Source organism: Hordeum vulgare, chromosome 2H (genome assembly GCF_904849725.1).
Source record: "Hordeum vulgare subsp. vulgare chromosome 2H, MorexV3_pseudomolecules_assembly, whole genome shotgun sequence".
In the NCBI taxonomy this organism is placed as follows: domain Eukaryota; kingdom Viridiplantae; phylum Streptophyta; class Magnoliopsida; order Poales; family Poaceae; genus Hordeum; species Hordeum vulgare.
Window position 1 is genome coordinate 229,596,311 of NC_058519.1, and position 72,089 is coordinate 229,668,399.

A 72,089-nucleotide genomic window follows, 5' to 3' on the forward strand; every position below is an offset into this window, starting at 1 on the left:
AAGCTCAATATGCAACGGGTTGCATATCGATGAAACTCCACATACAAATTATTTAGTTCACTCCCGTTTAGGTACACGGTAATATTAAATGTTGTTTAAACATGGCAAGAGGTGAAGCATGTGATTCTACACGTCATTCTAGTCGGTTAACACATAAGAACATTGAATGGAGCTACGGTTAAAAGATACGTGCAACACATGATATTATGCCATGAATGCAACATGCATGCAATTGTATGAAAACACTGGCAAGAAGGATATCAATCACATGTCGTCATGGTGAACGAATGGGAACCATGGTGGCAAAACAGAAACGATGTCACGACAATGTTCCGGTCCCGATAACTCGATGAGATACCGGTGCCAACGAATTGGGAGCGTGTGCGTGTCATGCAAGAATGATGGGGTGATCCTAGTTATCGGGTTCCCATGTGTTGGGGACACGACGAAAGAGGGACAACACGCAACGAGCATGGCATCTACGAAATGGACAAAATCTCATCTCATACAACAATGCATTCATCCACATGTATCGTCTCGGCCGTATACCTTTGAAGCGTGTCTCTCGGAGCGGTTCGAGTCGTAGCGGTGTAGTTGTACATGGGTCATCGTGGCCGTCATGGTTCCTGCGATGATAGTTTAAGTAGTGGTATCCGGGTCTTTGGCGACGTTAGCACTACACGCGGTCTTGGTGGTTCCGCAGCAACGGTAGTTGTACATGGTTCGGGAGGAACTTGGCAAATCCAGCATCTTCAGGGGTCGACGGTGAGCACAGGTGCGGGGCGAGCAAGGCAAGGCACGAGGCGGCGACGTGTGGACTGGCGCAGGCACAACGACCTCGGGATGATGCAGGAATCTTCTGCTGCTCTTGTGGCCGCGGACGGAGGCGGCTGCGAGCAGCGATGCGCGCGTGCACTAGCTCCTACGGGAGCTGTACATGTCCAACACGAGAGGAGTGATGCGCTCTAGCATGGGCAGAGGATGGAGACGTTGCGGCTGTGGGCCTTAGTAGAGGTGGGGAGGCGAGCAAGGCGACGGACAAGGGAGGACTGCATCTGGAGAGAGGAGGCCGTCGGGGCTCGATTTTCAACCATAGCGGGAGGAGGCCACCCGCGGGGGCGACGACGCTGCATGGGGTCGAGCATGACACTGCTGCTCCTGCTTCTGTGATGGCGTGAGGGAGCCGACGACGGCGGCTCGCGAGCAGGAGCCTCGGGGTCGGGCGGCGACGTCTCCATCGGGGCTGCTCGGGAGAATGCTGCGCTCGGGGCTCTGCACGCGGCAGCACGGCTGGGTCTGCGTGAAGGCAATGGGGTGCGCGACCTATGGCTACTACTGCTCGACGACGGGCTGGGGCACAAGGCGTGGCCAGCTCGGGTGCGCTCTCCGTGGGCTGGCTAGCAAGGCAAGGTGCACGACGGCAGGAGCTCGAGCGGGCTCGCGAGCAGATGAGGAAGGAGGAGGCGCTGCGGGTTGTCCCCATGGGGAAAACGAGGTGCGTCGTGGCGGCGCTGTCGGGAGAGTGGATTGGGTCTAGGGTTAGGGTAGGATTGGAATAGTTCGTATATAAATAGACAATATTTTCTAAATTGGGTCTAATTAGCCCTCCAATCTAAATTGAGCGGTCGCAGTAAAAACAGCTTAGGGGTCTTATTGAAAAACCGATGACGATTTAGGGTATTATCGGGTTAATCCGGACCCAATGATTACGACCACCGGGTTCGGGTTCAGGAAAGTTTTCGAACTAGGTTGCGGGCAGGTCGGTGCACTGTGCAGAGAGGCTAGGCAGAGATGAGAGGGCAAACAGGCAACCCAGTGACAGAGTTTTATAAACCGAAAACATTCGACGAAATGACGGGCTATAGTGCCGCTATATGTTTAACGGTTCGGGTATCAAACGAACTCCGATTGCGACGAAATTTGGGAGGCGGCCTACCTACATACAAATAAGACCGCATGCCAAGTTACAACCCAATCCGAGAAGGTTTTATACACACTTTTAAAAACAAGATTTAAACGATGCCACGGACGCGTGCGTGTGTGGTTGGTCTCGAAACGACAAATGACGAAAACGGAGAGAACCGACAACTACTAACGGATGCAAGTTTTGAAAACTGGCGGCAATGGAGTGCCGATGGAATTGAGATGATGTGAATGATGCGATGATGAATGCGACAAACAAATAATCACAGGGCGACAACGAAATAAAAGGGCAATCTTCTGGAGCGTTGCTCTCGGGTTGTTACAGAGCCATGGCTCATAAATGGAGATTTCAACATGATATACGAGGCCCGGGACAAGAACAACCTCGACCTCAACCGTCGTGTTATGGGAAGATTCAGGGCTGCCATTGAGGTTGCAGGGGTGAAGGAAACTAAGTGCAAGAATAAACGCTACACCTGGAGCAATGAAAGGAAGAGCCCAACTTTAGTGAGCATTGACAAGTTCTTATGCAATGTTAATTGGGAGTTGCTTTTCCCCTCCATGACGCCAATATCTGCATCCACGACATGCTCCGACCATTGCTTGTTTCTGGCCGATGTGTGTGCACCACCCTGGCGTGCTAGATTCAGGTTTGAAACCTTCTGGCCAAAATTTCCAAGATTTGCTGAAACTATTGAGCATGCGTGGTCAAGGACAGTAAATCATCATTGTGCTTTAACCCGGCTGAGAATAAAGATGGAGAGAACTACACCCGATCTAAAAATTTGGAGCAAGGTGCTTTTTAGTGATGCAATGATGCAGTTCCACCTGGCGACACAAGTAATCCTTAGGCTGGATGTGGCGCGGGAAGGCAGATTTCTTACTGATGCAGAGTTCAACCTTCAAAAACAGCTCAAGCAGAGAATTCTCGGGCTTGCCGCCATCAAGCGAGCATGCAAACGTCAAGCCTCCAGAATCACTTGGTTGAGGGCGGGTGATGCAAGCACTAAATTCTTCCATGCCAAAGTTAATGCAAGGTGACGACAGAACCATATCCACTTCCTACAATCGAATGGCTGAACTGAAACTGCGCATGCTGAAAAGGAGAAGATCATTTCTGATCACTTTAGAAGTGTTCTTGAGAACAGAATTCATCGAAGCACGACAATCAACCATTGTTTTAAATAACAGGCTATGGCAAATAGCGGCACATCTGCAAATCTCCGCTATAGCGTGCTATAACGTCTTATTTGTACTTGATATCATTTAGCGGCATCCTGCTAGAGAGGCTATAGCAGGGCTATAGGCTGTTGGGGAACGTTGCATGGAAAACAAAAAAATTCCTACGCACACAAAGACCTATCATGGTGATGTTTATCTACGAGAGGGAGATTTGATCCACATACCCTTGTAGATCGCTCAACGGTAAGCGTTAAGAAACGCGGTTGATGTAGTGGTACAGCTTCGGGATTCAAATCACCGTCGTCCTCTGGAAGATTAACTCTCACTTGATTCAAGTGATTGTTGTACTCAGACAATCTGAGCACACGCTCAACGATTGAGCTTTTCTCCTTTACTTTGTAGACAAAGAATCCCGTCGGAGGTCTCATACCTCTCAACAAGGGCACGAGCACGAAATCTCAATTTCATCTCTTAGAACATCTCTTATGTTCCATGACGTTTCAAAACGTCTTCGTCGCCTTGCTTCTAAGCCATTAAGTATTACACACTGAACTATCACGTAGTGATCAAAAATGTGTATGTCAGATGTTCGCAACATCCATAGACGACGCTCGAGGTGTAGCACACCGAGTGGTGCATTAAGGACATAAGCCTACTGCGCAGCAATGAGGACAATCCTCAGTTTTACGAACTCAGTCCGCAAAGTTGCTACTATCATCTTTCAACTAAATTTTCTCCGGGAACATATAAAAACAGTAGAGCTATAGCGCAAGCTACATCGTAATTCGTAAAGACCTTTTAACTATGTTCATGATAATTAGTTCAATTAATCTTATTACTTAAGAACTCCCACTCAAAAAATACATCTCTCTAGTCATTTGAGTGGTACATGATCCAAATTCACTAACTCAAAACCGATCATCACGTGAGTTGAGAATAGTTTCAGTGGTAAGCATCTCTATCCTAATCATATCAACTATATGATTCATGCTCGACATTTTGGTCTCATGTGTTCCAAGGCCATGTCTGCACATGCTAGTGTTGGAAATATGCCCTAGAGGCAATAATAAATTAGTTATTATTATATTTCTTAGTTCATGATAATCGTTTATTATCCATGCTATAATTGTATTGATTGGAAACACAATACTTGTGTGGATACATAGACAAAACACTGTCCCTAGTAAGCCTCTATTTGACTAGCTCGTTGATCAAAGATGGTCAAGGTTTCCTGGCCATAGGCAAGTGTTGTCACTTGATAACGGGATCACATCATTAGGAGAATCATGTGATGGACTAGACCCAAACTAATAGACGTAGCATGTTGATCGTGTCATTTTGTTGCTACTGTTTTCTGCGTGTCAAGTATTTGTTCCTATGACCATGAGATCATATAACTCACGGACACCGGAGGAATGCTTTGTGTGTATCAAACGTCGCAACGTAACTGGGTGACTATAAAGATGCTCTACAGGTATCTCCGAAGGTGTTCGTTGAGTTAGTATAGATCGAGACTGGGATTTGTCACTCCGTGTGATGGAGAGGTATCTCGGGGCCCACTCGGTAATACAACATCACACACAAGCCTTGCAAGCAATGTAACTTAATGTAAGTTGCGGGATCTTGTATTACGGAACGAGTAAAGAGACTTGCCGGTAAACGAGATTGAAATAGGTATGCGGATATTAACGATCGAATCTCGGGCAAGTAACATACCGAAGGACAAAGGGAATGACATACGGGATTATATGAATCCTTGGCACTGAGGTTCAAACGATAAGATCTTCGTAGAATATGTAGGATCCAATATGGGCATCCAGGTCCCGCTATTGGATATTGACCGAGGAGTCTCTCGGGTCATGTCTACATAGTTCTCGAACCCGCAGGGTCTGCACACTTAAGGTTCGACGTTGTTTTATGCGTATTTGAGTTATATGGTTGGTTACCGAATGTTGTTCGGAGTCCCGGATGAGATCACGGACGTCACGAGGGTTTCCGGAATGGTCCGGAAACGAAGATTGATATATAAGATGACCTCATTTTGGTTACCGGAAGGTTTTCGTGCATTACCGGAAAAGTTTCGGGCTCATCGGTAGTGTACCGGGAGTGCCGGGAGGGGTGCCGGGGACCATCGGGAGGGGTGTCACGCCCCAAGGGGTCTCATGGGCTATGGGAAGAGATAAACCAGCCCCTAGTGGGCTGGAATAAGTTCCCACTAAGGCCCATAAGGTTTGAGAAGGAAAAAACACAAGGTGGAAAGAGTTTCCAAGTGGGAAGGTGGAATCCTACTCCAAGTAGGATTGGAGTAGGAATCCTCCACCTCCAATTTCGGCCAAACCTTTAGGTTTTGAGGCTGCCTTCTCCCCTCCCTCCCACCTATATATACGGAGGTTTTATGGCTGATTTGAGACAACTTTTCCACGGCAGCCCGACCACATACCTCCACAGTTTTTCCTCTAGATCGCGTTTCTGCGGAGCTCGGGCGGAGCCCTGCTGAGACAAGGTCATCACCAACCTCCGGAGCGCCGTCACTCTGCCGGAGAACTCTTCTACCTCTCCATCTCTCTTGCTGGATCAAGAAGGCCGAGATCATCGTCGAGCTGTACGTGTGCTGAACGCGGAGGTGCCGTCCGTTCGGTACTAGATCGTGGGACTGATCGCGGGATTGTTCGCGGGGCGGATCGAGGGACGTGAGGACGTTCCACTACATCAACCGCGTTCACTAACGCTTCTGCTGTACGGTCTACAAGGGTACGTAGATCACTCATCCCCTCTCGTAGATGGACATCACCATGATAGGTCTTCGTGCGCGTAGGAAAAATTTTGTTTCCCATGCGACGTTCCCCAACAGTGGCATCATGAGCTAGGTTCATGCGTAGATGTCTTCTCGAGTAGAACACAAAAGTTTTTGTGCGCGGTGATGTGCGTTTTTCTGCCCTCCTTAGTCTTTTCTTGATTCTGCGGTATTGTTGGATTGAAGCGGCTTGGACCGACATTACTCGTACGCTTACGGGAGACTGGTTTCATCGCTACGAGTAACCCCGTTGCTCAAAGATGACTGGCAAGTGTCGGTTTCTCCAACTTTAGTTGAATTGGATTTGACCGAGGAGGTCCTTGGATGAGGTTAAATAGCAACTCATATATCTCCGTTGTGGTGTTTGCGTAAGTAAGATGCGATCCTACTAGATACCCATGGTCACCACGTAAAACATGCAACAACAAAATTAGAGGACGTCTAACTTGTTTTTGCAGGGTATGCTTGTGATGTGATATGGCCAACGATGTGATGTGATATATTGGATGTATGAGATGATCATGTTGTAATAGATAATATCGACTTGCACGTCGATGGTACGGCAACCGGCAGGAGCCATAGGGTTGTCTTTGTAACTAACGTTTGTGCTTGCAGATGCGTTTACTATTTTGTTGGGACGTAGTTTTAGTAGTAATAGCATGAGTAGCACGACAACCCCGATGGCGACATGTTGATGGAGATCATGATGATGGAGATCATGGTGTGACGCCGGTGACAAGAAGATCGTGCCGGTGCTTTGGTGATGGAGATCAAGAAGCACGTGATGATGGCCATATCATGTCACTTATAAATTGCATGTGATGTTAATCCTTTTATGAACCTTATTTTGCTTAGAACGACGGTAGCATTATGAGGTGATCTCTCACTAAAATTTCAAGACGAAATTGTGTTCTCCCCGACTGTGCACCGTTGCTACAGTTCGTCGTTTCGAGACACCACGTGATGATCGGGTGTGATAGACTCAACGTTCACATACAACGGGTGCAAAACAGTTGCGCACGCGGAACACTCGGGTTAAGCTTGACGAGCCTAGCATGTGCAGACATGGCCTCGGAACACATGAGACCGAAAGGTCGAGCATGAATCGTATAGTTGATATGATTAGCATAGAGATGCTTACCACTGAAACTATTCTCGACTCACGTGATGATCGGACTTGAGATAGTGGATTTGGATCATGTACCACTCAAATGACTAGAGAGATGTACTTTTCGAGTGGGAGTTCTTAAGTAATATGATTAATTGAACTAATTGTCATGAACATAGTCTAATGGTCTTTGCGAATTACGATGTAGCTTGCGCTATAGCTCTACTGTTTTATATGTTCCTAGAGAAAATTTAGTTGAAAGTTGATAGTAGCATACTTTGCAGACTGAGTCTGTAAAACCGAGGATTGTCCTCGTTGCTGCACAGAAGGCTTATGTTCTTAATGCACCACTCGGTGTGCTGCACCTCGAGCGTCGTCTGTGGATGCTGTGAACATCCGACATACACGTTTCTGATGACTACACGATAGTTCAGTACAAAAATACTTATGGCTTAGAAGCAAGGCGCCGAAAACGTTGTAAAACGTCACGGAACATAAGTGATGTTCTAAAGAGATGAAATTGTGATTTCATGCTTGTGCCCTTGCTAAGAGGTACGAGACCTCCGACAAGCTTCTTTGTCCACAAAGCACAGGAGAAAAGGCTCAATCGTTGAGCATGTGCTCAGATTGTCTGAGTACAACAATCGCTTGAATCAAGTGGGAGTTAATCTTCCAGATGAGATAGTGATAGTTCTCCAAAGTCACTGCCACCAAGCTGTGAGAGCTTCGTGATGAACTATAACATATCAAGGATACATACAATGATCCTTGAGCGATTCGCGATGTTTGACACTGCGAAAGTAGAAATCAAGAAGGAGCATCAATAGTTGATGGTTTGTAAAACCACTAAGTTTCAAGAAAGGCAAGGGCTAGAAGGGATACTTCGTGAAATGGCAAAACAGTTGCTGCACTAATGAAGAGACCCAAGATTAAACCCAAACCCGAGACTAAGTGCTTCTGTAATGAGGGGAACAATCACTGAGGCGGAGCAACTCAAGATACTTGGTAGATAAGAAGGCTGGCAAAAGTCGAAAGAAGTGTATTTGATATACATGATGTTGATGTGTACTTTACTAGTACTCCTAGTAGCACGAGGGTATTGGATACCGGTTCGGTTGCTAAGTGATTAGTGACGCGAAATGAAAGCTACGGCATAAACTGAGACTAGCTAAAGGCGAGGTGACGATATGTGTTGGAAGTGTTTCCAAGATTGATATGATCAAACGTCGCACGCTCCCTCTACCATCGGGATTGGTGTTAAACCTAAATAATTGTTATTTGGTGCTTGCGTTAAGCATGAACATGATTGGATCGTGTTTATTGCAATACGATTATTCATTTAAAGAGAATAATGGTTACTCTATTTTCTTGAATAATCACCTTCAATGGTTTATTGAATCTCGATCGTAGTGTTACACATGTTCATGATATTGGTGCCAAAAGATACGAGTTGATGATGATAGTACCACTTACTTGTGGCACTGCCGCTTGAGTCATGTTAGTATAAATTGCATGAAGAGGCTCCATGCCGATGGATCTTTGTACTCACCAGATTTCGAATCACTAGTGACATGCGAATCATACCACATGAGCAAGGCCTTGTTTTCATTGAGATGAAATAAGATAGTAACTTGTTGGAAGTGATACGTTTTGATGTATGCAGTCCAATGGGTGCTGAGGCACGCAGTGGATATCATTATGTTCTTACTTCACTGACGATTTGAGTAGATACAGGAGTATTTACTTAATGAATCACAAGTCTAAAATGTTGAAAAGTTCAATTCCGTTTCAGAGTGAAGTTCGTCGTAACAAGAGGATAAACTATCTACGATATGATCATGGAAATGAATATCTGAGTTACGAGTTTTGGTACACAGTTAAGACAATGTGGAAATTGTTTCGCAGTTCATGCCACCTGGAACATCATAGTGTGATGATGTGTCTGAACGTCATAGCCACGCACTATTTGGTATGGTGCACACTATGATGTCTCTTATCGAATTACCACTATCGTTTATGGGTTATGCATTAGAGACAACCGCACTCACTTTAAATAGGGCACCGCGTATTTCCGTTGAGATGACATGGTATAGACTGAGGTTTAGAGAAATCTAAACTGTCGTTTCTTGAAAGTTTGGGGTTTCGACACTTATGTGAAAAAGTTTCAGTCTGATAAGCTCGAACCCAAAGCGGATAAATGCATCTTCATAGGATATCCAAAACAGTTGGGTACATCTCCTATCTCAGATCCGAAAGCAAAGTGTTTGTTTCTAGAAACGGATCCTTTCTCGAGGAAAGGTTTCTCTCGAAAGAATTGAGTGGGAGGGTGGTAGAACTTGATGAGGTTATTGAAACATCACTTCGACCAGTGTGTAGCAGGGCGCGGGGAGTTGTTCCTGTGGCGCCTACACCAATTGGAGTGAAAGCTGATGATGGTGATCATCGAGCATCGGATCAAGTTATTACAAGCCTCGTAGGTTGACAAGGTCGCGTACTACTATAGAGTGGTACGGTAACCCTGTCTTGGAGGTCATGTTGTTGAGCAACAATGAACCTACGAGTTATGAAGAAAGCAACGGTGGGCCCGGATTCCGACAAATGGCTGGAAGCCATGAAATCCGAGAGAGGATCCATGTAAGAAAACAAAGTGTAGACTTTGGAAGAACTACTTGATGGTCAGATGACTATTGAGTAAAAATGGATCTTTAAAAGAAGACAGACGATGATGGTGATAAGTCACTGTTAAGAAAAGCTCGACTTGTCGCAAAGATGTTTTCGATAAGATCAAACAGTTGACTATGATGAGACTTTCTCACTCGTAGCGATCCTAAAAGTCCGTTAGAATTATGTTAGTTGTTGATGCATTATTTATGAAATATTGCACGTAGGATGTCAAAACATTGTTTTCTCGACGGTTTCCTTGAGCAAACATTGTATGTGATACAACCAGAAGGTTTTGTCGATCCTAAAGATACTAGCAAGTATGCAAGCTCCAGTGATCCTTCAATGGACTGGTGCAAGCATCTCGGAGTTGGAATATACACTTTGATGAGATGATCAAAGATTTTGGGTTTGTACAAGGTTTATGAGAAACTTGTATTTCCAAAGAAGTGAGTGGGAGCACTATAGAATTTCTGATAGGTATATGTGGTTGACATATTGTGGATCAGAAGTAATGTAGAATTTCTGTAAAGCATACAAGGTTGTTTGAAAGAAGTTTTCAAAGGAGTACATGGATTACGCTACTTGAACGTTGAGCATCAAAGATCTATGGAGATAGATCGAAAGCGCTTAATAGAAGTTTCAACAAGATGCATGCCTTGACAAGTTTTTGAAAGAGTTCAAAATAGACCAGCAAAGAAGGAGTTCTTGGTTGCGTTGTGGTGTGTGAATTTGAGTAAGACTCAAAACCCGACCACGGCAGAATAAAGAGAATAGACGAAGGTCGTCTTCTATGCCTTAGCCGTAGAATCTAAAGTATGCCATGCTGTGTACCGCAACTGAAGTGTGCCTTGACTCAAAGTATGTTGAGAGGTACAGAGAGTGATCCATGATTGAATCACTAGCAGCGGTCGAAATTTATCCTTAGTAACTGATGGACTAAGGAATTTTTCTCGATTATGGAGGTGGTTAAAGAGTTTGTCGTAAAGGGTTACGTCAATGCAAGCTTTGACACTAATCCGGATAACTATGAGTAGTGAAACGGATTCGTATAGTAGAGTAGATATTTGGAGCATTTCCGAATAGCACGTAGTAGCAGCATCTATAAGATGACATAAAGATTTGTAAAGAACGCACGAATCTGAAAATTTCAGAACCGTTGACTAAAACCTCTCTCACGAGCAAGACGTGATCAGACCCCATAACTATATGGGTGTTGGATTCGTTGGAATCACATGGTGATGTGAACTATATTATTGACTCTAGTGCAAGTGGGAGACTGTTGGAAATATGCCCTAGAGGCAATAATAAATTAGTTATTATTATATTTCTTAGTTCATGATAATCGTTTATTATCCATGCTATAATTGTATTGATTGGAAACACAATACTTGTGTGGATACATAGACAAAACACTGTCCCTAGTAAGCCTCTATTTGACTAGCTCGTTGATCAAAGATGGTCAAGGTTTCGTGGCCATAGGCAAGTGTTGTCACTTGATAACGGGATCACATCATTAGGAGAATCATGTGATGGACTAGACCCAAACTAATAGACGTAGCATGTTGATCGTGTCATTTTGTTGCTACTGTTTTCTGCGTGTCAAGTATTTGTTCCTATGACCATGAGATCATATAACTCACGGACACCGGAGGAATGCTTTGTGTGTATCAAACGTCGCAACGTAACTGGGTGACTATAAAGATGCTCTACAGGTATCTCCGAAGGTGTTCGTTGAGTTAGTATAGATCGAGACTGGGATTTGTCACTCCGTGTGACGGAGAGGTATCTCGGGGCCCACTCGGTAATACAACATCACACACAAGCCTTGCAAGCAATGTAACTTAATGTAAGTTGCGGGATCTTGTATTACGGAACGAGTAAAGAGACTTGCCGGTAAACGAGATTGAAATAGGTATGCGGATACTAACGATCGAATCTCGGGCAAGTAACATACCGAAGGACAAAGGGAATGACATACGGGATTATATGAATCCTTGGCACTGAGGTTCAAACGATAAGATCTTCGTAGAATATGTAGGATCCAATATGGGCATCCAGGTCCCGCTATTGGATATTGACCGAGGAGTCTCTTAGGTCATGTCTACATAGTTCTCGAACCCGCAGGGTCTGCACACTTAAGGTTCGACGTTGTTTTATGCGTATTTGAGTTATATGGTTGGTTACCGAATGTTGTTCGGAGTCCCGGATGAGATCACGGACGTCACGAGGGTTTCCGGAATGGTCCGGAAACGAAGATTGATATATAAGATGACCTCATTTTGGTTACCGAAAGGTTTTCATGCATTACCGGAAAAGTTTCGGGCTCATCGGTAGTGTACCGGGAGTGCCGGGAGGGGTGCCGGGGACCATCGGGAGGGGTGTCACGCCCCAAGGGGTCTCATGGGCTATGGGAAGAGCTAAACCAGCCCCTAGTGGGCTGGAATAAGTTCCCACTAAGGCCCATAAGGTTTGAGAAGGAAAAAACACAAGGTGGAAAGAGTTTCCAAGTGGGAAGGTGGAATCCTACTCCAAGTAGGATTGGAGTAGGACTCCTCCACCTCCAATTTCGGCCAAACCTTTAGGTTTTGAGGCTGCCTCCTCCCCTCCCTCCCACCTATATAAACGGAGGTTTTAGGGCTGATTTGAGACGACTTTTCCACGGCAGCCCGACCACATACCTCCACGGTTTTTCCTCTGGATCGCGTTTCTGCGGAGCTCGGGCGGAGCCCTGCTGAGACAAGGTCATCACCAACCTCCGGAGCGCCGTCACGCTGCCGGAGAACTCTTCTACCTCTCCGTCTCTCTTGCTGGATCAAGAAGGCCGAGATCATCGTCGAGCTGTACGTGTGTCGAACGCGGAGGTGCCGTCCGTTCGGTACTAGATCGTGGGACTGATCGAGGGATTGTTCGCGGGGCGGATCGAGGGACGTGAGGACGTTCCACTACATCAACCGCGTGCACTAACGCTTCTGTTGTACGATCTACAAGGGTACGTAGATCATTCATCCCCTCTCGTAGATGGACATCACCATGATAGGTCTTCGTGCGCGTAGGAAAATTTTTGTTTCCCATGCGACGTTCCCCAATAGCTAGGCTCGTCAAGTTTAACCCGAGTGTTCTGCGTGTGCAACTGTTTTGCACCCGTTGTATGTGAACGTTGAGTCTATCACACCCGATCATCACGTGGTGTCTCGAAACGACGAACTATCGCAAAGGTGCACAGTCAGGGAGAACACAATTTCATCTTGAAATTTTAGTGAGAGATCACCTTATAATGCTACCGTCGCTCTAAGCAAAATAAGGTGCATAAAAGGATTAACATCACATGCAATTCATAAGTGACATGATAAGGCCATCATCTTGTGCTTCTTGATCTCCATCACCAAAGCACCGGCATGATCTTCTTGTCACCGGAACCAGACCATGATATCCATCATCGTACCGCCATCGAGGTTGTCGTTCTATCTATGCTATTACTACTAAAGCTACGACCTAGCAATATAGTAAACGCATCTGCAAACACAAACGTTAGTTTAAAGACAACACTATGGCTCCTGTCGGTTGCCGTAGCATCGACGTGCAAGTCGATATTAACTATTACAACATGATCATCTCATACATCCAATATATCACATCACGTCATTGTCCATATCATATCACAAGCATACCCTGCAAAAACAAGTTAGACATCCTCTAATTTGTTGTTGCATGTTTTACGTGGCTGCTATGGGTATCTAGTATGATCGCATCTTACTTACGCAAAAACCACAACGGAGATGTGCAAATTGCTATTTAACCTCTCTCCAAGGACCGCCTCAGTCAAAACCAATTCAACTAAAGTTGAAGAAACAGGCACCCGCCAGTCATCTTTATGCAACGAGTTGCATGTTAGTCGATGAAACCAGTCTCTCGTAAGCGTACGAGTAATGTCGGTCCGGGCCGCTTCAATCCAACAATACCACCGAATCGAGAAAAGACTAAGGAGGGCAGCAAATAGAACATCAACGCCCGCAAAACCTTTTGTATTGTACTCGAGATAACATCTATGCATGAACCTAGCTCATGATGACATTGTTGGGGAACGTTGCATGGGAAACAAAAAAATTCCTACGCACACGAAGACCTATCATGGTGATGTTTATCTACAAGAGGGAGATTTGATCCACATACCCTTGTAGATCGCTCAGCAGTAAGCGTTAAGAAACGCGGTTGATGTAGTGATACAGCTTCGTGATTCAAATCACCGTCGTCCCACGATCCGTTCCGATCTAGCGCCGAACGAACGGCACCTCCGCGTTCAGCACACGTATAGCTCGATGACGATCTCGGCCTTCTTGATCCAGCAAGAGATACGGAGAAATAGATGAGTTCTCCAGCAGCATGATGGCGCGTCTGTGTTGGTGATGATCTATTCCTACAGCGCTTCACCTGAGCTTCGCAAAAATCTAATCTAGAGGAAGAACTACGAGGTGTAGGTTTGAGATGCACGTGGCAAAGTTGTGTCTCAAAAGCCCTAAACCTCTAGTATATATAGGAGGAGGGGAGAGGCAGCCTTGGGCAGCCTTGGCACACCAAGGAAACCCTCCATGGGTCGGCCGAAGTGTGAGGGAGGGAGGAGTCCTTCTCCAATCCCACTTGGGTTAGGACTCCTTCCTAATTTTCCCACCTCTTTTGGATTTTGCATTTTTTTCCTCATGGGCTTTCCTTGGATGACTTTGTGAGCCCATTATACCTTATTGCGCATCCAATAAACCCATCTGGACCCCTTGGGGCATGGTGGGCCCACCCAGTGGGCCCCCGACACCCATTCGTCACTCCCGTTACACTACGGGCAATGCCCGAAAACTTTCCGGAATCCAAACACCAACTTCCTATATATCAATCTTCGTTTCCGGACCATTCCGGAAACCCTTGTGACGTCCGTGATAAAATATGGGACTCCGAACAACCTTCGGTCACCAACACATATAATTCAACTATACTAAAACACCATCGAACCTTAAGTGTGCAGACCCTCCGGGTTCGAGAACTATGCAGGCATGACCCGAGACACTTCTCGGTCAATATCCAATAGCGGGACCTGAATGCCCATATTGGATCCTACATATTCTATGAAGATCTTATCGGTTGAACCTCTGTGCCAAGGATTCATATAATCCCGTATAACATTCCCTTTGTCCTTCGGTATGTTACTTGCCCGAGATTTGATCGTCGGTATCCCTATACCTATTTTAATCTCGTTACCGGCAAGTCTCTTTACTCGTTCCGTAAAACAAGATCCCGTGACTTACACTTAGTCACATTGCTTGCAAGGCTTGTTTGTGATGTTATATTACCGAGTGGGCCCCTAGATACCTCTCTGTCACACGGAGTGACAAATTCCAGTCTTGATCCATGCTAACTCAACTCACACCTTCGGAGAGACCTGTAGAGCACCTTTATAGTCACCCAGTTACGTTGTGATGTTTGATAAACACAAGGTATTCCTCCGGTGTTAGTGAGTTACATGATCTCATGGTCATAGGAATGAATACTTGACACGCAGAAAACAATAGCAACAAAAATGACACGATCACATGCTATGCGTTCACAATTTGGGTCTTGTCCATCACATGATTCTCCTAATGATGTGATCCCGTTATCATGTGACAACACTTGTCTATGGCCAGGAAACCTTGACCATCTTTTGATCAACGAACTAGTCAACTAGAGGCTCACTAGGGACAGTGTGTTGTCTATGTATCCACACATGTATTTGAGTTTCCAATCAATACAATTCTAGCATGGATGATAAACGATTATTATGGACAAGGAAATATAATAATAACTAATCTATTATTGCCGCTAGGGCATATTTCCAACATAGCCGGCTATTTAAAACTATGCAATCAACTGGCCACTTCTGACCTGCCATCAGTTGGAAATAGGGGACTCGATAACCCTTTAACCGGGCAAGAAATATGGACAACAATCAAGGACTCATCGGCCAAGAGATCACCCGGGTCGGATGGCTTCATTGGGGTCTTTTTCATATCATGTTGGCTAACCGTCAAGCACGATGTCATGCAAGCATTCAACCAATTTTACAACCTTACTGGGGTGATTTGAAGCAACTGAACACAGCGATGGTGGTTCTGCTCCCGAAAAAGGATGGCACAGATTGTATTTTGATTACATGACAATTAGCTTACTTCACTCCATTACAAAGTTGTTTTCAAAGGTGCTAGCCTCCAAGCTCGCTGCAGTAGTCTAGGACATTCTATCTCCAGCGCAATCAGCTTTCATCAGCTCTAGATGCACTCACGATAGCTTCTTATATGTCCAAAACATAGTTCACGCATTGCATAGAAAGTTAACGCCGACACTTCTGATTAAGTTTGACATCACCAGAGATTTTGACAATGTGTCGTGGGAATATCTCCTTGAGCTCCTACAAATGCTAGGTTTTAGTGCGTGCTGGCGCAATTGGATCGCTTGGCTCCTATCCACATCGACATCATCATTTCTGCTAAACGGCTTGGTCGGTCCGGCGATTAATCATCGCAGAGGCCTTCGACAAGGCAACCCTCTGTCGCCACTGCTATTTATCATAGTGATCGACCGCCTCCACCGCTTCATAGAGCATGCAGTCAGGGTGTACCTTCTCGCCCCTCTACCTGGTAGAGATGTTAAGATCTGTATGAGGCTATATGCAGACGACGATGTTCTCTTCACCAACCCAATCAATACGGAACTCGACACGATCATGGACATTCTAGTTAGCTTTGGGAAAGCATCCGGCCTTAACATCAACCCCCAAAAGTCTATGGACACGCCGATCAGATGCGACGACATTGACCCGCAAGATGTTCTCCAATATTTTGGTGGTCAAACTACTAACTTCCCACTGCGCTATTTAGGGCTACCAATCACAATCTCCCGGGTTTGCCTTGTCCACCTTCAGTTCATCCTTTACCGCATCAAGGCCCGAATGGCAAGACAGAAAAGCAAGCTCCTTAGGATTGCAGGACGAATACTAGTTAGATGTGTCCTGAGTGCTCTCCCCACATTCGCGCTCTCTGTCTTGAAGGTGCCAAAAAAAATTCTTCAAGGAAGTGGACAAGTCCAGAAGAAAATTCTTATCAGCACACGATGAAAAACTCTGTGAGGAAAATGTAAATTGTCAAGATGTGTGTTCAGCAATCGAACACGGAGGCCTGGGCATGAGTGGCGTGACAAAAGTCAGCTCGGTGCTTCGGCTGCGCTAGTTGTGGCACTCTTGGGCAAATTTGGACCGGCCATGGGTTGGCTCTGATCTACCATGCTCAGATGATGATCGCTCGCTATTCGATATAGCCACGGTGATCACCCTCGGTGACAGAAACAGGGCCTCCTTCTAGGACAATGCATGGACATGTGATGTGACTTTGAAGACCATTTTTACCAGGCTGTTCGTACACTCGACAAGGAAGAATAGATGTGTTAGGGCAGCTGTGATGGATGACAACTGGATAGCCGACCTGGCAAATGGAAACACGGACCAGATCCTTCATGATTTTCTCAACCTGAAGAGATGGCTCGACTCCAAGAACATCGACATGACATCATTCGTTGGCGTTTATGTGCAAATGGCATTTTCAGCACGACATCAGCATACAAGATTCAGTTCGAGGGCCGCGTTAACACTAGACTCAAGAGCATCATATGAAAGACATGGGACCGTGGGAAGAACAAAGTTTTCACCTGGCTCATGATCAAGGGTAGGCTTTGGTGCAATGACCATCTACAACAAAGAGGATGGCCAAATGGTTACTTCTGTCAATGTCATCTTCGAAATCTTGAATCCTCATACCATCTGTTCTGGGGATGCGAAGTGGAAAAATCATTTTGGAATGGGGCTGCAAGTTGGACTGGTTGTGCTCCTTTAGCAGACCAAACTTGGAGTGCTAAGAGAACATCACTACAGGTAATTCAGGCTATGCTCGCTGCTGCCCAACCAAGGTACAAGAAAGCCATAAAAACAACGATCATGATGATATTGTGGAGGATATGGCAAGAGAGAAATGACTGCACTTTCAGAGCCAAAATTGCGTCGCTCGTGGAAATTCTTCAGGCTGCAACAAGAGACATGGAGCTCTGGCATCAAGAAGGAGCGAAGCACATGGAGCCACCCTTTGGGGTTCTTTTGGGAGATATCGCTTAAGTATTACTTTCCCTCGGGATGTCTCTCCTTCTGAGGAGTTTATGTATAGCCCAAGTTTCTTTGGCCATCTATGGCGTTTCTTTTTGTTTATTCCTTGATCTATAATCAAAACCCACATTTTGTATTTCCCATGTGCTTCCTACTATGGTTAATGCAAGTCAGCAAGCAACTGGATCTTTCAAAAACAAAGCCTCCCACAACCCCGCATGCTTTTCCTCCACACTCGTCATCCCCGTCTATTCCGCACTTCCGATCTAGATCACACGTATGCTGTTCTCCATCGATTTGTCCACTAGTCCATCTCCCTACCGTTCTCTGCAGTACATATCTTCCGCCCTAATCCGAGGTAAAGATCTTGCCGAGATTATGCTCATCCATCCCCACGCTGCTGCGCTGTCGCCGACATAGAACTCTTTGTTGGCTTTCAACAACCACACACCAGGATAAGGGGAGGCTTTCCAGCAGCGCAGCGAAGGTTGCTGTTGTAGGTACCCGGATGTCTTCTCTCATCGCAACGGAGACAAGACCCTCGGTACTCTATATGAAATCTTCCTTTACCTCTCATCTCCTCTGGTAGCTTATGATTCCTTTATGTTCAGATCTTGTAGTTCAAATTCTATGCTCCCATCTAATATGGGCCAGGTTGAGATTATACTGATGTTGGTAATTCTGAATTTTTAGTTCATGTGCTTCTCCTGTTTAAATAGCTTCTTCCATCAATACTGCTTCTTCTTTTTTGCATTTTTGTTGTAAACATTGCCTAGTATGCATTCTAGAGATCTCCCCCATTTTTTTGTATTTATTCAAACGATTTTTCTTTGCATGGTTATGTTCTCAGATTACAAGAAGCACATGGAACAAGGTATCCTAACTCCTGTCGAGCTTGTACTGAGGTGGCCTCCTTGCTTTTTATCCTTATTTCTTGCATAGATATCCATGGTAGTGAATTTATGCTTCAACCATCGCCACTGTGCCCTTATTTTATTGTATATACATTCTGCCTGAAGCAATATTTATTTGTGCTTCAATCAGTATTAGTGTACGCTTCAACGGCGATCGGTGTTGCTTCTTTGACTATAGTTGTTGTACATACATTTCAGTGAACCTTCTTTTAATATGTTTCCATGATAGTAAACTTTGCTTCAACCATTGCCCATGTATGCTTCTTTTATTATATAGCCATTTTGGTCCAACCAATTCCACTATATGCTTCAACCATGGCTAGTGTGACTTCTTTTACTGATAATGTTTTTAACAAAACGGTAAGAAGACCCCTAACTTTTTATTAATATTGTTAACCATACATTTTTCTTCTTGCAGCTAAATATTAATTTTGACAAATAGTACTAGTCTTTGTTTAGATGTTTGTCGCTGATGTTTCTGTTGTACATTCATTTTGTGTTGTTCGATATAGTCAAGCTTCTTCACTTGCAGCACAATGGCCATTCGATGCAGCCTCTAGGCACCGTTTTTTGTTGATGGTTGACTTGTTGATGACGAAGAACTCGCAGCACATGTGTAACTCACGAATGATTGGCCAGTTCAACGTGCAGTGATGATGGCTATGCATAAGTCAAATTATACTCCCTCCGTCCCAAAATAAGTGTCTCAACTTTGTACTAGCACTAGTACAAACTTGTATTAGGCTTGAGACACTTATTTTGGGACGGAGGGAGTAGTTGTTTAGGAATAAAAGTGTATATTGTTCTTATCGATTAAATTCGTTCATGTGTATATTCTTGTTATGCTTCTGTACAATTTATTTTGCAAAAAGTAAGTGCTTCCATGAAAAGCAAATATTATTTCAGCTACACCAAAATATATTTATAAATCATCAAAATGCTACCATATAGCATAGAAATAATGAGTCTGTCGATGTGAAAAATATTGCTCAAAACGCGTTCGATAAATATGAATAAATGCGTTCTCATCACACCATAAAATTATGCTTCTATTGATAATGAATGATGCTTCCACGCCACATAAGCATGTTAGGATGAACAAAATGCATCTCGAATAATAATTATGTTCTTATATCTGTTTGTTAGAAGCAAATCAATATTTACATGATTTTCTCAATAATAAAGGATACTTGACGTGATTTTATGGGAAGCATTTTTTGGCTAACAGCCATGTAATGAATCTACCCTATTTTGGTGCTAGCGTTTAATCTATGATGTAGTGAATTAGGAAGCAACTCTACTCAATCTAGGAAGCAGTGAATTAGAAAGAAACGGTCGTTGGCATCTGTAGTGGACGTGTTTAGTGGAAGGATTACATGAGCAATTAATTAACGATTCAAACCAACAAACTATGTGTAGGCCATATTAGCATATTGGACGGCTGGAGTACTTCTGATCCTATGGTGCTCGACTGGTCTGATGAAAACAATGGATCAGTCGTCTGATGCCTAGCGCTGTCCATTATCATAGGTCCTTCACGGTTTACAATTAGGCGAGTTGGGTCTTACTAATTCGGTCAAAATGGATCGGCTAAGACGATGCTCAAAACTCCTCAGATGTATCCAAAAGTTACAAATATGTCCATGTATGTTCTTTCTTTTAAAAAGAAGGATAACCCCGGCCTCTGCAGTGATGAATGCACACAATCATCTTTATTAAATTATTTCACAAAGCCTTATAAAATTAATACATGGACCAACCAAAGGCACCTTTGAGACGAGCACTATTATCATTCCTACAAAGTTGATGATGTGTCGTGGCCTCATACACATTAGAAAATCCAGTGGCCTCGTCAAGCTGCCCGCTGGTTAGCCGGGACCACCAACCAGTCTAGCAAGCTCCGAGTGCGCACCGCATGCGCGTCCTCAAAAATCCGCGACCGCCATCTTCCTCTGTCCCATCTTCACGAGTGATCAATGAAAAGATCTTGACATGCTCTATTGTCGATGTCATCATGGTGCGAGACAACACCATCCTTCGTGTGCCCATCAACACACATCCAACACTGAGACCCAACTGCACCATGCCGTCGAGATCCGATGCCGCTGATGGCGAAGATGCAACACCGCTCCATCTCTCGCCCTTTCCAGCCATCACTAGCTCCAAAACGATACTCCTCGAGGGAGAATGACACTAAAAGTGCCATCATAGTTCGATCCGGGAGACCCAGATCTAGGGTTTCCCCGGAGCATCCTGAGTATGATGATGCAAACTGCAACGACGATGCCTCGACAAGGAAACGACATAGGATACACCGCCATCGCCCGCCATGACCACAGTCGACGCGATTTTCACCGGCAGTCGCACCATCATGGCGTGCGCCACCAACGCCGATGGTCCCATCAATCAGAGCAAACTCCAGAAACGATGCCCTCAAGAAGGACTATGACGCAAAAGCATCGTCATCGCTTGATCCCAAGGATATCTACGGTTTCCACCGAAGTTGTCCGCATTGTCAAGGACCAGACAATGGTTGAATCCCGACGTGATCAAAAGAACCCGTCAAGATCTGCTAGTTGTCGACGTGCCGCACTCGTCACCGCATCGTTCGCAACCCGATGACCATGACTAGTAGCCAACCACCGGACATCATGGACATGTCTAGCCACCAGCCACGGCCATATCAGGCCAAGGCCAACGACCCCATCCTCATCGTGGCCGCAAGCATATAGGGCATGTTTGGTTCCCACTCACACTTTGCCAAGCCAAAATTTGGCAGCCACAGTTTAGTTGGCGTATGTTTAGTTTTTGCCACACTTTAGCTTGCCACACTTTATTGTCGCTATGACCCATTTATCATAGAGTCGATTTTTTTGCCAACTTTTGCCAAAGTTTGGCGTTCATTTTTTCAGCCACACTTTATGGCTTGCCACACTTTAATGGCTTGTCACACTTTGGTTTGGCAAAATTAGTCTTCAATCAAACAGGCCCATAATCTCCCTGATCTGGCCGAAGAGCGCAGATAGGAGACGATCCTTGACCTTCACTGCCGACCACCGCTCGTCAAGTCCTGCCGTTGTACGCCCAGATGCTCATCTAACCGGGGCGGCGCCAACCACCACCAGGCCTTGTCATCCACATAGCAGGGAGGGAGATGTGCCCCGCTGCCGCCATCGCCCACACGGACTATGCCCGGCAGCGTCTTCCGACGACGAAGGGTGAGGAAAGAAGAAGCATGGCGACGGTTACAGATAGAGGAGTCACCCCCTCGCGGCGACCGAAGGGTGCGTGCGGTTCGTGACATGTTTGTGTTTAATTGCTAGACATAGCCAAATCTGGTCATCGATAGAAAATAGAGACCAATTAGAATTGCATTGCTATTCTCTAACGAGTGACCATACTCTGAGATTCTTCAAACCCCCCTCTCCCCCGACAAACAAGCAAAATTCGGCGAGAAGACTACAAAGTTTGTCATCTATAGACTATAATCATTGCTAGCTTTTGTTTGCCTGAATTCTCGGCCCTCATCTCGTAAGAAGCTCCAGCCCGCTTCATTATTCCACTAGCTTATTAGTCAAATTTAACGTAATAAATAATTTAGAATTCAGCTAGAGACTATTGGAGACGCCGATATGCCATACAGTTTGTGCAGAGCTGGCAAGCATCTCGTCACTCCCTCCGACAGACATGTCTACCTCATAAAATGTTCTTCTGTCGTTTGGAGAAAGACAAAATGGCTTAGTTATAGTACATGCGGAATGGAAAAAACAACACTAAGGGTGTGTTTGAAACACTAAGGGTGTGTTTGGTTGGAGAACCAACTGTCATGGAATGGAATGGCTCCATTTCAGAGGAACGGGTCGGTTCCGTTCCTGTGTTTGGTACGAGCAAAAAAGTGGAACGGGATGGTTCCGTTCGAGTGTTTGGTTGGGAGGCATGGAATGAAAAATGGATGGGAGAGGGCCGGCGGCGACGCAGCAGAGAGGAAGGGAGAGGGCCGGCGGCGCGGTGCGGCAGCAGAGAGGGAGGGGGCCGGCGGCGCGGCGCGGCAGCAGAGAGGGAGGGAGAGGGCCGGCGGCGTAGCGCGGCAGCAGAGAGGGAGAGGGCCGGCGGCGTAGCGCGGCAGCAGAGAGGGAGGGGGCCGAGCGCCGCGGGGGCCGAGGGCGCGGCGGCCCCGGCAGGCGCAGCGCGGGTGGACGGCGACGAGCAGCGCGGGTGGGCGGCGACGAGCAGCGACGAGCGGCGACGAGCAGCGCGAGCAGACGAGCCGTTCCGTGTGATTCCATCAATTTCGTGGTACTAGCACGTTCCGGATCTGAGTGGAATATTCCCTAAAGTGGAATGAGTGGGTTCTGTTTCAGTTGGTAAACCAAACGCAGGAACAAGGACTAGGAACTTGTCCGACCCGTGACATTCCAGCCGATGACAGCAACCAAACACACCCTAACCGGTCGGAAGCTTCTTCCCGCAACCTCCATGATTTCCTCGTGGTGGTCGAGTAACTTATGGCATCTCCATCGCCCCCAGCAGGCCCATCCTTCAATTTTTTTAACGCCGGCATTTAATTTTCTCTTTCATTCACATCCTTAGAACCTTGTTTTTCATTGATTTACACTGAAACTAGTATAAATGCCCGTGTGTTGTAACGGGTTATAAATTTAATAGAAGTTGGCCCTTGTAATTTTTTCATAATTAATTAATTTCAGTGACTAACAGTTTCATTTGCAATTTTATTTTATTAATTAATAATAGATATGCATTAGAACATTATTTTTATCTTGCTGATATATGTGTTTACATTTGTAATCTAAATGAGTTTTAATTTGGTTGCAAACATATTAAACAACTACATCGAAAACAATCAATTTGTAAGTACATGCATATCAAATGTTTCAGGTTGCGTATCAATATCGATATTTTTAAAATAATAATTAGCAAAACAGTTTATATATATGAAAAATCAAAGCTCAGCCATTTTTTATGTAAAGCTTGTATAAACAACATTGTATATTTTTTATACATTAGAAACATTTTTTTGCGTGTGACATCACAAACATTATTGAGTTTTGATGTCTAATTTTTTTAATATGCATTTCACATATTTTGTATGCATCATGAATATTTTTTATATACATGTTTTACATTATTAAAATACACTATTAACATTTTTGAAAAGTTCTATATTCTATGTCTACTTTGTTCCATACACATTATATATTTTTGTATATGTTTTCTTATACACCGGAAACATTTTCCTATGCGCATTTAAAGTGTTTTAAATACACGATCAATATTTTTCAAAATAAAAGAAAAATATATTATTTATTGTCCATACGCATTGTACACTTTTTTGTCTACAAATTTAACATTTCTTTAATCCATGATTAACATGTGTGCAAAGTTTATCGAAATAAAGGCAAAAGAGAAAAAAAATAGAAAAAGTGCGAAATAGAAGAACAAAAAGGTTTGTACATTTTTTTATTGTCCATACACATTGTACATTTTTTTTTGTATATGTGAGAACTTTTGTGTCTACAAATTTGACATTTCTTTAATCCATGATAACATGTGTGCAAAGTTTATGGAAATAAAGGCAAAAGAGAAAAAAATAGAAAAAGTGTGAAATAGAAGAAAAGGGTTGCAATCGGGATCGAACCTAGGTCTCTTGGGTGGGGCGGGGCGCACCCAACCGGTTGGCCTAGCCTGTTATTGTGGTAAAATAAGGGAACGTCAGCCTTTAGAATGAGAAACAAAGAGCCGAATTGAAGTTCAAAAATGAATCGTTTTGTCACTTACGGGTGGCATTGGTGGGTAATTTCAACGAACTTTAAGAGCAAATTTAATGACGTATCACAGAAATAATAGGTCATTTATTAGTGTATATATATATATATATATATATATATATATATATATATATATATATATATATATATATATATATATATATATATAGCAAAAGGACCCGTGCGTTGCAACGGGAAAAAATACCACATACTTTTAATTTTTCAAAGGTGATTCATAATTTGAGTATTTTGAAACCCAAACAAAGATGCTCTTAGCCTACAAAAAAGTAGTTCAAGATTTCACATGTCTTCTATTATAATACGGCTTGCATGTAGATTTAATACGTACAAATAAACAGTCAAATGATCTTCAATTCCGTCCCTAACCCTGATTCTACTGAGATGTTCATCCATAATCCAAATTAATACCGATCTGAAAGAAAGGCGGGTAATGCATTATTGATTAATATTGCATCCTAGATAATATTTTTAAAATTGTTAACAGGTAAAATAACAACATATTCAGATTCTACATATTTTTCTACTCAAAATCCATATATAACATGTTAAATTTGAAGTTACGGTTTAGAAAATATGAGTATTTAAAAAAACATTTAATATGTACTACGGTTTAATGTCAAAAACATCAAGGAGTTTTCCGTAAATAGCATGACAGACTAAGAATATCTATTTTCTTTATTAGCAAGTATAAATTATCTTACGTTTTTATATTTTCTTTTCGGTTTCACATTTTCTCTTAGTTTTTCTATTTACTTATTTATTTCTTTCTTTTTCATTTTCCGAAAATCTTCCAAGTTTTTGAATATTTTTTGAATACTCAACATTTGTCTATCCACAATTCATTTTTGAAATAATGAACATTACTAAAAATCGTAAACATTTTTTAAATTCATGATTTTTTTACAATGTCCGAATTTTGTAAATAACTAACGATGTATGATTTTATGAACATTTTTCAGAACTCACAACTTTTAAAATTTGGATTTTTGGGAAATTACAAAATAATTTAAAGATAGGGAAAATAAAAAATTTAATGAGAAAAGAAAAAGCATAAAAATAAAGATAAAAACATGGGGCGGACATGAAAACGTACTGAAAGAAAGATGTGCATGCTAGCTGCAATAAAAAGAAAAAGGGAGACTTGAAAAAAAAGCCGCAGAAACCGAGGTTCGAACCCGGGTTAGCCTCAAACAACATGGGGCTTGAGCAACTACGCTACGCATGTGTTAGTAACAATTTCTTGTCCAAACTTATAAAAACGTAACCTCTCGGCGATTTTTACAAGAAAGAAAATCTGAATCTTTTTTTAACTTGTGGCAATTTTAGGGGTAAAAACTATGACGTACGGCAGAAGCAGTAGCTGCTTTACACGCAAACAAATTAACGATCAACCTCATTTGTAAACTACTTCTTTCCCTGGTACGAGTCGTTCGTCGGCACCTTCACCGCAATCTCCCTTCCATCCGACAGCTTCCCGTAGTACACTATCCCGAAACCCCCCGAGCCGATCCTGTTCTCAAAGTCCTTGGTCGCCTCTTCGAGGTCGCATAATCTGAAGGGATGGCAAGTCTCGGTAGCGATTTCGCACAACGGCGCATTTGACGTGTGCAGCTTGTGCGCAGGCGGGGCTGCCTTTGTAAGGTCATCTGAACAATAATGATTGAAGGTTATAGAAGAGTTAACAACAGACACACGCTCACACAAGGGAACACTACAAGAAAAATATAACAAAGGTGTGAGGAGGCGACCTTCTGGTGGTGGGTTGTTCTTGTTGGTTTTGCGCGTCAGCACGTAGCAACAGAGGGAAACTGCAAGCAACAAGGATACTCCAAGCAGCACAGATATGATGATTAGTATGTGGTGCTTCTCTTGGCTCCCTGCCTTCAGGTTCATATTTCCAGCATAGCTGAAAATTTTACAGTGAGGAAAGCTTAAATATTAGTAGCTGATAGCAAGCTATTTGAATAACTATTGCTGAAATAATATGCTAATTAATGTAGTGTATGAAGGAAAGAATACCAACTTGAAAATAATGCCTCTGCTTTTCAGAGCTTTGGGGATATATCCAGACAGCTTGTTATTCTAAAGATAGCTGCATTATTTGTAGAATAATATTCAGCAGTCAGTTCACAAGGGCCTGTTGTGACCTTCTTTTTTTTTGTACTACAAGTGCAATTAATTGGACACATTAAGCAAGGGTTTGATGAAAAACTCACAGCTCAGTGAGCTTGGGCAAGCTGCTCAAATATGAAGGCACACTGCCAGTAAGCTAATTGTTCTTAAAATGACTGCATTTTTATTCAGTTAGAAAATTAATGAAGTATCCATTCATGAGAAAGACGCAATTAGCGATAACGGGAGGTCAACAATCAGAAATGAGACAGGTGACTCACATGATTGGGAGGTTCGAAGAGGCGGAAAGGTCTGGAATCGGACCTGTCAGCATGTTATCATCAAATTGACTGAAATAAATTCATGATCAATCAGGACATGTGTAGAAGGAATAGAGGTATTAGTTCATGGTTTAATCAGAAGAACATTGTGTGAGAATAAAGGCAGTGGTGAAAGTTGTTACATTTCTGCTAAGAATGTCAAAGCCACGAGTTCCGGAGGTACGCTCCCTGTCAAGTTCTTCCCTGAAAGATTTCTGTTCACAACAAAAGGTTGTTAAAGCGCAGATATACACTAAACATTCAGCACATGATCAGGAAGCAAAAGCATGGAGAGTTAAGTGAAAAGATTACATACATTGAAACCACTCTTAGTTGTGGTTCTGAGGAGCATCTGACCCAAGACCACGGCGAGGGCCAGCAGGGATCGCCGCCTTCGTTGGCCCAATCACCGAAGGACGGGACCCGGGCTCAATCTCCACATACTTGTAAATCTCGAAAGCGTTGAGAATTGGTCCCCTAGACGAGTCGTTGGTCTTTTTGAACGCGAACGACAACACGAAGGGCAGTGACACGTTATAGTAGCCTGGCTGGTAGATCCGTAACTTCCCAGGAGCATTCTCACCGACGTCGACGGTGGCCTTGCTAACGTCAGGTAGGCCTAGGATGAATAGCTTGAACTTGCACGTCTCGGGGACGATGGACTCCTCGATCTCAGCGAAATAGGAGAAGGCCCAGCCATCACCCGGGAAGCCGTTGAGGCTGAGCCGGTAGGTAAGCCGGCCGATGGTGCCTACGACAGCAGTCTGCATCACCTTCTCCGGCGGCCTCTCACTCGTGGCGACGAACACTGGCTTGTCGGTGGACACATTGACCGTGCCGGGTGCCGCGTCGACCAGGTAGTTGGCCCGCCGGACCATGTCTGACTCCCATATCCGGTCGTATGGATCATCAGGATACTTGCATTCATTGAACTAACCGTGTTCATCAACTCAGTAATTGTTAAGAACTGTAATTGATTATGATCAAAGCAACAGAAGAAAAAGAAATATTTTTTGAAACAAAGAAGAAGAAGAAAGAGATTTTGTTGCACAAGATTTAGCTTAGGGAAATAGGTTGTTTCGCTAATGAAATTCTGATGTTGCCTTGTCTAGTTATATTTGATGTTTTTTCTAATGGGTGAACCCCAGGTGACTGCCTGATGGTAACTGGATAAATATAATTACAAACAGAAAATCTTTGTGGCTTTTTTATATGGAAAAAAAATTCCTCCATGAAAGGTCTTTTCTGGAATGTTAGAGATTGTTTGCATGATATTTTGTCTGCCCACAAGGTTGACTTTGTGGGCGTTAAAGAAACAAGGAAGGCGAAAACTTCTCATGGTTTTTTATAAGCAAATTCTAGCATAACTAACTATGCTACGCTTGACCATCTGCTCACAGTTGAAGGTTTTGCGAGTGGAAACTTGGTTTGGTTTAATAAGAAGGTTGAGATGTTGCCAGTTTGTCACCGTGGTTAAAAACAGAAATGATGGATTATTTTGGTTTAGTGGTTATGAAGGTAAGATCAACATCCATCTTTGTCCAACCTTGTGGAAAAACAGTGATGTGGTCTCCGATACAGAGAATAATTCTTGAGGAAAACCTTTCGTCTGAGGAAGAGATGAGGAATGCTATCTTTTGGAGAAAAATGAGTTATTCTTGAGGCTCGCAATATTGAAAATAAATCCCTTACTTGCTGTCTGTAATGAATGAAATTGCAAGAAAAAAGGGGAAAAGAAAAGAAAAAGAAAAGGAAGACTTGAGGGGATTTGGCGAGGGGCGCCGAAGTTGATGCGGGCGGCGAGGGCGAGGAATGCGCGGGCCTCGCCGTTGGTGCGGTAGAGCGAGCCATTGAGCGGCCTGAGCTCGAGCGTCGATATGAAGGGCCGGCCGTTGGTGGCGTTGGAGAGGCAGACGGAGACGGTGGAGGACTGGGCCAGGACGACGGCCTCCCTGGTGACGAGCCTTGCGCCGTCGTAGACGACGATGGGGGACCATCGGGTGGCGCCTGAACTCTCGCAAGAACGGAACAATTGGAACAGTGGTTGGAATTGTATGCACCAGAACAAACAAAATAGATTCGAGCACACAGAAGTTGTGAGCCAGGGATGGGGAATTTAACAGACGCAACAGATTTCAACAACGAACTCTCCTTGGCCACGTCGAGCCGGCGCCCAAGGACCCCATCCTCGGCGTCATCGAGGCCTTCCTCACCGACCCCATGGCCGGGAGAGACCCACCTCGACGCGTCCGGCCGGAGGTGGAGGAGGTGGCTGGTGGCGACGTGGTGGTCGGGTGCTAGGAGGAGCCGGTCGGTGGAGAGGAGTGGCAGGGGGCGGAGGAGGCCGGGGGAGGCGCGGGGGTGGCTGGTGCGGGGCGGCCCTGGCGGCGGTGGGGTGGGGCGGATCCGATCCGAGGGCGAGGGGCTGCCCTGCGGCGGTGGGGTGGGGCGGATCCGATCCGGGGGCGAGGGGCTGCCCTGCGGCGGTGGGGTGGGGCGGATCCGATCCGGGGGCAAGGGGCTTTCTTGCAAATCTGAAACGTTTTTCCACTTAATCAGGGACTGCGGGTTGAATGCTCAAAAACGGAGGGAATTTTTTGCAAAAAAGCCACGACGGACGGCAGAAGCGCTCCGCGCTTTATTATTAGGGGAGATTAACGTTGACGGACCCATGGCGAACCAAGCGCGCTGAAGGGCACCTCGGGGCTTTGGATGAAGCGACTCGGATCGCATTGTCGGCGACACTGGTTGATTTTCCCGCCTTTTTGCCTTCCCCTTCCTTTCCTTCCCCACATCCACACCCCTAGCCGTTCAAGCCATTCTCTCGGCGGAACAGGCTCATCATGAAGAGAGCCAGGGTTGCGGAGGCGGCGGCGGCGAAGCAGGAGGCATCATCTCGCTTGGCCTTGGCGAACGAGCGGCCGAACTTTCTGCCTCAACAGGTGGGCCCATGCCCACAAGGCGCGTGGAGCAACGAGCAGAACGTCGCGTCGCCGGCCAATTTCCCATCGCTGGGGTGGGGCTACACGGCCTCCTCACAGAGATATGTCGACGACGATGCTCTCGACGGCTTCAACCCCAAACCGCCTTCCCGCGCACGCCTTCCGCGTTCACCGCCGGCCATAACACCCAGTATGGCTACTCTCCGACGTGCTCGGGTTCGTCCACGATGGTCCTGCGCCATGGCCCACTGCCTTTCACGCTGGGTTCGGCACCATAGTTCAGCAACGCTGCTGCTGAGATGGAGGAGATCATCAACAGCGGCCTAACAACCGCCGCTTTGTGCCCTAGGTTCGGTACACAAGAAGAAACACTGGACACCGACGTTGACATAGATGAGGAGGAGGTAGAGGAGGAGGAGGTGGTGGCGGAGGTGGAGAAGGAAGAACGAGTGAAGCCGGAGCCGATGAGGAGCAAGGGAAGAAAGAAGAACAAATGGGCGGCCAACTGACAGCCGGCCGAGCCCCGTGTGAAGTGAACGGCGAAGGAGGACCAGTGCCTCACCGAAGCATCGAAGACTATCAGCATGGACCCGATCACCGACACGAATCAGAACAACAAAACTTACTGGAGGAGGATCAAGACGACATTCGACGAGCTCAAGTTGGTCGACCCCGAGTTCGCTGGCATACAAATGGAGCGCACCGACAAGGCCATGTCCAACCATTGGGTGAGCATCCAAAAAGCATGCAACTAGTGGCATGGGATCCATGAAGAGGTCATGGCTCACCCGGAGAGCGGCGCCAATGTTGAACGACACGTATGTCCATGGATCGCCCGGTCCGTGATCTTCTGTTGTTTTTGCCAACACCTGTTCTTCGTTTGTGCAGATGGTCCGAATGTTTGAGATGTTCCGCCGGGACAGCAACACCGACGCGGGCTGCAAGTTCCTCCACGTGTTCACCAGAATTGAGTCGTGTGAGAAATGGGCGGAGGTCCGGCTCGCTCTTGCCAAGTCAATGACGACGTCTACAACCCGGACGCGCGTATCTTGGGGGCGGCAGAAGGGAGGCCTGGTGGCAACAAAAAGACGAAGAAGGCGAGGGACTAGGTGCCCGCTTCCGAACGACTGTAGGTGTCGATCGAACAATGCATCGCCGACGCCAAGAGTCACTCCGCCATGAGAGAGGAGAAGTCCGGGGCGAGGTGCTCGGCGTTGATGACGAAGCAGGACGCCAAGCTCGACCTTCTGAGGACCAACGTGGCCGCGAAGAAGCGCAACACCGATCTGACTTTCGTGATGGGAGGAGGTGACACGACGACAATGGACCCGCAGGTGAAGGCGTGGTACTTTGCGGAGGGGAACCTTATTTTGAACCTCATGTCGGGACCGGCGGCAACCGCTTCGCCGATTGCGACACATCACCAACACCGACGACGGTCACGCCAACGGCTAGCACTGTGACTCCGCCGTGTACGCCGACCTCTCCCGCCCCTGCAGTAGATAAGGAGCTTGCCATTTGAGTTCTATGTGTGCGGATCCCGCCATTTTAATCTCAAACTATTGACATGATGATCGCCGACATGTGGCATGATGATCGTTGAACATGTATCTTTTTTATAGCGAAAAAGCAAAATTTAAATTTTATGTATGCGTGATGGCCGAAACTTGAAGGTGCGACCGGAAACCTAAGCCAAAATACCGCCGGCTGAAACGCCTTTGCACCTAACGGCTGGAGATGCCCTTGCGATTTGGTTGTAGGATCAATTCTATACCTAATAATAAAGCGGCTATTGCTTCCGTCGGAAAACTCACCACGGTATTTTTATAATTTATAAAAAAGCCCATGTAATTTTTGTTATTCAACTCGCGCTCTATCATTTATCTGCAACGCAAAAGGAAAAAACGATTCGCTGAAAAATTATACCCGTACGCATCGCCTCCTCCCGTCGACCCTGAGCCATCCTGACCTGTGCCCAGGCCGCCGCCACACCGCTTGCCACCGCGTCCGACCTCAACCGCCATCGTTGCCGATCTCAACCCACCCGCCTCCGCGGATGTACCTCTCCCCGCTCACGGCCCCCGTTGCGGCGCTCGAGCGCATCGCGTCGACCCTGGTCCAGCCTGGCCTGTGCCCAAGCCGCTGCCTCACCACTCGCCTCCGCGGCCGACCTCAACCACCACTGTTGTTGATCTCAACCCACCTGCCTCCGCGGTCGTATCTCTGCCCGCTTGCTGCCCCCGTTTCGGCGCTCGAGCACAGGTTCTGGATCAAATCAACGCGACAGCTACAATGACTTGGGATGATGCGTGTGCTCGATGCAGAACGGCGGCGGCGCGTGGATAAGGCGCGGCGGAGCGAAGTACTTGCAGGTGGAGGCGGGCCTCCATGCCTCACACGGGGAACTCCGAGGTTATGGCGCGGCAACGACGACTCGTTATGGCCAGATAGAGGTTCCTAACCCTCATCGTATCCCCTCCCCCGGCAGGAACTCATCATCTGGTGAGATCCCCTCCCCATGCCTCCAACTGTGTGCCAAGCACCGGCAAGAAATTTTGTTTTGTGGAAATTTGTTTGCTGATGAATGAATGTATTGAATGTAAGATTGCATTGTTATAGAGAGAGAGAATGGAACACCACCTTTAGTTTGTCATCTGATCCCACATTCTCTATCCTATGAGTGAAATAAGATAACAGTCCATTGATCAATTCACGTAGCCTCTTTGTTTTGCTTTGTTTGTCCCGTTCAATTTCTCATCATGGTGGAATTAACAATGGACGGGTTGATTTCTCAACAAAATAGGATAGGACTGACTACATTAGTTAATTAGCTTATTATTTTAATAAATCAAAATGATTATAAAAAATTTAAAGCGTGTGGTATTTTTTTTCCGTTACAACGCACGAGCCCTTTTGCTAGTGATCTCTAATGACTCGACGGGTCGACTATATACAGGAAAACAACGTGCACATATCCGCTTGGCGGGGTAAGGTCATCTCCGACGCTTGGTGGAGACCAATCCATAGGTACGGTAGCCGGCTATCCAACAAAGGCCGGCATCCATTTAAAAATCAATTTGAACAAATCAAAGAAATATCATCAAACATGACATATTTCATTAAAGTTGGGACATAATTTACATAAAACGTCAATCTTTTGACTATTGAACTAAAAACTAGAATTTACTTTTTACTCGATCTGTTCCTAAATACAAATATTTTTAAAGGTTCCACTAATAAATTACATATGAATATGCATAGACATATTTTAAATGTAAATTCATTCATTTTGCTCCGTATATAGTCTCTAGTAAAAGAGAATGGATGTTTGGCTCCCGGAAGCCGTGGAGGCCGAAATTCTTGAAAAATCAAAATTCAAAAAAATTAGTTTTGAAAAATCTGAAAAAATATACAACTAAACAAGGATGTAATCCGTGTGTGTGCAAAATTTCAGGTCGAAATACTTTGAAACACGACCTGTACAAAAAAGATAAATTCATGGCCTGAAATGATGAATAGTAACATGTGTTAAAAAGTTTGAGATTTGTCTTTTTTGCACACCGCTCATTTCAACGTATTTTGTTCTGAAAATTTACACACTTGTGTATACCTTCATCTATCTATGTATCTTTTTCGTAATTTTTTAAAATATTAAAATACTTATTTTTTCAAAATTTAGAGCTTAAATTTAAAGCCTCCATGAAGCTCGAGAGCCAAAAGCAATTTTCGCTAGTAAAATCTCTAAAAAACTTATATTTAAAAACAGAGCAAGTATGAAAATAACTTGTAGTGGACGACAAACTCATATGGTTTGTTGCCTTACCCGATCGCACCGCAGTCCATGTCGTCATTGTCCCTTCAGCGACGCAAGGACACAGGGCGCCAGGACAGCCTTGTCCGACAATTGCCTAATGCTCGTAGAGGAGCTGGTCCGCTTTCGGTACGGAGTGTTGGGATTAAACACGACATAACCTTTCATAACTAAACGTGTGTTCATGTTGGTAACACATGCACATATGAACATATTCGAGTACTGTTGGATTTAGCATTCGAATATGAATTTTTGTTAGTAAAGACCATCTACATTTTTATATTAACAAAAAATATCATGTCTCGATCTTATTGACAAAAAAAGACCTACATTATGAAGGCAGGCCCGACAAACGAAACGTAGCATCTGTTGGCTGCCGTCATAGCTGATGATGTCAGCTTTCATGTAACAGATTTTTCGCCTCTACAGCGATTCACAACATAAGAACAAATATAATAGCGTCTAGTCAACTACCTATAAGCTGTTTCATCTGACATGAAATCCAGCTGAAGGAAAGAGAAGACATGAGAGAGAAGGGAGCGGACGCTCTGTGAGTCGCTCTACAACACAATGCTCGAGAGAAAGGAGCTACATGCAAGGGCTAAAAGCTAGCAATGCTTCCTCCTCTCCAATCCGTTGCATTTTACTCTCTTCCATATAAATATTGATAACTACAGCTAACGCTTACAGCCAACTTTATTATACGAGAATTCTTTTCTAAACACTATAAGTGACATGGCATCGGTATAAAGCCAACAACCAGCTCTTCGATTAGAATGGTCATAATGAGGGTATCATAGCTAATGTCATAAACTTGGGACTAGCAAACATGCCCGTGGTAAATAGTTAAAGAAGAGAAAAGATTAGAGTAACATAGACAGATACCGTACTGTGTTAAATGTTATGTCATTAGTGTCATGCATGTCAATAAATGAAATCATTTATGATACTAATTTATAATACTATATACTATAAAGGTAATATCATAAAATAATATCATATACATAATAATACTATATGATACTCTCCAGGAGCCTTAACCATGCTCTAATAGGAGGCCACGTGGGTTGTGCCGCCAAAGGTGCTCGCGGCAGCTCCTTTTACTCTGCTAGCTAGCCGCTCGTTGGTTGTAAATCTAAACTATTAAAAAATGAAGCGGCAGATCCAACTTAAAAATCTAGACCGTATAATCACAGAATCAAGTATCTAGATACTATGTTAACGAAACTATCTCCGTTAACGAAACATTAATCCTGCACGCCCCCACGCGAAAACCGCTCCCTCAGCATTTCACGCGCCCGCCGTTCCCGACGCCGCACAGCCCTGGCCCCTGCGCCCAGCCCCACCGCCAGCACGCCTCCCAGCCATACCGTCGGCCCCTGCACCCGACCCTGCCGTCCGCCCCTGCACCCAGCCCCATTGCCCGACCCTGCTCCCAGCCCCGTCGGCCTCTGCACCCGGCCCCGCTGCCCGCCGCTGCGCCCAGTCCCGCCCGCACCTGCACCTAGTCCCGCTGTCTGCACCTATGCCCAGCCCCGCCGGCCTCTGCACGCAGCCACGCTACCGGCCCCTGCACCCAGCCCCGCCGCTGGTCCTTGTGCCAAGAGGGAGGGAGGGAGGGGTGGGTGGCCAGCCATGGCGAGGCGTCCGTTATCCACCGCTCCGACCAGTGTGGAGAAACTAAGATGGGAGGTGTGACCGTTGGGTCATGAAGGTGCCTGATGTGGCGTGTGGTGGTGGAAGCTACAAGGGATGCGATAGATCCGGGCGAAGTTGTGCACGTGGTCTCTATCTCTGGACCAAAATCTGCAACTGCGACATCTCCGCCGCAGCCATAGCGAGGTTGGTGTCAGTATTCTCCTGCTAGCTTTCTCGATGGGAAGCAGGTTGGTTGGCGGCTTCTTTGAACAAACAACAATCATTCCCATTAGCATAACAAAGTTTGTTAGCTTCAACGTCAAGTAAGTTAACATGTTTATGTTTAGCCAATTCATTCTCCCATGTAACCACTGATGAAATTTTTCTGTCTTGACAACGCAAGCTAGGATAGTGACCAAGAGGGAAAAATCTGATTCAGTTTCTTACCTATGTTTACTGCTGATTTCACTTACCACTTGTGTTCATGAAGAGATGTAGCCCTACTTCAATTTGTTCTCAGAAACCATGAACATTTAGTGATGGTGATGAAAAAAGAAAGAAAGAGAAGCAGGTAACTAGACATGTCTTCAGGCCTAGACTATTACATTTTGTCATAATCTGTCTTATGAGTACCTTTCTCTTTGTTTCACAATGTCATAATTTTGTCACCATTGTTACTGATTTGAATCTAACCGCAACCAAATGACCTTGAGCTTTGCACCGGTCTGTGTGTCGTCTCATGTGCGTGCAAGGACGAGAAGAGCATCAAGGGCTGGTATATTGCACTGAACAAGAACATAACGGTGCGTAATTGTTCTAAATATTTTTTTCGTATGAATACAGTAGCTGGTTCATTGTGTGGTGATCTGCTTTGTAAATTTTTGATATTATAGTAACTGACATTGATTGATTCAGTAATTGCAGGGGGTGTGGTAAGACAAAGTGCAGGAATGAGAGGAGTGCGTCAAGAACGAGATGGTGTGCCGTGACATGTACATATAATTGTTTTTTATATAATGTTTTTCAAAGGAAAAGGACAAAATGTTTACTATAAATTCTGTTGTGTATAATTAGGAGCACGCATTACCTAAATAAAAATTAGGTGCACATAAATGTTCATTTATAGTATGAATTATCAATTGTCGTTATATATTGCCACATAAGCGAATGTATATGAGACCATATTTTATCCTTTGTCATACCTTTCAGAGCTCTCGAGCGTCGGTTCTTGAAAATCTCAAAACAGGGCTAGTGATGCTTCTTTGAAAAAAGGAAATAGAAGCATGTAATGTGACCTAATATTTTGTTCATATTATTTGTATTCTTTAAAGCAGCTGCCTTTCAGACCTTGAGCAAAGGTGCCTGGAAACGCATCCGCCCTCCCCGAGAAGAGGATGTTCTGTCCCGACCGGCATACAATGGGACCAACAGGTTGTTTCATCACAGATCCATGGTAAAATACTGCCTCTTTCCCTTTTTAATCAACAATTTTCTGTTCATCAAATTTTCGAGAAGGAGCCATTTGCATTCCCAGTTATAATGTATGTGAGAAGTAATTTTCGAGGAGGAAACATTTGTAGCTAATCTTAGTGAATTTCATAATACATGATGATAAATACAACATTTTTTAGATAACAAGATGTCCTACGTAATAGATGCAAATTACAAGATAGCAAGACATGAACTACTTGATGTAGATCTACACCGTAATGGACAATGCAAATACATTGCGGGACTTTTGGACCAAGCGATATAGGATGTCCAATAAAAAACCCAAGTGCAATAAACTTTACTGTATTGTTATTAGACTGTACTATCGAAACATTCTTCTATGTATTACCCTCTGCTATTAGATTGTACTGTTGAAACTGAGAAACTGTTGGAAATATGCCCTAGAGGCAATAATAAAATGGTTATTATCATATTTCCTTGTTCATGATAATCGTCTATTGTTCATGCTATAATTGTATTAACAGCAAACAGTAATACATGTGTGAATAAATAGATCACAATGTGTCCCTAGCAAGCCTCTAGTTGGCTAGATCGTTGATCAATAGATGATCATGGTTTCCTGATCATGGACATTATATGTCATGGATGATGGGATCACATCATTGGGAGAATGATGTGATGGACAAGACCCAATCCTAAGCATATCACTAGATCGTAGTGTTCGTATGCTAAAGCTTTTTCTAATGTCAAGTGTCTTTTCCTTTGACCGTGAGATTGTGCAACTTCCGGATACCGTAGGGGTGCTTTGGGTGTATCAAACGTCACAACGTAACTGGGTGACTATAAACGTGCACTACGGGTACCTCTGAAAGTGTCTGTTGGGTTGGTACAAATAGAGATCGAGATTTGTCACTAATACGTCCAATTTGCATCATGTTTTCATGTTGATATTTATTGCTTCTTTGGCTGTTATTTCACTTCACGGTACTATTCTTATGCCTTTTCTCTCTTATTTTGCAAGGTTTACATGAAGAGGGAGGATGCCGGCAACTGGAATTCTGGCCTGAAAGTGGAGCAAAGTTGAGATACCTATTTTGTACAACTCCAAACGCCGTGAAAATCAGCGAGGATTTTTTTCCCGATTTATCAAAAATACTGGACCGAAGAAGAGCTAGAGGGGCACCAGGGGGTGGCCACAAGCCTGCACGACGCGGCCACCCCCCAGGCCGCGCCATGGGGGCTTGTGGGCACCCTGCTGGCCCACTTGCCCCCCTCTTTTTCTATATGAAGGGTTTCGTCCAGGAAAAAATGAAGGAGGAGCTTTTTCGTGGTTTCGCCGCTGCCACGAGGCGGAACTTGAGCAGAACCAATCTAGAGCTCCGACAGGACGATCCTGCCGGGGAAACTTCCCTCCCAAAGGGGGAAATCGTCGCCATCGTCATCACCAACACTCCTCTCATCGGAGGGGACTCGTCACCATCAATATCTTCATCAGCACCATCTCATCTCCAAACCCTAGTTCATCACTTGTAACCAATCTCCGTCTCGCGACTCCGATTGGTACTTGTAAGGTTGCTAGTAGTGTTGATTACTCTTTGTAGTTGATGCTAGTTGGATGGTTTGGTGGAAGAGTTTATGTTCAGATCCTTGATGCTACTCATTACCTCTCTAGTCATGAGTATGATTATGCTTTGTGAGTAGTTACTTTTGTTCCTGAAGACATGGGATAAGTCATGCTAATAGTAGTCATGTGAATTTGGTATTTGTTCGGTAATTTGATATGTTGTATGTTGGTTTTCCTCTAGTGGTGTTATGTGAACGTCGACTACATAACACTTCATCATTATTTGGGCCTAGAGGAAGACATTGGGAAGTAGTAAGTAGATGATGGGTTGCTAGAGTGACAAAAGCTTAAACCCTAGTTTATGCGTTACTTCGTAAGGGGCTGATTTGGATCCACTAGTTTAATGTTATGGTTAGACTTTGTCTTAATTCTTCTTTCATAGTTGTGGATGCTTGCGAGAGGGGTTAATCATAAGTGGGATGCTTGTCCAAGTAAGGGCAGTACCCAAGCGCCGGTCCACCCACATATCAAACTATCAAAGTAACGAACGCGAACCATATGAACATGATGAAACTAGCATGACAGAAATTCCCGTGTGTCCTCGGGAGCGTTTTTCCTCCTATAAGACTTTGTCCAAGCTTATACCTTGCTACAAAAGGGATTGGGCCACTTTGCTGCATCGTTGCTACTTTTGTTACTTGTTGCTTGCTACGAATCATCTCACCACACAATCACTTGTTACCGACAATTTCAGTGCTTGCAGATATTTCCTTGCTGAAAACCACTTGTCAGATCCTTCTGCTCCTCGTTGGGTTCGACACTCTTACTTATCGAAAGGACTACGATTGATCCCCTATACTTGTGGGTCATCAAGACTCTTTTCGGGCGCCGTTGCCGGGAAGTAAAGCGCCTTTGGTAAGTGGAACTTGGTAAGGAAACATTCATATAGTGTGCTGAAATTTATTGTCACTTGTCACTATGGATACTAATCCTTTGAGGGGCTTGTTCGGGGTATCTTCACCTCGAACAGAAGCACGAAGAGTTGCTCCTCAACCTGGTGCACCTACTGAAAATATTTTCTTTGAATTTCCTTCGGGTATGCTTGAGAAACTGCTGGCTAATCCTTTTACAAGAGATGGAACATCATATCGAGACTTGCATCTGATCTATGTAGATGAAGTTTGTGGTTTATTTAAGCTTGCAGGTGTGCCCGAGGATGAGGTCAAGAAGAAGGTATTTCCTTTATGTATGAAGGATAAGGCGTTGACATGGTATAGTCTATGTGATGATACTGGATCATGGGACTACAATCGGTTGAAATTGGAATTTCATCAAAAGTTTTATCCTATGCATTTAGTACATCGTGATCGGAACTATATTTATATTTTTTGGCCTCGTGACAGAGAAAGCATCGCTCAAGATTGGGGGAGGCTTAAATCAATGCTATATTCATGCCCAATCATGAGCTCTCGAGAGAAATTATCATTCAGAACTTCTATGCTCGGCTTTCTCATGATGATCGCACCATGCTTGACACTTCTTGTACCGGTTCTTTTATGAAGAGAGATATTGACTTCAAGTGGAATTTATTGGAGAGAATTAGACGCAACTCTGAATATTGGGAGCTTGAAGAAGGTAAAGAGTCACGTATGAATTTCACGTTTGATTGCGTTAAAACCTTTGTTGAGACAAATACTTTTTGTGACTTTAGCTCGAAGTATGGACTTGACTCTGAGATAGTAGCTTCATTGTGTGAATCCTTTGCTGCTCATATTGATCTCCCCAAAGAGAAGTGGTTTAAATATCATCCTCCTTTAGAAGTCAATGTAGTTAAACCCACTCCAGTTGAAGAGAAAGTCATTGCCTATAATGATCCTGTGGTTCCTAGTGCTTACAATGAAAAACCACCTTTCCCCGTTAGGATAAAGGATCATTCTAAAGCTTCAACTGTGATACGTAGAGGCTATATTAGAACACCTACACCCCCTGAGCAAATTAGAGTTCCACCTAGCGTTGCTATTATCACTTCTGTGAAGATGCTGCTAGAATTGCTAAACCTCACGTTAGAGACAAACATAGGCCTGTTGTTGGCATGCCTGTGGTTTCTGTTAAGATAGGAGATCATTGTTATCATGGCTTATGTGACGTGGGTGCTAGTGTTAGTGCAATACCTCAATCCTTATACGGTGAAATCAAAGATGAGATTGCACCTGTTGAGATAGAACCCATTGATGTCACTATTCAATTTGTCAATAGAGATACTATCTGCCCTGTGGAAATTGTTAGGGATGTTGAAGTCCTATGTGGTAAAGCAAAGTATCCTGCTGATTTCCTCGTTCTTGCTACCGCACAAGATAACTTTTGTCCCATCATATTTGGCAGACCTTTCCTCAATACCGTCAATGCTCATATTGATTGTGAGAAGCAAACTGTCACTGTTGGCTTTGAAGGTGTGTCACATGAGTTCAATTTCTCTAAGTTTGGTAGACAACCTCATGAAAAGGAGTTGCCTAGTAAGGATGAAACTATTGCCTTAGCTTCTATTGTCGTGCCCTCTACCGATCCCTTAGAGCAATACTTGCTTGAGCATGAAAATGATATGCATATTTATGAAAGGGATGAGATAGATAGAGTTGTCTTAGAGCAATATCCTATCCTTAAGAATAACTTGCCTGTTGAACTGCTTGGGGATCCACCCCCACCAAAGGGTGATCCTATGTTCGAGCTTAAACAGTTGCCTGATACTCTTAAGTATGCCTATCTTGATGAAAATGAGATATATCCTGTTATTATTAGTGCTAACGTCTCAGAGCATGAAGAAAAGAAGTTGCTAAAAACTCTGAGGAAGCACCGTGCTGCTATTGGATATACTCTTGATGATCTTAAGGGCATCAGTCCTACCCTATGCCAGCACAAGATTAAAACTAATCCTGATTTCAAACCAGTTGCTGATCATCAAAGGAGATTAACTCCTACGATGAAAGAAGTAGTAAGAAAAGAAATACTAAAGCTCCTGGAAGCAGGTATTATCTATCCTGTTGCTCACAACGACTGAGTGAGTCCGGTGCATTGCGTCCCTAAGAAGGGAGGCATTACCGTTGTCCCTAATGATAAGGATGAATTGATCCCACAGAGGATTATTACTGGCTATAGGATGATGATCGATTTTAGGAAGCTGAATAAAGCCACTAGGAAAGATCATTACCCTTTGCCTTTTATCGACCAAATGCTAGAAAGGCTGTCCAAACACACACACTTCTGCTTTCTAGACGGTTATTCTGGTTTCTCCCAAATACTAGTTGCACAATCTGATCAGGAGAAAACCACTTTCACCTACCCTTTCGGTACCTTTGCTTATAGACGTATGCCTTTTGGCTTATGTAATGCACCTGCCACATTTCAAAGATGTATGATGGCTATATTCTCTGACTTTTGTGAAAAGATTGTTGAGGTTTTCATGGATGACTTCTCCGTTTATGGGTCTTTCTTTGATGATTGCCTCAACAACCTTGACCGAGTCTTACAGAGATGTAAAGACACCAATCTTGTCTTGAATTGGGAGAAGTGCCACTTTATGGTTAATGAAGGCATCGTCTTAGGACATAAAATTTCTGAAAGAGGTATTGAAGTCGATAAGGCTAAGGTTGATGCAATCGAGAAAATGCCATACCCCACAGATATCAAAGGGATACGAAGTTTCCTTGGCCATGCTGGTTTCTATAGAAGGTTCATTAAAGACTTCTCTAAGATTTCTAGGCCTCTTACCAATCTCTTGCAAAAGGATATTCCTTTTGTCTTTGACAATGATTGTGAGTAAGCCTTCGAAATAATTAAGAGGGCTTTGATAACTGCACATATTGTTCAACCACCTGATTGGAACTTACCTTTTGAGATCATGTGTGACACTAGTGATTATGCTGTTGGTGTTGTTCTAGGGCAAAGAGTTGATAAGAAGTTGAATGTTATTCACTACACTAGTAAAACTCTAGACAGTGCCGAGAGAAACTATGCCACTACGGAGAAGGAGTTTTTAGCAGTCGTGTTTGCATGTGAAAAGTTCAGGTCTTACATAGTTGATTCCAAAGTCACTATTCACACTAATCATGCTGCTATCAAGTACCTCATGGAGAAGAAGGACGCTAAACCTAGACTTATCAGATGGGTTATCTTGCTACAAGAATTTGATTTGCACGTTGTCGACCGAAAGGGTGCTGATAACCCAGTAGCTGATAACTTGTCTAGGTTGGAGAACATTCTTGATGACCCACAACCTATTGATGATAGCTTTCCCAGTGAGCAAATGAATGTCATCAGTGCTTCACGTAGTGCACTGTGGTATGCTGATTATGCAAACTATATCGTTGCCAAATACATACCACCTAGTTTCACGTACCAGCAAAAGAAGAAATTCTTCTTTGACTTGAGACACTACTTTTGGGATGATCCTCACCTTTATAAGGAAGGAGCAGATGGTGTTATTAGACGTTGTGTACCTGAACATGAACAGGGACAGATCCTACAGAAGTGTCACTCCGAGGCCTACGGAGGACACCATGCGGGAGATAGAACTGCACACAAGGTATTGCAATCAGGTTTCTATTGGCCCACTCTCTTCAAGGATGCCCGTAAGTTTGTCTTGTCTTGTGACGAATGTCAAAGAATAGGTAATATTAGCAAACGTCAGGAAATGCCTATGAACTATTCACTTGTCATCGAACCATTTGATGTTTGGGGCTTTGATTATATGGGACCTTTTCCAAAATCCAACGGGTATACTCATATCCTAGTTGATGTTGATTACGTCACTAAGTTGGTAGAAGCTATCCCCACTAGTAGTGCTGATCACAACACCTCTATCAAGATGCTGAAAGAAGTTATCTTCCCTAGATTTGGAGTCCCTAGATATCTAATGACCGACGGTGGTTCACACTTCATTCATGGCGCTTTCCGTAAAACGCTCGCTAAGTACGATGTCAACCATAGAATTGCGTCTCCCTATCACCCTCACTCCAATAGTCAAGTAGAGCTAAGTAATAGAGAGATTAAACTGATTCTGCAAAAGAGTGTCAACAGGTCTAGAAAGAATTGGTCTAAGAAGCTCGATGATGCACTGTGGGCTTATAGGACTGCCTATAAGAATCCCATGGGCATGTCTCCGTACAAAATGGTGTATGGGAAAGCATGTCACTTACCTCTTGAGCTAGAGCATAAAGGTCATTGGGGAATCAAAGAGCTCAACTTTGATTTCAAACTTGCCGGTGAGAAGAGGTTATTTGATATTAGCTCGCTTGATGAGTGGAGAACTCAGGCATATGAGAATGCCAAGCTGTTTAAAGAGAAGGTTAAGAGGTGGCATGATAAGAGGATACAAAAGCATGAGTTCAATGTAGGTGATTATGTCTTGCTATATAACTCTCGTTTAAGATTCTTTGCAGGCAAGCTTCTCTCTAAATGGGAAGGTCCCTATGTTGTTGAGGAAGTATATCGTTCCGGTGCTATCAAGATCAACAACACGGAAGGTAATTGGCCAAGAGTGGTAAATGGGCAGAGAATGAAGCATTATATCTCAGGCACTCCCATAAATGTTGAAAGCAATATCATCAATACCATAACTCCGGAAGAATACCTAAGGAACATTTATCAACCTGTTTCAGACTCCGAAAACGAAGAGGTATGTGATTCGGTAAGAAAATAGTGTCCAAAACTTTTCCAGTAGGAATTTTTCTCCGTTTTGGAATATTTGAAAAAATACAAAAATTGGAAGCAGTCCAGAAAGTGCGCGAGGAGGCAACAAGCCTGCACGGCGCGGGCCCACCCCTGGCCGCGCCGTGAGGGCTTGTGGCCACCTCATGCGCCTCCCGGACTCCGTTTTCGTGCAGGGTACTCCTTCTGGTATGGAAAAAATCATTATATATACTCCCGTTTGGTCTGACCCCTGCATCACGCAGATCTCTCCTGTTTTTCGTTTCGAGTCTGTTTTGTGCGGCAAATTTAGAGCAAGATGTCGTCCCAGGAGTCTGTGGGGGAGAACAATCTTCGTCAAATCTATGGAGAAGTTCATGCTGATCTGAAAAGGATGGAGGTCATGGAGGCTAAGGAAAGGCTACCTATAGAAACCAAGGGCAAAGCTAAGGAGAAGGATCAGGCATGGGACGAAGTGCAATCTGTGCTCAACAAGGAAGAAGTTGAAGAAGTGGATTTCCTCCAACCCTACCTCCACCTACTGTCTCCATCTTTGATTGAACTCTTGAGGTTTTGTGAAACAACTCGTGCTCGCAATACTTGTCTCACTCGTGAAGCTGTTTTGCTGGAAAAACATATCGCAGATCTCCAAGGTATAAATCAAAGATTAATGGCCCTCTTGGAGTCAAAGATTGCAACAACTCCACCACCATCACCACCAAAGGAAGACAACTGAGCATTGGTATGGGCAATCCCCTTGGCTTGTGCCAATCTTGGGGGAGTTGCCCCGGTATCGTATCACCATCACATCTTTTTCCTTTACCTTTGTTTTAGTTTTCCTTTTCATTTTTCTTTTTCTCTAGTAGTTTAAAAGTCTTACTGTTTTAGTCTTGAGTTTTGCTTTGTGTCACCCCCGATGTATTCTTGCTCGTGAGCCTTATAATAAAGAGTGTCTTAGTTGAAGGCCTTTGCCTCTTGTCATGATCAAAAGAGTGAGAATAGAACAAAAGCACGAAAGATCATGTAATGATCTTATGAGAAGTAATGGCTTCACATATAAAAAGAATGATGATTGAAACTTGTTGAGGGTAGGCAAACGTAGACCTTGGTCATTGTTGTAATTAATATGAAGTGATAAAGAAGGAGAGGTTCACATATAAATATATCATCTCTGACACCACCTATGATTGTGAACACTCACTAAACTATTACATGCCTAGAAGTAGATGTTGGACAAGGAAGACAGCATAATGAATTGTGTTTGCTTGGCTCCGAACAATGTTATATGATTAGAGATCCCTTAGCACGTGACAATTGCTTCCACCTCATATTAGCCAAAACCTCCCGCACCAAGTAGAGATACTACTTGTGCATCCATAAACCTTCGAACCAGTTTTGCCTTGAGTGTCCACCATCTCCCCTAATAATAAAGCGCGTAGCGCTTGTGTCGTCCGTCGTCGGCACTTTTGCAGAAAAGCCCTTCCACTTTTGAGTATTCAACTCGTAGTCCCTCTGTAAGTCAATCTATCCTATCTGCATGAGAACATGACGGTTCCTCCGTCGCGCCCCCATCTAGCCTATCCAAGATCCGCCGCATCTCGAGCTCACCATGGACCCCTTCTTCGCCGCCGACGATGGCAGCGCCGCAGACGACCTCCAGCGCACCACCTCCCACCCTTCGACGACACTGAAGACGACACCACCGACGCCGTGGCGGCCGACAGCAGCGCGGGAGGGTATGCCTCCTTCGTGGACGCCGGGTACCCCTCCTTTGCCGACACCGGTCCCAAGGAGGAGGAGGAGGAGGTGGTGGACGAGGAGATTGCCATGGACTCCGACGGCGCTACGGTCCCCGTCCGCTACGTCTCCAACGGGTATGCCCCCTCGCCCTTCTTCCCGGACTCGGACTTCGGGGGCGGGGACGATGACGGCCCCGTCCTGCCGCCGCTGGCCGAGATGGGCAGGGAGGAGGGCGCCCTCCTCCGCGAGTGGCGCAGGTGAGCACCGCCCCCCACCCGGTCCCTTTGGGCTTGCAGCTATGACCGAAGGTTACAGCGGCAGTGATCTTAAGGTTTGTGCATTTTTATTTAACCTGATTCAGTAGGTAGTTACTGTCAATCTAACTGAATCACTAAAAGTTGTTAATTTTCCTTTTGCACCTAGAATCTTTGTGTTACAACTGCTTACCGACCGGTTGGGGAGCTCCTGAAGAAAGAACGGTTGAAAAAGATGGTAAGGTTACTCAAAAAATGTTTTGCTTCTTAACTTTTTTGCATTTACTGTTTGATGTCTTTGAATTGCTGCTGAGCCAACCATGAACAAACACCTATATACTATTTTGATGCCTCAGGAAAGAAGGAAAACAGAGGTGGAACAGAAAACCGCCGCGGCAACAGAGGATTCAGACAAGTCAGAGAGCAAGAAGGTGAGTTCAGATAACAAAGAAAACAATTCACAGAAGGTGGATTCATCAGATAGAAAAGAGGGCAGTTCAGAAAGCAAAGAGGATAGTTCAGAAACCAAGGCTGAAGGTGACAAGGAAGCATTCATCGACCTTAGGCCACTGACGATGAAAGACCTGAGGCAGGCCAAGAATAAGGTGAGTTGCTTGCTGCCCTGGCCTGCACTGCATGTTTGTGTTGGTAGAACTACATAAACAGATCACTGAACGTCGTCTGTGGATTGCAGGTTGCAGCGAGCTTTGCCGCGGAGGGTGCCGTCATGAACGAACTGAAGCAGTGGTTCCATGCATGGCCAGTCCACACTCATCAACAACCCCAAAAGGCAGGCCACTTCCCTCAAGTCCACAGATTTCCCTCTTGAGCTCCAAGAGGCCATCCTCATCTGGCACATCTCCACAGACCTTTTCCTCTCGTGTTACCACAATGTTGTCCCAGCAGCGCCCCAAAATGATGAGAAGGCAATCAAGGCGATGTCGGATTACATGATGTTCCTCCTCGCCAAACAACCCAGCATGCTGCCAGGCCTCAAGCTTCGCAGCCTGTACGAGAAAGCCCGAGCTACCCTGAGGGAGATAGGAAAAATTAAAGAGGAGGATAAACCCAGCAGTAGTTATACAACAACAAAAGAACAGAAGGCGAAGGAGCTCGCCACGTGGATGCTGGAAAACGTGGATCATCTCGAGGACAAAAGTTTTGCTATCAGCAGAGGAATAAAGGAGAATCGTCTTTGGGGCCTTGGTACTCTCGGGGAAGGAACTCAAATCGCTCTGTTCCTATCTGACGGAAAGCATCGTTTGATTGGAAATGCGATGAAAAAAAGTGTGCGCAAACTTGGGTACTGGATTCGGACCTTGGAGGAACTTCGTGAGGACATGAATGACAACGACATGTTAAAGTTCATCCTGAAAGCGTGGGTGCATCTGCTCATGTATGCGTCCATCCAGGGCAGCAGGGAGGCACATGCCAAGCAGCTCAGCGAAGGTGGCGGGCTCACGACCCTCGTGTGGATCATCTCGGAGCACGCGGAGCAAAGGTTTGTCAGATTGATGTGCCCGACACTTTTTCTCTGAAGAAAACGTTGTGTCATCTGTCTAGCCAAGTTGTATGTATTCCCGGTTTGGCGGTGGTCTCTGTTTGTAGCCGTGTATCTCTCGATTTGGTCGTATTTGTGTTCATGTATTTCTCTGTTTCTCTGGTGAATAAAAGACGTCTATTGGTCACCTCCAGTTTGTTTGTCCGGTTTGCTGCGATCATCTAGAACTTGCCTGCTTCTGCTCATGTGAGCGTCAGGATTCTCAAAGCCAAGCGGCTCACATCTGTGCAATAAACCCTGGATTGGTAGTTGTACTCGTGTACTACTCTCCTTCAGTTTATCTTTTTCAATTTTTGTTATAGCTTTCTGGTTTTGTTCGTGTGTAATAGAGATGTATTGTTGATCAGATATTTGATTCATTTTCTATCCTTTTTTCGAAAGAACTAATCCCTCCGTCTGGAAATACTTGTCCTAGAAATGAATATAATGGATGTATCTATAACTAAAATAAGTCTAGGTACATTCATCTTTAGGACAAGTATTTCCGGACGGAGGGAGTACTGTATATTTTCAACCCTTCTTGATGAACCCTGTTTCCTTTTCTGTGTAACGTGTGCTGCCTGCATGGTATGTTTTCTCTGAACTTGTCAAGTTTTCTATTTGGGCACTAATGTGCTTCTTTTCTACACACCAAAAAAAAGTGTCCTTCTTAGAGTCTTCAGTTTACCATCCGAATTGGATGAGTTCTGATTTTTTTAACCAATGCTTTTTTTTCTTGAAAGTTTACGAAAGTTCCTGGTTGTCCCTTACTTTTTTAGAACCTGTTGTGTCTATTTTGTTTTTGAAGCCAGTTCGTACTGTGGCAAATGAATCTGTACAGTCTTGCTTGCTCATATTTTCAAATTGTTATGCCAATCCTTTTGTTGGACACAATATAACACTGTTACCTTTTTTTTGTAAAATATAGCATTGTTATTTCCGCAAAGAAAAACACTGTTATCTATACCTACTAATCTATATCTATATCTATATCTATACCTCTATATCTATATATATACTTACTAATAAAGCACCTATTGCTTCTGTGGTACGTCATTAAATTTACCCCTAAAGTTCATCAAAATTACCCACCAATGCCACCCGTAAGTGACAAAAACGATTCGTTTTTGAACTTTGATTCGGCTATTTGTTTCTCATTCTAAAGGCCGTCGTTCCCATATTTTATCACAAGAGCAAGCTAGGCCAACTGGTTGGGTGCGCGCCCTCCCACCCAGGAGACCCAGGTTTTATTCCGACTGCGACTTACAACCCTTTTTGTTCTTCTATTTTGCACTTTTTCTAATTTTTTTCTCTTTTGCCTTTATTTCGATAAACTTTGCACACGTAAGCCCTTTTTGTTCTTTTATTTTGCATTTTTTCTATTTTTTTTTCTCTTTTGCCTTTATTTCGATAAACTTTGCACACATATTAATCATGGATTACATAAATTTCAAATTTGTAGACAAAAACATTTCCACATATGCAAAAAACGTATAATGCGTATGGACAATAAAAAAATGTACAACCCTTTTTGTTCTTCTATTTCACACTTTTTCTATTTTTTCCTCTTTTGGCCTTTATTTCGATAAACTTTGCACACGTAAGCCCTTTTTTTCTTCTATTTTGCATTTTTCTATTTTTTTACAACCCTTTTTGTTTTTCTATTTTGCACTTTTTCTATTTTTTTCCTTTTTTGCCATTTTTCGATAAACTTTGCACACGTAAGCCCTTTTTGTTCTTCTATTTTGCATTTTTTGCATTTTTTTCTATTTTTTCTCTTTTGCCTTTATTTCGATAAACTTTGCACACATGTTAATCATGGATTACAGAAATGCCAAATTTATAGACAAAAAAGTTCCCACATATACAAAAAAATGTATAATGCGTATGGACAATAAAAAAATGTACAACCCTTTTTGTTCTTCTATTTCACACTTTTTCTATTTTTTTCCTATTTTGCCTTTATTTCGATAAATTCTGCACACATGTTAATTACGGATTAAAGAAATGTCAAATTTGTAAACAAAAAAGTGTACAATGCGTATGGACAATAAATAATATATATTTCTTTTATTTTGAAAAATATTGATCATGTATTTAAAAGATTTTAAATGTGCATAGGAAAATGTTTCCGGCGTATAAGAAAACATATACAAAAATATATAATGTGTATGGAACAAAGTAGACATAAAAAATAGAACTTTTCAAAAATGTTAATCGTGTATTTGAATAATGTAAAGCATGTATATAAAAAATATTCATGATGCATACAAAATATGTAAAATGCGTATTAAAAAAATTAGACATCAAAACTCAATAATGTTTGTGATGTCACACGCAAAAAAATGTATCTAATGTATAAAAAATATACAATGTTGTTTATACAAGCTTTACATAAACAAATGGCTGAGCTTTGATTTTTCATATATATAAACTGTTTTGCTAATTATTTTTTCAAGAATATCGATATTGATACGCAACTTGGAACATTTGGTATGCATGTACTTACAAATTGATTGTTTTCGATGTAGCTGTCTAATATATTTGCAACCAAATTAAGACTGAGTTAGATTACAAATGCAAACACATATACCAGCAAGATAAAAAAAATGTTCTAATCCATATGCTATCATTAATTAATAAAACAAAATTGCAAATGAAACTGTTAGTGATAGAAATTAATTAATTATAAAAAAAATTACAAGGGCCAAATTCTATTAAATTTATAACCGTTGCAACACACGGGCATTTGTACTAGTTCCTACCTATGGATTGAATAAGATTCCTCAAGTAAGTTGTCATCGGTGCAAGCAATAAAAATTGCTCTCTAATATGTATGATCTATTAGTGTGTGGAAAATAAGCTTTGTACAAACCTGTAATGAGGAAGACATAAAAGCGATAGACTGCATAATAAAGTTCTTTATCACATGAGACAATATAAAGTGACGTTCCTCCGCACTAATAGGATACACATCCAAACCTCAAAAGCGCATGACAACCTCCGCTTCCCTCTGCAAAGGGCCTATCTTGTACTATTACTTTTTGTCCCTGAAAGAGTCATGGTGATCTTCACCAATTCCTTATTTTGTCTTTGTCTTGGCTACTGTCACATGCTTGGGAAAGATCTATGTTCATATGTCAACTTGGAGGTAAGTATTCATGAATTATTATTGTTGACATTACCCTTGAGGTAAGCAGTTGGGAGGTAAAACTATAAGCCCCTATCTTTCTCTATGTCGAGCTAAAACTTTGATCTCATGAGTACCACGTGAGTTGTAGCAATTGTAGAGAACGAAAGAATGATTGAGTATGTGGATTTGCTTTACAAGCTCTTATTTGACTCTTTCTGATGTTGTGATAAATTGCAATTGCTTCAATGACTAAAGGCTATCGGTTGTTATTTCTCGGTAAAGTTCTTGATCCATGCTTTACTTTGTGAAGGAATTATCACTTTAGCATGAGAGATTATATGTTGGTATTGTTGTTCTGATCTTGATCATGATGCATGCATGTTCGTATCTTGTTTTCTCGACACCTCTCTCCCTAAACATGTGGACATATTTATTGATCTCGGCTTTCGCTTGAGGGAAAGCGAGGTCTAAGCTTGGGGGAGTTGATACGTCCATTTTGCATCTTGTTTTCATGTTGATATTTATCGCTTCTTTGGCTGTTATTTCACTTCACGTTACTATTCTTATGCCTTTTCTCTCTTACTTTGCAAGGTTTACATGAAGAGGGAGAATGCCGGCAACTGGAATTCTGGCCTGAAAGTGGAGCAAAGTTGAGATACCTGTTCTGCGCAACTCCAAACGCCGTGAAAATCAACGAGGATTTTTTCCCGATTTATCAAAAATACCGGGCCGAAGAAGCGCCAGAGGGGCTCCAGGGGGTGGCCACAAGCCTGCACGACAGGACCACTGATACGTCTCAAACGTATCTATAATTTTTGATGGTTTCATGCTGTTATCTTGTCAACTTTGGATGTTTTATATACCTTTTATATCTTTTTGGGACTAACTTATTAATTCAGTGCCAAGTGCCAGTTCCTGCTTTTTCTGTGTTTTTAATCTTTTCAGATATGATTTTGGAACGGAATCCAAACGGAATAAAAACCCCGAAATGAATTTTTCCACAACAGAAGAAGATTGGGGGACTTGAGGGCCAAGGCAGGGGGCCAATAGGGAGCACACAAGCCCTGACGCCGTGGCCAGGGGGGCCCGCGGCGACCAGGCTTGTGGCCTCCTTGGAGCTCCCGTGCCCTATCTCTTTCGCCTATATATTCCCTAAAATCCCAGAAAAATCAGGGCATCCACGAAACCACTTTTCCGCCGCCGCAAGCTTCCGTTTCCGCGAGATCTCATCTGGAGACCCTTCCCGGTGCCGTGCCGGAGGGGACTTTGGAGTTGGAGGGCTTCTACATCAACATCATCGCCTCTCCAATGACTCATGAGTAGTCCACTTCAGACCTACGGGTCCGTAGTTAGTACCTAGATGGCTTCTTCTCTCTCTTGGATCTTCAATACAAAGTTCTCCATGATCTTCATGGAGATCTATCCGATGTAATCCTCTTTGGCGGTGTGTTTGCCGAGATCCGATGAATTGTGGATTTGTGATCAAATTATCTATGAATTATATTTGAGTCTTTGTTGATTTCTTATATGCATGATTTGATATCCTTGTAAATCTCTCCGAGTCTTGGGTTTTCTTTGGCCAACTAGATCTATGATTCTTGCAATGGGAGAAGTGCTTGGTTTTGGGTTCATACCGTGCGGTGACCTTTCCCAGTGACAGAAGGGGCAGCAAGGCACGCATCATGTTGTTGCCATCAAGGGTAACAAGATGGGCTTTCATCATAGATTTGAGATTTTCCATCTACATCATGTCATCCTGCTTAAGGCATTACTCTGTTCTTATGAACTCAATACACTAGATGCATGCTGGATAGCGGTCGACGTGTGGAGTAATAGTAGTAGATGCAGAAAGTATCGGTCTACTTGTTTTGGACGTGATGCCTATAGATATGATCATTGCCATAGATAACGTCATGAGTTTGCGCGGTTCCATCAATTGCTCGACAGTAATTCGTTCACCCACCGTCTACTTGCTTTCACGAGAGAAGCCACTAGTGAACACTACGGCCCCCGGGTCTATTCACAACTATCGTCTCCACTTTTACTTTTACTTTGCTTTGTTTACTTTTTTGCTTTCAGTTCTCACTTTGCAAACAATCTATAAGGGATTGACAACCCCTTCATAGCGTTTGTGTTTGTGGACGTACTTGTGACTTGACGTGATCCTCCTACTGGATTGATACCTTGGTTCTCAAACTGAGGGAAATACTTACCGCCGCTGTGCTACATCACCCTTTCCTCTTCAAGGGAACACCAAGGCAAGGCTCCAAGGCCGCGGGGGAATCCTTTGCATATTTGCCAAGGAAGTACCTATAGGCGTAGTCCATAGTAGAAGGATTCCTGGCGCTGTTGCCAGGGAAGGTCTTTTGTTGCAGTAGCAGAAGTATTTCTGGCGTCGTTGCCGGGGAGGATCGCTTGCCGAGGAGTATCAAGACAAGAATAATCTCCCGTCAACACGCCTATTTCTGGCGCCGTTGCCGGGGAGAGATCAAGTCAAGAACTCATCCAAGTAGGTGTCGCAAACTCATCTCTTGCATTTACTTTGTTTGCCAGTTGCCTCTCATTTTCCTCTCCCCCACTTCACAATTTGCCTTTTTCGTTCGCCTTTTTCGTTTGCCTTTTTCATTTGCCCTTTTCTCTTGCTTGCTTTCTGTTCGCTTGTGTGCCATGTGCCTTCAATATGCTTGCATATTCGCTTGCTAAAAATCTAGTGATATGGATCCTCATCCACTTGCTAATCTTTTTAAGAGATCCAATTATGTTGATCCAATTGCTAGTGAGTTGAGTGCACTTGACTATCTTTATGGAGTTTTGCTTGAGATGCGTGAATCTGAAAATCGTGAGGAAGAAATTTGTGAAGTGATTCACGAGGGCTCCTTGGATGAAAAGCATGATTGCAATGGTTTCACTATAAATTCTATTATGACAATCATGCTAAAAATATGCAAAACCCTAAGCTTGGGGATGCTAGTTTTGCTATGTCCACTACTTGTTGCAATGATCATGAGTGGGGCGATGATTTTTCTCATGATCTTGAAAATTTGTTTAAGCCTCATGATGAATGTGATATTTGCAATATTATTGAAAGTTGTTTTGGAGAAGTCATGACTTTAGTTGATGATAATCCCACTATTTTTGAAGAGCGTCAACTTTGCATGCATGTGGATCACGAAAAGAATATCCTATGGGATAGCTATATTGTTGAATTTTATTATGATCCCACATGTAATTTCTATGAGAGAGTAAAATATTGTGGTAGAAACTTTCATGTTACCAAATTACCTCTCGTTATATTGAGATTGATATTGTCTCTTTCTTCTTCCTTGCATATGGTAACTATTGGTTGTCTTGACAATCTGTTTTCCTATAAAATGCCTATGCATAGGAAGTATGTTAGACTTAGATGTGATTTTCACTTGCTTTATGATGCTCTCATTGTGCTTCGATTCTTGTCTTTTGTGTGAGCATCATTGAATTATCAATGCCTAGCTAAGGACGTTAAACAATAGCGCTTGTTGGGAGGCAACCCAATGAATTTACCTTTTTCTTTCTGTTTTGTGTTTTTCACACTTTAATAATTCTGTTATGATTGTGTTTTTTGTGTTTCTTTTGCATTTGTGCCAAGTAAAACCGTTATGATTAGTTTTGGGGATGATCGTTTGGTCATGCTGGAAAAGACATAAACTTTCTGTTCACGAAAATAATTTTCATTTTTTTCTGTAAAAGCTTTTGAGTTGATTCTTTTTGCTTCCGATTTCTACACAAATGCGTCAGACTGTTGTATTTTTCAGAATTTTTGAAGTACCAGAAGTATACAGATTGCTGCAGACTGGTCTACTGTTAACAGATTCTGTTTTTGTTGAGTTGGTTGCTTATTTTGATGAAACTATGGATAGTATCGGGGGTATTAGGCATGGAAGATTGAAAATATAGTAACCCAACATCAACATAAGTAGAATTTAAGTTTGCTACAGTACCTAAGGAAGTGGTGGTTTGCTTTCTTATACTAATGTTATCACGAGTTTCTGTTTAAGTTTCGTGTTGTGAAGTTTTCAAGTTGTGGGTGAAGTTCTTATGGACAAAGAGATAAAGAGTGGCAAGAGCTCAAGCTTGGGGATGCCCAAGGCACCCCAAGTTGATTTAAGGATGCCGAAAAAGCCTAAGCTTGGGGATGCCCCGGGCAGGCATCCCCTCTTTCGTCTTCAATCCATCGGTAACGTTACTTGGGGCTATATTTTTATTCACCACATGTTATGTGTTTTGCTTGGAGCGTCTTGTATCGTAGGAGTCTTTTATTTTTGTTGTGTCACAATCTTCCTTGCTGCACACCTAGAGAGAGAGACATGCACTCACTGTGATTTTGTCGAGCTTCACTTATATCCTTTGGTTAGACAATTCAGCTCACATGGGCTTCACTTATATCTTTTGAGCTAGTTGATTTTGCTCTGTGTGTTTCACTTCTATATTTTAGAGAACGGAAGTGCGTGGTGTGGTAGTTGATCTATACTATGGAAGTAGTCTCAAAAGGGGTAGTTATCCAAAGGGATATGAAAACTTCCACCTTCATGTGCATTGAGTAGTTAGAGAAGTTTGATTCATCTCAATTAGTTTTGAGTTGTGGTTGTGGTAATATTGAAGTTATATTAGTAAAGTGTTGTGGATCTAGAAATACTTGTGTTGAAGTTAGTGATTCCCGTAGCATGCACGTATGGTGAACCGCTATGTGATGAAGTCTGAGCATCATTAGTATATTGATTGTCATCCTTTGTGTGGCGGTCGGGATCGCGCGATGGTTTATACCTACCAACCCTTCCCCTAGGAGTATGCATTGAATGCTTTGTTTCGATTACTATTAAAACTTTTGCAACAAGTATATGAGTTCTTCATGACTAATGTTGATTCCATGGTTTAGATGAACTTTCACCTTCCACCATCACTATCTTCTTTAGTGCCGTGCAACTTTCGCCGGTGCATAAAATCCACCATTAGCCTCCCTCAAAACAGCCACCATACCTACCTACTATGGCCTTTTCAAAGCCCTTCCAAGATATATTGCCATGCAACTACCACCATGACATGTGCCACCACTTCTACATTGCCATTGCATGATCATAAGATAGCTAGCATGATGTTTCCATTGATGTCTATGCCATGCTAGATCATTGTCACGGTACACTACCGAAGGCATTCCATATAGAGTCATCATTGCTCTAAGTTTTGAGTTGTAAGTGTGATGATCATCATTGATGGAGCATTGTCCCATGTGAGGAAATAAAAGAGGCCAGCGAAGCCCATTTACAAAAAGAGGCCAAAGATGCCCACCAAAAAATATATTTAAAAAAAGAGAGGCCAAAGAGCCCACCAAAAAAGTGAGAGAAAAAGAGAGGAGGGACAGTGCTACTATCTTTCCACACTTGTGCTTATTAAGCACCATGATCTTCATGATTGAGAGTCTCTCGTTTTGTCACCACCATATAGCTAGTGGGAAATTTTCATTATATAACTTGGCTTGTATATTCCAATGATGGGCTTCCTCAAAATTGCCTTAGGTCTTCGTGAGCAAGCAAGTTGGATGCACACCCACTAGTTTTCTTTAAGAGCTTTTACATACTCTTAGCTCTAGTGCATCATTTGTATGGCAATCCCTACTCATTCACATTGATATCTATTGATGAGCATCTCCATAGCTTATTGATATGCCTAGTCAATGTGACCATCTTCTCCTTGTTTGCCTTGCAACCTCCACCACACTCCACTCCGCTTATAGTGCTAAAACCATGGCTCACGCTCATGTATTGCGTGAGAGTTGATAAAGTTTGAGAAAGTAAAGGTGTGAAAAGAATTACTTGGCCAATACCGAGGTTGTGCATGATTTAAATTCGTTGTGCAAGGATGATAGAGCATAGCCAGACTATATGATTTTGTAGGGATAACTTTCTTTTGGCCTTGTTATTTTGAAAGTTCATGATTACCTTGCTAGTTTGCTTGAAGTATTATTGTCTCCACGTCAATAGCAAACTATTGTTTTGAATCTAATGGATCTGAACATTCACGTCACATAAGAGGAGTTACAAATGGCATCTATGCTAGGTAGCATGAAAGCATCAAAAATTCATTCTTTATCACTTCCCTACTTGAGGACGAGCAGGAGTTAAGCTTGGGGATGCTTGATACGTCTCAAACGTATCTATAATTCTTTATGGTTTCATGCTGTTATCTTGTCAACTTTGGATGTTTGATATACCTTTTATATCTTTTTTGGGACTAACTTATTAATTTAGTGCCAAGTGCGAGTTCCTGTTTTTTCTGTGTTTTGACTCTTTTCAGATCTGATTTTGGAACGGAGTCCAAACGAAATAAAAACCCTGAAATGAATTTTTCCAAAACAGAAGAAAATCGGGGGACTTGAGGGCCAAGGCAGGAGGCCCACAGGGAGGACACAAGCCCTGACACCGCGGCCAGGGGGCAGCGACCAGGCTTGTGGCCTCCCTGGAGCTCCCCTGCCCTAGCTCTTTGGCCTATATATTCCCTAAAATCCCAGAAAAAATCAGGGCGTCCACGAAACCACTTTTTCGCCGCCGCAAGCTTCCGTTTCCGCGAGATCTCATCTGGAGACCATTCCCATTGCCCTACCGAAGGGGACTTCGGAGTTGGAGGGCTTCTACATCAACATCATCGCCTCTCCAATGACTCGTGAGTAGTCCACTTCAGACCTATGGGTCCATAGTTAGTAGCTAGATGGCTTCTTCTCTCTCTTGGATCTTCAATACAAAGTTCTCCATGATCTTCGTGGAGATCTATCCGATGTAATCCCCTTTGGCGGTGTGTTTGTCAAAATCCGATGAATTGTGGATTTGTGATCAAATTATCTATGAATTATATTTGAGTCTTTGCTGATTTCTTATATGCATGATTTGATATCCTTGTAAGTCTCTCCGAGTCTTGGGTTTTGTTTGGCCAACTAGATCTATGATTCTTGCAATGGGAGAAGTGCTTTGTTTTGGGTTCATACCGTGCGGTGACCTTTCCCAGTGATAGAAGGGGCAGCAAGGCACGCATCATGTTGTTGCCATCAAGGGTAACAAGATGGGCTTTCATCATAGATTTGAGATTGTCCATCTACATCATGTCATCCTGCTTAAGGCATTACTCTGTTCTTATGAACTCAATACACTAGATGCATGCTGGATAGCGGTCGACGTGTGGAGTAATAGTAGTAGATGCAGAAAGTATCGGTCTACTTGTTTTGGACGTGATGCCTATAGATATGATCATTGCCATAGATAACGTCATGAGTTTGCGCGGTTCCATCAATTGCTCGACAGTAATTCGTTCACCCACCGTCTACTTGCTTTCACGAGAGAAGCCACTAGTGAACACTACGGCCCCCGGGTCTATTCACAACTATCGTCTCCACTTTTACTTTTACTTTGCTTTGTTTACTTTTTTGCTTTCAGTTCTCACTTTGCAAACAATCTATAAGGGATTGACAACCCCTTCATAGCGTTTGTGTTTGTGGACGTACTTGTGACTTGACGTGATCCTCCTACTGGATTGATACCTTGGTTCTCAAACTGAGGGAAATACTTGCCGCCGCTGTGCTACATCACCCTTTCCTCTTCAAGGGAACACCAACGCAAGGCTCCAAGGCCGCGGGGGAATCCTTTGCATATTTGCCAAGGAAGTCCCTATAGGCGTAGCCCGTAGCAGAAGGATTCCTGGCGCCGTTCCCAGGGAAGGTCTTTTGTTGCCATAGCAGCCAGCCCCCCAGGCCGAGCCATGGGGCTTGTGGGCACCCTGCTGGCCCACTTACCCCCCTCTTTTGCTATATGAAGGGTTTCGTCCAGGAAAAAATGAAGGAGGATCTTTTTCGTGGTTTTGCCGCCGCCACGAGGCGGAACTTGAGCAGAACCAATCTAGAGCTCCGGCAGGACGATCCTGCCGGCGAAACTTCCCTCCCGGTGGGGGAAATCGTCACCATCGTCATCACCAACACTCCTCTCATCATAGGGGACTCTTCACCATCAACATCTTCATCAACACCATCTCATCTCCAAACCCTAGTTCATCACTTGTAACCAATCTCCGTCTCGCGACTCTGATTGGTACTTGTAAGGTCGCTAGTAGTGTTGATTACTCTTTGTAGTTGATGCTAGTTGGATTGTTTGGTGGAAGAGTTTATGTTCAGATCCTTGATGCTACTCATTACCTCTCTGGTCATGAATGTGATTATGCTTTGTGAGTAGTTACTTTTGTTCCTGAGGACATGGGATAAGTCATGCTAATAGTAGTCATGTGAATTTGGTATTCGTTCGGTAATTTGATATGTTGTATGTTGTTTTACCTCTAGTGGTGTTATGTGAACGTCGACTACATAACACTTCACCATTATTTGGGCCTAGAGTAAGGCATTGGGAAGTAGTAAGTAGATGATGGATTGCTAGAGTGACAGAAGCTTAAACCCTAGTTTATGCGTTACTTCGTAAGGGGCTGATTTGGATCCACTAGTTTAATGTTATGGTTAGACTTTGTCTTAATTCTTCTTTTGTAGTTGTGGATGCTTGCGAGAGGGGTTAATCGTAAGTTGGATGCTTGTCCAAGTAAGGGCAGTACCCAAGCGCCGGTCCACCGACATATCAAACTATCAAAGTAACGAACGTGAATCATATGAACATCATGAAACTAGCATGACAACAATTCCCGTGTTTCCTCGGGAGCGTTTTCCCTCCTAATAAGACTTTGTCCAGGCTTGTCCCTTGCTACAAAAGAGATTGGGCCACTTTGCTGCACCGTTGCTAGTTTTTTTACTTGTTGCTTGCTATGAATCATCTCACCACACAATCACTTGTTACCGATAATTTGAGTGCTTGCAGATATTTCCTTGCTGAAAACCACTTGTCAGATCCTTCTGCTCCTCGTTGGGTTCGACACTCTTACTTATCGAAAGGACTATGATTGATCCCCTATACTTGTGGGTCATCAGTCACTCCGTGTGACGGAGAGGTATCTGTGGGCCCACTCGGTAGAACATCATCATGAGCTGAGTTAGTCACACGATGACGTGCTATGGAACGAGTAAAGAGACTTACCGGTAACGAGATTGAACAAGGTATAGGTATACCGACGATCGAATCTCGGGAAAGTTCTATACCGACACACAAAGGGAATTATATACGGGATTGATTGAATCCTTGACATCGTGGTTCATCCGATGAGATCATCGTGGAACATGTGGGAGCCACCATGGGTATCGAGATCCCGCTGATGGTTATTGGCCGGAGAGCATCTCGGTCATATCTGCATGCTTCCCGAACCCGTAGGGTCTACACACTTAAGGTTCGATGACGCTAGGGTTATAGGGAAATGTTATACGAGGTTACTGAAAGTTGTTCAGAGTCCCGGATGAGATCCCGGACATCACGAGGAGCTCCGGAATGGTCCGTAGGTAAAGATTGATATATAGGATGGATGGTTTTGGACACCAGAAATGTTTCGGGCGTCACCGGTAGCGTACCGGGACCACCGGGACCACCGGAAATGTTCTCGGGGGTCCACCGGGAAGGGCCACTAGGCCCAAGATGTAGCATGGGCCAAAAGGGGAAGGGCAACCAGCCCAAAGTGGGCTGGTGCGCCTCCCACAAGAGGCCCAAGGCGCAGGAGGGAGAGAAGGGGGGGGACCCTGGCGCTGGTGGGCCTAAGGCCCACCTAAGGGGTGCGCCACCCCCTCCCCTGCCCTAGCCGCCACACCTCCCATCTAGGGGAGCTGCCGTACCACCTAGGGGGGAAACCCTAGGGGTGGCACCCCCTCCCCTCCTCCTATAAATACCTAGGGGTTTGGGGCTGTTGGGGTCACCGTTTTTTTCTCTCTTCGGCGCAGCCCTGCTCCCCTCCTTCCTTCTCCTCCCACGGTGCTTGGCGAAGCCCTGCCGGGAGACCTCGTCTCTCCATCGACACCACGCCGTCGTGCTGCCGGAGAGCTTCCCCTACCTCTCCCTCCTCCCTGCTGGATCAAGGTGCGGGTGACGGTACCAGGCTACACGTGTGTTGAACGCGGAGGTGCCGTGGTTCGGCACTAGATCAGAATCTCACCGCGATCTGAATCACCGCGAGTACGACTCCATCAACCGCGTTCTAGCAATGCTTACTCTTAGCGATCTTTAAAGGTATGTAGATGCACTCACCCCTCTCTCGTTGCTGGTCTCTCCATAGGAAGATCTGAATATGCGTAGGAATTTTTTTGAATTTATGCTACGTTACCCAACAGTGGCATCCAAGCCAGGTTTTCTATGCGTAGATTCTATGCACGAGTAGAACACAAAAGGTTGTGGGGGATGATTTGTCATTTTCTTGCCGCTACTAGTCTTATTCTTTTCCGGCGGTATTGTGGGATGAAGCGGCCCGGACCGACCTTACACGTACGCTTACGTGAGACTGGTTCCACCGACAGACATGCACACCGTGCATAAAGGTGGCTAGCGGGTGTGTGTCTCTCCTACTCCAGTCGGATTGGATTTGATGAAAAGGGTCCTTATGAAGGGTAAATAGCTTTGGCATATCATCGTTGTGGCTATCACGTAGGTAAGAAAGCGTTCTTGCTAGAAACCCAAATCAGCCACGTAAAACTTGCAACAACAATTAGAGGACGTCTAACTTGTTTTTGGAGGGTTTGACATGTGATGTGATATGGCCAAAGTTGTGATGTTGCATGTATGATGTATGAGATGACCATGTTATTGTAATAGGTTTCACAACTTGCATGTCAATGAGTATGACAACCGACAGGAGCCATAGGAGTTGTCTTCATTTATTGTATGAGATGCAACGCCATGTGCTTACTACTTTTACTTCATTACTAACGGTTAGCTATAGTAGTAGTGATAGTAGTAGTTGGCGTGACGACTTCTCCGAGACACGATGATGGAGATCATGGTGTCATGCCGGTGACAATGATTATCATGCGATGCCTGAAGATGGCGATCGAAAGAGCAAAGATGATAATGGCCATATCATGTCACTATATGATTGCATTGTGATGTTTATCATGTTTTTCATCTTATTTCTTAGAACGACGGTAGCATAATAAGATGATCCCTCTTAAAATTTTGAGAACATATTCCCCTAAGTGTGCACCGTTGCAAAGGATCGTTGTCTCGAAGCACCACGTGATGATCGGGTGTGATAGATTCTAACGTTCACATACAATGGGTGTAAGCCAGATTTACACACGCGAAACACCTAGGTTGACTCGATGAGCTTAGCATGTACAGACATGACCTCGAATACAAGAGATCGAAAGGTCGAACATGAGTCGTATGGTTGAATACGATCAACATGAAGTTGCTCACCATGATGACTAGTCCGTCTCACGTGATGATCGGACACGGGTTAGTCAACATGGATCATGTATCACTTAGATGACTAGAGGGATGTCGATTTAAGTGGGAGTTCATATTTAATTTGATTAAATGAACTTAATTGTCATGAACTTAGTCTAAAAGTTGTCTTTATAAATATTGTAGATGGCCAACGTCAACCTCAATTTCAACGCATTCCTAGAGAAAAACAAGCTAAAAGATGATGGTAGCAACTATGCGCACTGGGTTCGCAACTTGAAGCTCATCCTTGAAGCAGCTAAAAAGGCTTATGTCCTTGATGTGCCGCTAGCTGACCCTCCCGCTCCCGCAGCAGCCCAGGACATTCAAAACGTCTGGCAAACGCGGAGTGATGACTACTCTCTGGTTAGGTGTGGCATGTTATATAGTTTGGAAACGGGGTTCTAAAGGCGTTTTGAGCAACACAGTGCATATGAGATGTTCCAAGAGCTGAAACTAGTTTTTCAAGCTCATGCCCGTGTCGAGAGATAGGAAGTCTCCAAAAAGTTCTTTAGCTATAAGATGGAGGAGAACAGTTCTGTCAGTGAGCACATACTCAAAATGTTTGGGTTACACGGTCGTCTGACTTCACTTGGAGTCGAACTTCCGGATGATGCTATAATTGACAGAATCCTCCAGTCTCTCCCACCAAGCTACAAAGGTTTTGTGCTGAACTACAACATGCAAGGGATGGAGAAGACCATTCCCGAGTTGTACTCCATGCTCAAGTCTGCAGAAGTAGAAATCAAGAAAGAGCATCAAGTGTTGATGGTCAACAAGACCACCAGTTTCAAGAAGGGCAAGGGTAAGAAGAACTTCAAGAAAGACGACAAAGCCATTGCCACGCCCGGTAAGCCAGGTATCGGGAATAAGAAAAAGAATGGACCCAAGCCTCAGACTGAGTGCTTCTATTGGAAGGGAAAAGGTCACTGGAAGCGGAACTGCCCCAAGTACTTAGCAGACAAGAAGGCCGGCAACGTTAAAGGTATATGTGATATACATGTTATTGATGTGTACCTTGCCAGCGCTCGTAGTAGCTCCTGGGTATTTGATACCGGTGCTGTTGGTCACATTTGCAACTCAAAGCAGGAACTGCGGAATAAGCGGAGACTGGACAAGGACGAGGTGACGATGCGCGTCGGGAATGGCTCCAAGGTCGATGTGATCGTCGTCGGCACGCTACCTCTACATCTACCGTTGGGATTAGTTTTAAACCTTAATAATTGTTATTTAGTACGAGCTTTGAGCATGAATATTTTATCAGGGTCTTAGTTAATGCGAGACGGCTACTCATTTAAGTCAGAGAATAATGGTTGTTCTATTTATATGAGTGATATGTTTTATGGTCATGCTCCGCTGGTGAATGGTTTATTCTTGATGAATATCGATCGTGATGTTACACATATTCATAGTGTTAGTACCAAAAGATATAAAGTTGATAATGATAGTCCCACATACTTGTGGCACTGCCGCCTTGGTCATATCGGTGTTAAGCGCATGAAGAAGCTCCGTATTGATGGACTATTAGAGTCTCTTGACTTTGAATCATTTGACACATGCGAACCATGCCTAATGGGCAAGATGACTAAGACTCCATTCTCAGGAATAATGGAGAGAGTGACCAACGTATTGGAAATAATACATACTGATGTGTGTGGCCCAATGAACGTTGAAGCTCACGGTGGCTACCGTTATGTTCTCACTCTCACCGATGATTTGAGTAGGTATGGGTATATCTACTTGATGAAGCACAAATCTGAGACGTTTGAAAAGTTCAAGGAATTTCAGAGTGAGGTTGAGAATCAACGTGACAGAAAAATTAAGTGTCTATGATCTGATCGTGGAGGAGAATATTTGAGTCATGAGTTTGGCACACACCTAAGGAAGTGTGGAATCGTTTCACAACTGACGCCGCCTGGAACACCGCAACGCAACGGAGTGTCTGAACGTTGTAATCGCACTTTATTAGATATGGTACGATCTATGATGACTCTTACCGACTTACCGCTATAATTTTGGGGATACGCATTAGAAACTGCAGCATTCACTTTAAATAGGGCACCGTCTAAATCCGTTGAGACGACACCGTATGAACTATGGTTTGGCAAGAAACCTAAGTTGTCGTTTCTTAAAGTTTGGGGCTGCGATGCTTATGTGAAGAAACTTCAACCAAAGGAGCTCGAACCCAAAGCGGAGAAATGCGTATTCATAGGATACCCTAAGGAAACTATTGGGTATGCCTTCTATCTTAGATCCGATGGTAAAACCTTTGTTGCCAAGAACGGATCCTTTCTAGAGAAAGAGTTTCTCTCGAAAGAAGTAAGTGGGAGGAAAGTAGAACTTGATGAGGTAATTACACCCCCTCTCGAACTGGAAAGTAGCACAACACGGGAAATTGTTCCTGTGGCGCCTACACCAACTGAAGAGGAAGTTAATGATAATGATCATGAAGCTTCGGATCAAGTTACTACTGAACCGCGAAGGTCCACAAGGGCACGCTCCGCACCAGAGTGGTACGGCAACCCTGTGATGGAAATCATGTTGTTAGACAACGGTGAACCTTCGAACTATGAAGAAGCAATGGCGGGCCCGGATCCCAACAAATGGCTTGAAGCTGTGAAATCCGAGATAGGATCCATGTATGAGAACAAAGTATGGACTTTGGTGGACTTGCCCGATGACCGGCGAGCCATAGAAAATAAATGGATCTTCAAGAAGAAGACTGATGCAAACGGTATGTGACCGTTTATAGAGCTCGACTTGTTGCAAAGGGTTTTCGACAAATTCAAGGAGTTGACTACGAAGGGACTTTCTCTCCCGTAGCGAAGCTGAAATCAATCCGAATCATGTTAGCAAATGGACGTCAAAACAGCGTTCCTTAACAGGAATCTTAAGGAAGAGTTGTATATGATGCAACCAGAAGGTTTTGTCGACCCTAAGGGTGCTAACAAAGTGTGCAAGCTCCAGCGCTCCATCTATGGGCTGGTGCAAGCATCTCGGAGTTGGAACATTCGCTTCAATGAGGTGATTAAAGTGTTTTGGTTCATACAGGTTTACGGAGAAGCCTGTCTGTACAAGAAAGTGAGTGGGAGCTCTGTAGCTTTCCTCGTACTGTATGTGGATGGCATATTATTGATGGGGAATAATATAGAGATGTTGGAGAGCATAAAGGCCTATTTGAACAAGAGTTTTTCAATGAAGGACCTTGGAGAAGCTGCATACATATTAGGCATCAGGATCTATAGAGATAGATCGAGACGCCTCATAGGTCTTTCGCAAAGTACATACCTTGACAAGATATTGAAGAAGTTCAATATGGAAAACTCAAAGAAAGGGTTCTTGCCAGTTTTGCAAGGTATGAGATTGAGTAAGACTCAGTCACCGACCACGGCAGCAGATAGAGAGAAGATGAGTACTGTCCCCTATGCTTAAGTCATAGGCTCTCTAATGTATGCCATGATGTGTACCAGACCTGATATAAACCTTGCCATAAGTTTCGTAGGGAGGTACCAAAGTGATCCCGGTGTGGAACACTTGACATCTGTCAAGAATATCCTTAAGTACCTGAAGAGGACGAAGGAGATGTTTCTTGTTTATGGAGGTGACGAATAGCTCGTCGTAAAGGGTTACGTCGATGCTAGCTTCGACATAGATCCGGATGACTCAAGTCACAGACCGGATATGTATATCTTTTGAATGGTGGCGCAGTGAGCTAGTGCAGCAGCAAGCAAGAAGTTGTGGCAGCATCTACATGTGAAGCGGAGTACATAGCTGCTTCAGAAGCGGCTCATGAAGGAATTTGGATGAAGGAGCTCATCACCGACCTTGGAGTAGTTCCAAGCGCGTCGGGTCCAATGACGCTCTTCTGTGATAACACTGGGGCCATTGCCATAGCCAAGGAGCCCAGGTTTCACTGGAATACCAAGCACATCAAACGCCGCTATAACTCCATCCAAGACCATGTCGAGAGTGGAGTGATAGATATTTGTAAAGTACACACGGATCTGAATATTGCAGACCCGTTGACTAAACCTCTTCCTCGAGCAAAACATGATCAACACCATAATGCTATGGGTGTTCGATACATCACAATGTAACTAGATTATTGACTCTAGTGCAAGTGGGAGAAAATTGGAAATATGCCCTAGAGGCAATAACAAAATGGTTATTATCATATTTCCTTGTTCATGATCGTCTATTGTTCATGCTATAATTGTATTAACAGGAAACAGTAATACATGTGTGAATAAATAGATCACAATGTGTCCCTAGCAAGCCTCTAGTTGGCTAGCTCATTGATCAGTAGATGATCATGGTTTCCTGATCATGGGCATTAGATGTCATTGATGACGGGATCACATCATTGGGAGAATGATGTGATGCACAAGACCCAATCCTAAGCATAACACTAGATCGTATTGTTCATATGCTAAAGCTTTTCTAATGTCAAGTGTCTTTTCCTTCGACCGTGAGATTGTGCAACTCCCGGATACCGTAGAAGTGCTTTGGGTGTATCAAACGTCACAACGTAACTGGGTGACTATAAAGGTGCACTACGGGTACCTCTAAAAGTGTCTGTTGGGTTGGTACGAATCGAGATCGGGATTTGTCACTCCGTATGACGGAGAGGTATCTCTGGGCCCACTCGGTAGAACACCATCATGAGCTCAATGTGACTAAGGAGTTAGTCACACGATGACGTGCTACGGAACGAGTAAAGAGACTTATCAGTAACGAGATTGAACAAGGTATAGGTATACCGACGATCGAATCTCGGGCAAGTTCTATACCGACAGACAAAGGGAATTGTATACAGGATCGATTGAATCCTTGACATCGTGGTTCATCCGATGAAATCATCGTGGAACATGTGGGAGCCACCATGGGTATCTGATAACCCACAAGTATAGGGGATCAATTGTAGCCTTTCTCGGTAAGTAAGAGTGTCGAACCCAACGAGGAGCTAAAGGAAGGACAAATATTCCATCAAGTTCTATCGACCACCAATACAACTCTACGCACACTTTGCGTTCGCTTTACCTAGAACAAGTATGAAACTAGAAGTACTTTGTAGGAGTGACAGGATAGGCTTGCAAGAAAGTAAAGAACACGTAAATAAAACTAGGGGCTGGTTAGATAAAGAAACAACTACGAGTGTCTAACAAGTGTGGAAAAGTGGTGGTAGGAGTTGCAGAATTGTCCCTAAGCAATTGACTACGTTACTAGGTCGATAGCAAGTATCATGTGGGAGAGGCCTCTGCTAGCATGTCATCCCTTACATGGAATTCTATGCACTTATGATTGGAACTATTAGCAAGCGTCCGCAACTACTAACGTTCATTAAGGTAAAACCCAACCATAGCAATAAGATATATTGGTCCCCCTTCAATCCCATATGCATCAATTTCTATGCTAGGTTTGAAGCTTCTGTCACTCTAGCCTGCCAATACATAGTCCTATCAACATACAACTAACCCTATGGTGTGATCCACGCCCGCGATCATATGGTGGGAACCAAAGGACAACAACATAACCACAAGCAAATTAAACCAATCATAGCAATTCATCAATCACCGATAGGACAACGATAATCTACTCAGACATCATAGGATAGCAACACATCATTGGATAATAATATGTAGCATAAAGCACCATGTTCAAGTAGAGGGTACAGCGGGTTGCGGGAGAGTGAACCGCTGAATATAGATGGGGGAAGATGATGGAGATGTTGGTGAAGATGATGGAGGTGTTGGTGTAGATCGCCGTCACACGATGATATCCCGGGCGGCGTTCCGGTGCCGCCGGGAGAGAGGGGGAGAGAGCCCCCCTCCTTCTTCTTCTTCCTTGACCTCCTCCCTAGATGGGAGAAGGGTTTCCCCTCTGGTCCATGGTCTCCATGGCGGCGGAGGGGCGAGAGCCCCTCCGAGATTGGATCTCTCTCTCTGTGTCCTTCTGTTTCTGCGCTCCGAGATTCTGCATTTCACCGTTTCTTAAATTCCCGGAGATCCGTAACTCCGATTGGGCTGAAATGTTAACACGATTTTCTTCCGGATATTATCTTTCTTGCGGCGAAAGAAGGGCTCCAACCGCCTTAAGGGGTGGCCACAAGCCCGCCAGCCGTCGCCGTACCTCCTGGTGGCGGTACAGGGCTTGTGGGCCCTCCGTGTATCGCCTCGCGTTGATTTTTCTTCCCAAAATCATAAATATTCCAAAAAATCCCCGTAAGTTTTTATTACGTTTGGACTTCGTTTGGTATGGATATTCTGCGAAACAAAAAACATGCAACAAACAGGAACTGAAACTGGGCACTGGATCAATATGTTAGTCCAAAAATAGTATAAAAACTTGCCAAAAGTATATGAAAGTTGTAGAATATTGGCATGAAACAATAAAAAATTATAGATACGACGGAGACGTATCAGCATCCCCAAGCTTAATTCCTGTTCGTCCTCAAGTAGGTAAATGATAAAAAAGATAATTTTTGATGTGGAATGCTACCTAGCATAATCTTGATCATATAATCTAATCATGGCATGAATACTAAAACACGAGTGATTCGAAGCAATAGTCTATCATTTGACATAAAGACAATAATATTTCAAGCATACTAACTAGCAATCATGTCTTCTCAAAATATCATGGCCAAAGAAAGTTATCCCTACAAAATCATATAGTCTGGCTATGCTCCATCTTCCCCGCACATCGTATTTAAATCATGCACAACCCCGGTTTTAGCCAAGCAATTGTTTCATACTTTAGTGTTCTCAAACTTTTTCAACTTTCACGCAATACATGAGCGTGAGCCATGGACATAACACTATAGGTGGAATAGAATATGGTGGTTGTGGAGAAGACAAAAAGGAGGAGATAGTCTCACATCAACTAGGCGTATCAACGGGCTATGGAGATGCCCATCAATAGATATCAATGTGAGTGAGTAGGAATTGCCACGCAACAGATGCACTAGAGCTTATAAGTGTATGAAAGCTCACAAAAGAAACTAGTGGGTGTGCACCCAACTTGCTTGCTCACGAAGACCTAGGGCAATTTTGAGGAAGCCCATCATTGGAATATACAAGCCAAGTTGTATAATGAAAATTTCCCACTAGTATATGGAAGTGACAACATAGGAGACTCTCTGTCATGAAGATCATAGTGCTATTTGAAGCACAAGTGTGGAAAGAGGATAGTAGCAATTGTCCCTTCTCTCTTTTCTCTCATTTTTTTGTGGGCTCTTGGCCTCTTTTTTTATTTATATATATATTTTATTTTGGTGGGCATCTTTGGCCTCTTTTTTGTAAATGGGCTTCGCTGGCCTCTTTTATTTCCTCACATGGGACAATGCTCTATTAATAATGATCATCACACTTACAACTCAATACTTAGAGCAATAATGACTCTATATGAAATGCCTTCGGTAGTGTACCGTGACAATGATCTAGCATAGCAATGACATCAAAAAACGGACAAGCCATGGAAACATCATGCTAGCTATCTTACGATCATGCAATGGCAATATGGAAGTGGTGGCACATGTCATGAGACGGAACGGTGGTAGTTGCATGGCATTATATCTCGGAATGGCTATGAAAATGCCATAATAGGTAGGTATGGTGGCTGTTTTGAGGGAGGCTATATGGTGGGTGTAATGCACTGGCGAAAGTTGCGCGGTACTAGAGAGGCTAGCAATGGTGGAAGGGTGAGAGTGCGTATAAACCATGGATTGAACATTAGTCATAAAGAACTCACATACTTATTGCAAAAGTCAATTAGTCATCGAAACAAGGTACTACACGCATGCTCCTAGGAGAAAGGTTGGTAGGAGTTAACCATCACGTGATCCCGACCTCCACACAAAGGATGAAAATCAATAAATAAATCATGCTCCGACTTCATCACATAACGGTTCACCATACATGCATGCTACAGGAATCACAAACCTTAACACAAGTATTTCTACGAATACACAATTACTCACTAGCATGAATCTAATATCACATAATCATGTCGCAAAACTATTGCAAGGAATCAAACATATCATATTTAGTGATCTACAAGTTTTATGTAGGGTTTTATGACTAACCATGTGAATAACCAACTCTTGTTAAGTCTCTAAAGAGGTATAAGTGAAGCATGAGAGTTTAATTCTTTCTACAAAATATATGCCCCGCTCTAACAAAATAAGTGAAGCAAAAGAGCATTCTACAAATGGCGGTTTCTATGTGTAGGGAAACAAGCAATCCAAACTTCAAAAGATATAAGTGAAGAACAAGAAGCATTCTATAAAGCCAACCAAGGACTATCTCATACCAGCATGGTGCATAAAAGAGAATGGAAAAAATAAACACAAAAGACGCTCCAAGCATTTGCACATATCATGTGACGAATTAAAATATAGCTCCGAGTAAAATTACCGATAGATTATAGACGAAAGAGGGGATGCCTTCCGGGGCATCCCCAAGCTTAGACGCTTGAGTCTTCCTTGAATATTACCTTGGGGTGCCTCGGGCATCCCCAAGCTTAGGCTCTTGCCTCTCCTTATTCCTTCATCCATCGGGCTCTCACCCAAAACTTGAAAACTTCAATCACACAAAACTCAACAAAACTTCGTGAGATCTGTTAGTATAATAAAATAAATCACCACTTCAAGTACTGTTATGAACTTGCTCTAAATTCATATTAGCATTATATCTACTGTAATCCAACTTCACCATGGTTCATACCCCCCGATACTTCCCATAGATTCATCAGAATAAGAGAACAATGCATAGAAAATAGAATCTGTCAAAACAGAACAATCTGTAGCAATCTGTATATTCCGTATATTTATGATATCTCAAAAAATCTGAAAATATACGAACCTCTGGAACATTTGCATATCAATCATCAGCAAAAATAATCAACTCAAAAGCTCTTCCATAATAAAAATGAAAATTAATTTTGTGAGCAGAAAGTTTCTGTCTTTTCTCAGCGTGATCAAACAACTATCACCCAAACTAATCGTAAAGGCTTTACTTGGCACATTATTTTTAAAAAACACAAAGGAATTGTACAAGGGGATAATTATTTTTGTGAGAAATTTCCAAGAAAAATTCTAATTTGTTTCTATGAGCATGAACACAAGTGTTCAAGGTCGACCCTCACTTCCGCAATGCATCGCCTTTCAATCGCTTCTCTTTTTGAAAAAGTTTTAAGTTCCCCTCTATATTTTTTTGTTTTGAAACTAAATAAAAGAACTAAACAGAAATAAACGACTCTCTAAAACTTCCGGGTTGTCTCCCAGGCAACGCTTTCTTTAAAGCCATTAAGCTAGGCATAAAGTGCTCAAGTAATGGATCCACCCGGATCCCAAGGTATATCAAAGCCAATTTTAATTAGAAATGATTTGAAATTTAGTAGTGAGGACAAGGTAACATATATCATGAAATGACGAAGTTTAACTCTCTTCCTATGCATTGGCATGTCATAAAAGAACAATTCATGCACACGAAGTAAAGGCAAATACATAACATAAGCAGTTTCTTGCAATTTTATCATATTGGAAACATAGAGACGTGGAGATGTAGTTCCTCTCTCATAATAACTGCAAGTAGGAGCAGCAAGCACATGCATATTATATTCATCAAAATCATCATGTGTAACATAAGGGACTATAGCTAGCTCATCTTCATAAGCATCATTCATATTGGCAACATGGCCACAAGCATAGCATGCATCAAGTTCATCAAAAAGGGATATTTCAAACGAATCCAAGGGATCATAACATTCATCCTTCGGTAAGAATGAAGGGAAATTAAATAATGTATGAGTAGAATAGTTACTCTCATTAAAAGGTGGACACGGGTAGCTAGTCCGCTCTTCCTCCTTTTGTTCTTCGCTCTCCTCTTCATCTTTTTCATCTAATGAGCTCACAATTTCAGCATTTTCTTCTTCCATAGTTTCCTGCAAAATAATAGTCTCTTCTTGG

The 72,089-nt window shown here is 43.6% G+C and overlaps 1 protein-coding gene, 1 long non-coding RNA gene and 1 pseudogene across 6 annotated transcripts; 2 read left to right on the forward strand and 1 right to left on the reverse strand.

The window, feature by feature from the left end:
- Positions 1–25,786: 25,786 nt before the first annotated feature.
- Positions 25,787–29,667, reverse strand: LOC123426211 (annotated as a pseudogene).
- Positions 29,668–35,106: 5,439 nt separating this feature from the next.
- LOC123429969 lies at positions 35,107–38,007 on the forward strand. 5 transcript variants are annotated; one of them, XR_006622803.1, is made up of 4 exons: positions 35,107–35,956; positions 36,099–36,188; positions 36,301–36,838; positions 37,859–37,900. It is a non-coding gene; the product is annotated as an uncharacterized LOC123429969 (long non-coding RNA). The 5 variants fall into 5 exon arrangements; XR_006622804.1 differs by having other exon boundaries at positions 35,118–36,188; positions 36,301–36,377; positions 36,717–36,838; XR_006622802.1 differs by having other exon boundaries at positions 35,136–36,188; positions 36,301–36,377; positions 36,720–36,838.
- A 7,621-nt stretch (positions 38,008–45,628) lies between these two features.
- On the forward strand, positions 45,629–46,084 carry LOC123426212 (clathrin light chain 1-like). Its single transcript, XM_045110000.1, has one exon. It carries the CDS (start codon positions 45,629–45,631, stop codon positions 46,082–46,084), a length of 456 nt encoding a protein of 151 aa, XP_044965935.1.
- Positions 46,085–72,089: the final 26,005 nt, after the last annotated feature.

Bases quoted from the DNA above. Each gene is read 5' to 3' on its own strand.
- LOC123426212 (XM_045110000.1), top strand. From the start codon at position 45,629: ATGACGGTTCCTCCGTCGCGCCCCCATCTAGCCTATCCAAGATCCGCC.